We start from the raw sequence: 72,089 nt of genomic DNA, 5'->3' as shown, positions 1-72,089 counted from the left end.
GCGGGGCAGCATGCGGCGCGGCCGGCGGGGGTGGGCGGCGGCGGCGGCGGTGCGGGGCGGCGTGGCGGCGCAGGTGGCGGCGGCGGCGCAGGTGGGGGCGGCAGCTAGGGTTTGGGGTGTGGGGGCCGGCATATAAAGGCCTTTAGGGATAGAGTCCCGATCGGTTACGACCCGTTTAAAAAAATTCAGATTTTTTTAAATAATTCCGACGCGCAGAAGATAAATAACAAGAAATATCAAACGGACTCCAAAAATTCAGAAATAAATTTTCCCCATCCTCTAAAAATATGTCGGACAAAGTGTACATTTATTTGGGCCTCTAATGCAATTTTGAAAAACGCATTTTTTCTAAATTCAAATAAAATAGCAATAAAACTCTGAATAAATATCTTATTTGATTTTAATATTTTTCCTCCAGTATTTCTTCATTTTTGGGAAGTCGTTTTATCCCCTCTCTTTTATTTTTATAAATACAAATATTTGAAGAGAAAATAATTAAAACCAATGATCCTTCTGTTTTCAAATTTTGAGAAAAGTCAAATATGAAAATAACGAAATCCCCAACTCTCTCCGTGGATCCTTGAGTTGCATAGAATTTTTAGGATCAACCAAGAATGCAATAAAATATGATATGCAAGGATGATCTAATGCATAACATTCCAAATTGAAAATTTGGGATGTTACACTTTGACTCACACTTGAGTCACATTGCTTGCAAGGCTTGTATGTGATGTTGTATTACCGAGTGAGCCCCGAGATACCTCTCCGTCACACGGAGTGACAAATCCCAGTCTTGATCCATGCCAACTCAACGGACACCTTAGAAGATACCTGTAGAGCACATTTATAGTCACCCAGTAACGTTGTGACGTTTGATACACACAAGGTATTCCTCCGGTGTCAGTGAGTTACATGATCTCATGGTCATAGGAATGAATACTTGACACGCAGAAAACAATAGCAATAAAATGACATGATCACATGCTACGTTTATAATTTGTGTCTTGTTCATCACATGATTCTCCTAATGATGTGATCCCGTTATCAAGTGACAACACTTGTCTATGGCCAGGAAACCTTGACCATCTTTGATCAACGAGCTAGTAAACTAGAGGCTCACTAGGGACAGTGTGTTGTCTATGTATCCACACATGTATTTGAGTTTCCAATCAATAGAATTATAGGATGGATAACAAATGATTATCATGAACAAAGAAATATAACAATAACTAAATTATTATTGCCTCTAGGGCATATTTCCAACAATGCCCTATGTGTGGTGTCGCTCAGACGCCCAACGGTGGTCTATTTTTTCGTTACGGATATCTCGGGAGGACTACCGCCCGATTTATCCTATAACTTATCTACTTTATGCAATTATATTGTGGATATAACTTCACTCTAACCATGCATAAAAAGGTCAACTACATGCATCTCATCTTTTGTGCAAACTGTTTGCGAGTACTTCTCAGAGTACTCATTGGCTTGTTGTTGTGGCCAGATATGGATGTAGGAGACCTCATGGATGAAGAGTTCGATAGCGAGTCCGATGTCTAGAAGAGTCCCCACCAGTCTTGCGATCCTAGAGTCCGTCGCTGTTTTATTCCACCGCTTCCGCCACCTCGAATAAATTGTTGAGCTTCACTCTGAGGCTTAACGTGTAGTAGTACTCGTCATGTCACATTACTCTGATGTGACATGCCCCCTTTATTTTTGCGAGCAGTAGAGTCACCCTAAGACCACTGTAACATTTCCATCTATCCTAAGACTTGAATATGTTGTAATAATTTGTAGAGCGACCCTCGCTCTACTTGTATAATATTGAGTACTACTGGTTTTCTGCATCAAGTTGAGTCTGTCAGTGGGGAATATTTTCTTCACTATGGACATGAATGGATGATTTCCAATTAAATCATTTATTTGGAAACAGGTCGTGACAAATTTGGTAGCACAGCCAGGCTGACTGTAGGAAACCCTTAGGTACGATCGTTGACCGGATTAGTCGTTTTATTGCTTGCTTGTGTTAGCAATTTTCTATTAGTCAACATATATTTATGTTTTGACTATATGATTTTTTTTGTTTTGTAGATGGCTCGCAACGGTTGCCTGTCGCAGGTGTTCGCCAACGAGCCAACGGGATTTTCACGACTGCTTTCAGTCATCGTGAAGATCGTTTTTGGACAGACAGTCCGCATCGAGTACATGTTTTACCACCACAAGATTAGCGACTCCCTGACTATGCATCAGGCGTCGATGCATTTTATTGGTGGTCGACCAGAGTATCGGCGCCTTCGTTTCGTGGGGAGAGCCATGCCTACGTAGAGGCAGGCTATTCAGATGGCAGCCAGGGAGGCGATTTCTCGTCTCCGGGACACTCTTCCAGCAATGAAGACTCGTCCTTATTATTACCTGCCATACCACATGTCGTACACCACCACTATGCCTTTGCATGCCCCAGAGGAGAGGAAGATTATGCTCGTGGGATGCTCGTGCAGTATGTCCAAGCCCTGGAGTCAGCTTTTGATGGCTTAATGGATGACTTGGTGGCTGCTCGCATGGAGCACCTTACTCGTCCTCACCACAGGGCTGAGCTCCTTCGTCCAGCACCGCCTAGGTCATGCCCGTCTTCTTCTGCCTCATGCACTCCACCAGCACAGCTTCGCCACCAGCTGCCTAGCATTGAGGAGTTTAATCAAGTTATTGCTCCTGCCTTCATTAGAGACGCTTTGCCTGTCAGTCATGTGCACGCCTCGCCGTCTCGCGCAGTCCGCTTAGAGCCAATAGAGGAGGAAGTGAACTCCCCAGCTCCTCATCTGGGACTTTCTCTGGCTCAGCCGATCCAGGTTCCTTCCGACTCCGCCTAGAGATGGTGAAGCAGATCGCTAGTTCACCTGTATGATATGTATGATATGGATGATGTTGTACTCCTAGACCGAAGGGAAGTAGTGTGTTGCGTCATGTAGGACAGGAGAAGTGCACTAGCTTAAATAACAAGTCAGGCATACTAGAGTACGACCTGAGTGGTATGTATAATTATGATCGATGTAAGATGTACCATGGTCCTTCTCCTAACATGACGATTATGTTATGAAAAATCTTGCAGTGTTTCCTTGGAAAATGTTTCTGAATTCCTTTCGTTTGAGTTTCATTTTCTTACTGGTTTTTGCAACATTAATCCAGCTTTGAGAAAATGAGACGACCGTGGACAAGCTCCATGCCAAGGGACAATGGAGAAAATCAATCCACTGATACAAGGAACAACTTCACTCAAGGCCAGTCTAGCCAACATGAAAGCAGCCCAGCACTCTCAGGAGTCTGTCGTTTATATGAGCAGAGCCAACAGCAGCATCATGAAATGATGAATCAACTAATGAACATGGGAAATCAGTGTGGTCCGCATCCACAACACTCCCGACTGGCTGAGCTACAAAAGACACGTCCGCCAACATTTTCACATACAGACAAACCAATGGAAGCAGACGATTGGCTACGTGACATTGAGAGAAAGATGACAATTGCACAATGTTCAGATCATGAGAAAGTATTGTACGCTCCCCACTATTTAACTGGAGCCGCAGCCTCGTGGTGGGAAAACATCCTCCGCATGCATCCAAATGAGAACAGTATCACATGGGCTCAATTTAAAGAAAGTTCCCGTGGAGCGCACATGCCCAACAGTGTTATGAAAATAAAGAAGAAGGAATTCAAAAACCTGAAGCAACGGAGTTCCAGCGTGATGGAGTACCTGGATCAGTATAATTAACTGTCCCGATATGCAAATGAAGACTACAAGACTGAGGAAAGAAGTATGGAGAAGTTCCTGGATGGACTTGCTCTAGAATTAAAGTGCCAACTGGTCGTCCACACGTTTCCAGATTTTAAGACACTGGTAGACAAGGCCATTATGCTGGAAGCTGAATGTCGCAGCCTGAATGACATCCGCAAACGTCATCGTAATAACTCTACCCGAGTACGCAACACCAGGCACAAGACAGAGGACTCAAAGACTCGAGCTCCGCGTACCTCAGCACCAACCACTAGATTCAACAACAACTCTTACGTGAGGAACAAAGATTTTACTCCCAGTACCAGTATCACTTGTTTTGCATGTGGAGAAACAGGACACTACGCTCGGCAATGCCCAAAGGCCAGAAATGATGCAGCCAAGACCAACACTTCCAACTTTGACTCAGCACCAAAGCGCAACAATTTCAACCCCAATAACAATCACAGGAAGGGTCACGTGAATCTTGTCGCCAAGGAAGATTCCATGAACGCACCTGATATTGTACTCGATAAGTTTCCTGTCAACAAAATTCATGCCCTGGTTTTGTTTGATTCTCGAGCTTCCCACTCATTCATTTCGAAAAGATTTGTTTCGAAACACAACTTTTCAACCCTCCCCTTGGAAAACTCAATGACTATCAAGTCCCCGGGGGTACAACAGACTACTCAAGAATATTGCAAGAATGTTACAATTGAAGTCAAAGATTTGGTGTTTTGGGGAAATCTTATTATTATCGAAAGCAACACAGTGGATATTATCTTGGGAATGGACTGGTTAAACACCAACAAGGGATTCATTGACTGCTTTAATCGGACGGTCACCCTCACTCATCACCAAGGTAAAAAGGTAACTGTCGCAGCCATACGAAAAGAAAAATCAAGTAAAGCAAGGTTAAACCAAACAGAAGTCAATGAATTGAAAGATGTTCCAGTAGTATGTGAATTTCCAGATGTATTTCCTGATGAGCTACCTGGTATGCCGCCAGACCGAGAAATAGAATTTTTCATCGAGCTTGCACCCGGTACAACCCCAATATATAAGAAGCCGTACCGCATGGCACCAACTAAGTTAGTCGAACTTAAGAAACAGATAAAGGAACTTTTGGACAAAGGATACACCAGACCTAGATCTTCATCTTGGGGATCACCAATACTTTTTGCTAAGAAGAGGGATGGAACGCTAAGGCTATGCTTTGATTATCGAGCACTCAACATGGCCACTATCAAAAACAAGTACCCACTACCCAGAATAAATGATTTCGTCGATCAATTAGGTCATGCTAAGGTATTTTCAATAATCGACTTGAGGTCAGGATATCATCAGCTCAAGATCCTCCCAGAAGACATTCCAAAGACATCCTTTACCTCAAGATACGGACCGTACGAATTTACAGTAATGCCTTTCGGGCTAACCAACGCACCAGCTTACTTCGTGCATCTTATGAATAAAGTATTCATGAAATACATGGATAAGTTTGTCGTAGTCTTCATCGACGACATACTTGTCTACTCCAAAAATCCCGAAGAGCATGCGGAACACCTAAGGATTGTGTTGGCAGAACTCCGCAAGCATCATCTATACGCAAAATTCAGCAAGTGCGAATTTTGGCTTAAACAGGTCGGATTTTTGGGACACGTGATGACACAAGAAGGCATAGCCATGGATCCAGAAAGGGTCAAGGCCGTAAGCGAATGGCCGCAGCCATCTAATGTGACAGACATCCGGAGTTTCCTCGGATTAGCAGGATATTACCGGAGGTTCATTGAAAACTTTTCTACTATTGCGCGACCTATGACCCAGTTACTCAAGAAATAAAAGAAATTTGAATGGACTGAAGCTTGAGAGAAAAGTTTCCAGGAATTGAAGAAAAGGTTGACTACAGCCCAGTACTAATTGTGCCTGACTTAAACAAGGATTTTGAGATATACTGTGATGCATCCAGAAAAGGCCTCGGATGTGTACTCATGCAAGAAAGGAAGGTGGTAACTTATGCCTCACGACAACTCCGACGTCACGAAGAGAACTACCTTACTCACGATTGGGAGTTGGCTGCTGATACATCTACGTCGTATCTACTTTTCCAAACTCTTTTGCCCTTGTTTTGGACTCTAATTTGCATGATTTGAATGGAACTAACCCGGACTAACGCTGTTTTCAGCAGAATTGCCATGGTGTTGTTTTTGCGCAGAAATAAAAGTTCTCGGAATGACCTGAAAATTTACGAAGAATTTTTCTGGAATTTATGAAAAATACCGCCGCAAGAATCAGCGGAGGAAGTGGATCCGTGAGCCCACCTCCTGTTCTTCATCTGGAGGGCAGATCTGAAGTCCGTTTTGGGCTCCGGAGAGGGGAAATCGTCGCCATCGTCATCATCAACCTTCCTTCATCGCCAATTCCGTGATGCTCTTCACCGTTCGTGAGTAATCTCATCGTAGGCTTGTTGGACGGTGATGGGTTGGATGAGATCTATCATGTAATCAAGTTAGTTTTGACGGGGATTGATCCCTAGTATCCACTATGTTCTGAGATTGTTGTTGCTACTACTTTGCCATGCTTAATGCTTGTCACTAGGGCCCGAGTGCCATGATTTTAGATCTGAACCTATTATGTTGTCGCCAAGAAATGTGTGTTTTAGATCCTATCTTGCAAGTTGTAGTCACCTACTATGTGTTATGACCCGGCAACCCCGGAGTGACAATAGTCGGAACCACTCACGGAGATGACCACAGTATGAGGAGTTCATGTATTCACGAAGTGTTAATGCGTTGGTCCGGTTCTTTATTAAAAGGAGAACCTTAATATCTCGTAGTTTCCATTAGGACCCCGCTGCCACGGGAGGGATGGAGAATAGATGTCATGCAAGTTATTTTCCCTAAGCACGTATGACTACATACGGAATACATGCCTACATTAGATTGACGAATGGGAGCTAGTTACATATCTCTCCGTGTTATAACTGTTACGTGATGAATAGCATCCGGCATAATCATCCATCACCGATCCAATGCCTACGAGTCTTTTACTACTAGTCCTTGCCACGTTACTTTGCCGCTACTACTGTTGTTGCTGCTGTGATTCATGCTCTCAAGGAATGGAGACACTTTCTTCTTGGTAATCGTTGTGAAATATACACGGATCATAATAGCGTCAAGTATATTTTCACACAACCGGATCTCGACCTGCGACAACAACGATTGTTGGAATTAATTAAGGATTATGACGTGGGCATCCATTACCACCAGGGTAAGGCTAACGTAGTAGCAGATGCTCTCAGCCGGAACCCCGCCTCAAGCAAGAAACCTGTGCCAAAGATGAGACCTGAGCTTGCAAAAGAGCTTGCACTTCTAAACCTGCTCCTCGTTCCAGAAGGTACAGTGGCACAACTTGAACTACAACCCACCTTGGACGGGAATATCAAGGAAGCTCAGAAAGGTCACCCCAGCATTGAGGGCATAAAGAAATAGATGGACCTCGGGAAGGCCCCCGAGTTTATTATTGATGAGCAAGGAACTCTGTGGTACAAAGACCGACTATGCGTACCCAACCAGGAGAACCTAAAAACTGAAATCATGGAGGAAGCCCACAACGTGCCCTATTCTATTCACCCCGGAGGCACAAAGAAGACCTTGAGGCAAAATATTGGTGGCATGGAATGAAGAGAGATATTGCCTCCTTCGTCGCTCGTTGTGACTCATGTCAACGAATCAAGGCGGAACATCAGAAGCCAGCAGGGCTACTACAAGCTATGAAGGTACCCGAATGGAAAAGGGATGAGGTAGGAATGGATTTTATTGTCGGACTACCCCGGTCCCGACACGGACATGATGCTATATGGGTGATTACTGATAGACTCACAAAAGTGGCTCACTTCATACCAGTCAAGACCATATACTCCACGCAGAAGCTAGCAAGACTATACCTCGCCCGCATTGTGTGTCTACACAGAGTACCCAAGACTATCGTATCCGATAGAGGCACCCAGTTTACCTCAAGATTTGGGATTATCTGCAACAAGCCTTGGGAACACAGCTAGTATTCAGCACAGCCTATCACCCTCGGACGGGAGGACAAACCGAACGTATAAACCAGATCCTTGAAGACATGCTCAGAGCTTGTGTACTCACATATGGGAACAGTAGGGAAGACAGTTTGCCCTACGCCGAGTTTTCTTACAACAACAGTTATCAAGCAAGTTTGGAGATGTCGCCTTTCGAAGCTTTGTATGGGAGACAATGTCGTACCCCTCTAAATTGGTCAGAGACTGGAGATAGCCGCATCTTTGGACCACAGTTTCTCCAGGAGGCTGAGGACAAGGTGAAAGTCATAAGAGAGAAACTTAAGACAGCACAAAGCCGTCAGAAAAGCTACTACGATCAAAAACATCGGGATGTCGGTTTCGAACCCAATGATTATGTATATCTTAAGGTATCACCCATGAGAGGACTGCGGAGATTCAAAGTTAAAGGCAAACTTGCACCTCGCTTCATCGGACCATTCCACATTATTGCTCGTAAAGGACAAGTTGCCTATCAGCTGGACCTACCAGCAGAATTGTCAGACGTACATGATGTGTTCCACATCTCTCAGCTAAGGAAATGTGTGAGGAACCCCGAGAAACAAGTAGCTCATGGCGGCATAGAAGTGCAACCAGACCTATCCTATCAGGAACACCCCGTGAGGATATTAGAGGAATCAGAAAGAAGGACTTGATAGAAGGTCACCAAGCTATTCAGGGTACAGTGGAGCAACCACTCACAGGATGAGGCCACATCGAAAAGAGAGGATTACCTGTAGAAAGAACAACCACAGCTTCTTGAGGAATGGCTTAAATCTCGGGGACGAGATTTTTCTTAAGGGGGTAGGTGTTGTAACACCCAAGATTTTCCAACTTTTATTTTCTTGATTTCCTTGGAATTTTTAATTTTTGACTTGACAAGAACTTTGAAGTTTTCTTGCTAATCTCCATGAGAGAAAACTTTTGAGCTTCTTCTCCACCAAACAAATTCAGAAATATCCTCTTGGCCCTTTCTCATAAATGAAATGGTTAAAAGAATATTTCTTTTATTCTTAAATTGGATTCCTTTTATTCTTGATTTGGATTTTTCCATGAACCTATTTATTAATTCTTCAAAAAGAATTAATCACCATTCTATTTTTAAACATTTTTACCCCTCTCCTAGCCCTAAGCTTGTTTTTGAATGTTTTTCCAAAGATTTAGAAGGGATGGATCACCCCAATTATTTTTATTATTAAAATGGGAATTTCTATAATCAGTTTGTGCTCCAAGAATTTTTCAAAGGAACCTCCTTTTTCCTTTGGAATCTTGACCCCAAACCTTGGCAGTTTGTAGTCCTTAGTATCCTTAATCTATTCCAGCAAAAACTTTGGGTCCACAAGTTTGAAAAATTCAAATTTTGTTTGACTGAAGTTTGACCCCAAAAACTGATTTTTGATTCAAACCTGCCTTAAGCTCCACCAAAAAATTTGAAAATTTTTGCAACATCTTTTCTTCCAATGAGAGTGCTCCCCTCAAAAATTCAGCATCAAATTCTTTTTCAAGCTATGGCTTTCTTTCTGTCGAGCACCTCATCTGCACGTAACTGAAGTTGTCTGAATTTAATTCAGACCAAACTTCAGACAGAGCGCAACCTCCCCCCCTTCGTCAATCTCGCCAGTAGCAGCGATTTAGCCATTGCTCGTGTGCCTCGATCCTATCCGCAGTGTTGCCGGAGGCTTGGACTCTTCCCCTCGTCGGTAGCTCACCGACAGAGCAGGCCAAAGCCCTGGCAGCAACCGCAGCAGCTCCCCGCTTTGACTCCGCGCCGCCCAGCACCGCCCCTTGCTCCTGTTGCTGCCGCGTGCCCCCCCCCCCCCCTCGACCATGTGCTCCGCGAAGACTGTCGACACGCACCGTGCACCTCAGAGCACGGGTTTTGCATCCACAATGTACAGCAATGGTCGCGTCGTCGCCGTGTTGCCACGGTCGATGACCAACCGCTCTCTGGTCAAAAATGGAACCCAAGTGGTGATTAGGTTCGATCCTGGCCACCTAACCTCCTGCCCAAGCTCCTGCAGCACCAGAACCGCTCGCCGGAGTTAATGACGTAGCTTGTCTCGGGGCGCCTTTAAATAGAGCTCTCCTCGAGTGCTTCTGACCTCGCCCAGCTCTTCGCCATTCTCCATCTCCACCTCTAGGAACCAGCCGCTCCAGGAAGGGGTCCTCGAGGGGCCTTCTTCCCCAGCAACGGTCGCCCCAATCCGCTTCGGGATCCGGCCACTCCCGTGCAGTGTAGGTATAGGTAGGACCCCCTGAGGCTTTCGTTTGCATCCAGGAGCTCCTCCCCTTCTTACCCCATGCTCAATTTCATCGCAGCTGCTCTTTGTCATCGATCTCCTCGCGTCACCGGAGTTGCTGCCGCCGGAGATCTGATGCCATCGACGTGAGGCTTTCCCCGCAGTCCAGTCCCCCTCCATCAGTCAGGCGAGTCAATGGTGAGTGCACGTGCACCCCCAGCTGGCTCTCCTGTCCCTCCTAGCGTCGTCGGTGATCGCTGGAAGCTTCTCGCGTCGGTGGAGCATTCGAACCTGACAGGGGGACCCCCTCTACGAGTGTCTCTCTCTTCGACCGAAGCGTTTCGATGGAAACGTATTCGGCCAGTAGTTGTGTTCCTTTCAAGAAAATGTCTTTCCCTTCACGTGTTTTGACTAAATCTCAGTCTAGCCCCTGGTTCTATTAAAGCTAATTGCAGAATAGTCCCAGATAATATTTTGGCTATAACTTTTGATCCATAACTTATTTTTCAGTGATTCTTTTTTGCAAATTGTTCCTGGTAATGCCTAGTTTATTTTAAGATTTTTCTAAAAATATTTTAAGACCATTAGCTTGGCAGTACCACTTATACCCTTGTTTGATCTATACCGTAGATTCCTACACGGAAATTCCCAACGTCAAGTGCACCGAGCTTGATCCCGACTACGTGGAACCGGGCAAGCATGTTTGTTAGTTTGGTGTGCTGTTTGCTAACGTGACTCATATTTACTACTCATCACCTTGCATATTTCATACCTGCTTTACATATTCAACCATAATAAAAATATGATAATGGGAAGTGATAGCTATGAAAGGTTGTGGAATAACCTAGTCACGCGGGACGTGATAGGTTATGGCCTTGTCATGGCTTGAGCACAGTGGTGCTGGTATAAATTTGGTAAACTCCACTATCGACATAGATCGAGTCTTGTCTGTGTCATACTTCTTATCGTGCTACGACAGTTCCCTGGATAATGGGTTTGGCATAGTCAGTTGTAGACCTATTATCAGTCAGACACCAAGTAGAGGGGCCGGTATGAAGGTATCCATGGCCCTGGAATAAATCCAGTCATCCAGTCAGGGGGCATGGGTGTTTCCGGTCTGGGACTGGAAGGGAGGGCACTCCCCGTGAGCGCGCGATATAAATATTGTTGATCCCATGCTAGTCGAGGTCGGAGCCTCCCCGTCTTATGGTTTTACCTTGGCAGCATAGTTCGGGTGAATCCGGGCTTCGTGGAGGTAAAGTGGGTGTGTGCTGATTCTGAGTGTCCACTTCTAAAATAACGTACGCGGAATTAGTCATATTGACTATTGAAAATCGTGGGCTATGGGTAAAGAGTACACCCTCTGCAGAGTCAAAACTATTTGAGTAGCCGTGTCCCCGGTCAAGGACGTGGTTTGACGAGTCAAGTGTCGGTCCTAGAGTCGGTCTTTGGTGTATAAGGGATATTAACAATAATGGATGTCGTGAACCATATGATGATGTGGGACATTATCATATCATGTATTATTACTCTGGACTAACCCTTATAAATTTATCTGTTGGATGTCCTTGGGACGGTTCTACCTCCTTGATATTCAATATATCATTCTTATAAGCCCTTTATGTGGTGTCGCTGAGACGCCCGAATGTGGCATTGTCTTTATTGTTCTTATAAGCCCTTTATGTGGTGTCGCTGAGACGCCCGACTGTGGCATTGTTTTTATTATTCTTATAAGCCCTTTATGTGGTGTCGTTGAGAGGCCCGACTGCGGCACGTTATTTTATTTTATCCATGCCCTTAATGTGGTGTCACAGAGATGCCCGTTCGAGGCTTATTATTTATTTCATTTATGTTATGCCCTGTGTGTGGTGTCGCTTAGACGCCCGACGGTGGTCTATTTTTTTTTGTTACGGATATATCGGGAGGACTACAGCCCGATTTATCCTCTAACTTATTTACTTTCTGCACTTATATTGTGGATATAACTTGACTCTAACCATGCATAAAAAAATCAACTCCATGCATCTCATCTTTTGTGCAAACTATTTGCAAGTACTTCTCGGAGTACTCACTGGCTTGTTGTTGTGGCCAGATATGGATGAAGGAGACCTCATGGATGAAGAGTTCGATAGAGAGTACGATGTCTAGAGGATTCCCAGTCAGTCTTGCGATCCTGGAGTCCGTCGCTGTTTTATTCCACCGCTTCTGCCACCTCAAATAAATTGTTGAGCTTCACTCTGAGGCTTAACGCGTAGTAGAACTCGTCATGTCACATTATTTTGATGTGACGTGCCCCCTTTATTTTCGCTAGCAGTAGAGTCACCCTAAGACCAGTGTAACATTTCCATCTATCCTAAGACTTGAATATGTTGTAATAATTTGTAGAGCGACCCTCGCTCTACTTGTATAATATTGAATACTACTGGTTTTCTGCATCAAGTTGAGTCTGTCGGTGGGGAATATTTCCTTCACTATGGACGCGAATGGTTGATTTCCAATTAAATCATTTATTTGGAAACCGGTCGTGACAAAAATTTGCCATAAACCTTCTATTCTTTCTTTCAAAAAGATTTACTCATCACCATTTTGTTTTAAATCTTTTTACACCTTCCCTAGCCCTAAAGATTTATTTTGAATGTTTTCCAAAACTTTAGAAGGGATGGATCACCCTTGATATTTTATTTTAATAAAAAGGGATTTTATGTAATCAGTTTGAACCCCCGCCATTTTACAAAGGAACTCCTCTATTCCTTTGGAGTCTTGACCCCAAACTCTTGAAGTTTATAGCCCTTGGTATCTCCACTCATTTCCATCAAAAACTTTGAGTTCCCAAGTTTCAAAACTTCAAATTCTGCTTGACTGAAGTTTGACCACAGAATCTTATTTTTATTTCAAACCTATCTTAAACTTCTCCATAAATTCTGAAAATTTCTGCAATGCTTCTGCACTAATGAGAGTGCTTCCCAAAAAAATTCAGCTCGAAATTCATTCAGCAGCTACCTCTTTCAATTCAACAAACACCTCACCTACACTGTGAAACTGCACATGTTTGACTTTATTCTCCAGCCAAGCTTCAGTCAGAGCAGCAGCTCCCTCCCCTCGTCGATCTCACCAGTTTCATCGCGTGTGTCGTCGATCGTGTGCTCGAGCCTATCCAAAGTGCCGCCTGCAGTTTGGACTCTTCCCCACGTTGTGGCGAGCTAGCAGAGCTGGCCAAGCTTCGGTAGCGGTCCTGCAACAGCCGCAGCACTCCTCTGCTGCAACCCCGTGCTGCCCGGCACCGCCCTTTGTTCCTGCAGCCTCCGCGTGTCCTCCTGCACCTATGCATGCGGCAAGAACCGTCGCCATGCTCCGGCCTGCTCAGAGCGTGTTTTCTGCCGCCTCAGCGCACAGCAAGACCCTCGCCATCGCCGCGCATTCTCCGTCGATGACCGACCAGCCACTGGTCAAAAATGTGTCCCCCATGGTGGTTAGGTTCTACCCGCACCACCTAATTGCATGCCCGAGCCCCTGCTTCACCGGAATCGCTCGCCGAAGTAAATGCCGAAGCTCCTCCCGGGGCGCCTATATATAGAGCCTCACTCCCGAGCTTCGGAGTTCATCCCCCACCTTTCCACACTCCTCTCCTTCCCCCACTGCACTGCTAGAACCAGAGAGGGTCCTCGAAGGGGCCTTCTTCCCCAACTACGGCCGCCCCGATCCGCTTCAGGATCCGACCCTTCCTAAGTTGTGTAAGCTACGGTAGGACCTCCAAAGACCTTTGTTTGCATCCAGGGTCTCCTCCCCTTCTTACCCATCGTCCAATTTGGTCACAGGAGCTCTCTGTCGTCAATCTCCGCATCTCACCGGAGCTGTCGTCCGCCGGAGTCCTGCTATCGTCGACGTGGAGCTTCCCCCTTGGCCAAATCCTCCACCATCAGACTGGCAGGTCGAAGGTGAGTGCAGCCGCACACTCAGCCAGCCCTCTCCTCCCTCCTATCATCGTCGGCGACAATCGTGTGCTTCTGGCACCGGTGAAGCCTTCGAACCTGACAGGGGGACCCCCTTGTCAGTGTCTCCCCCTCCTTTGAAGTGTTTTCGAGGAAAGTGTATTCTGTCTGAAGTTGTTTTCCTTGCGGGGAAACGCCTTTCCTGTCGGGCTCTTTGACTTATCTCAAGCTAGCCCCTATTTATATTTATGCTTATTGCTGATTAGTCCCTGAAACTATTTTAGTATAACTTTTGATCCACAACTCCTTTTTCAGTGAATCTTTTTGCAAAATGATCCTTATAATGCCTAGTTTGTTTTAAGATTTTTCTAAAAATATTTTGGAACCAGTAGCTAGGCAATACCACTTACCTCATTGTTTGCTTTATACCGTAGATTCCGACACAGAGAACACCGACTTTAACTGCATCGAGCTTGATCCCGACTACATGGAACCAAGCAAGCATGTTTGAACTCTTGATGTGTTGTTTGCTAACCTAACTCATATCTTATATTCATCACCTTGCATATTTCTTACATGCTACTTATATTTTAACAATGATAAAACATAGTGATGGCATGTGATAGTTATGAGAGGTCCTGGAATAACCTAGTCACGCGGAATGTGATAGGTTATGGCCTGGTCATGACATGTGCACGATGGTGCCGGTAAAACTTGGTTAAACTCGAGTATCGACCTAGATCGAGTCTTGTCTATGTCATACTTCTATATCGTGCTACCACAGTTTCCTAGATAATGGATTCGGTATAGTCAGTTGTAGACCTATTACCAGTCACACACCAAGTAGAGGGGTCGGTATGAAGGTATCCATGGACCTGGACTAAATCGAGTCATCCGGTCAGGGGGCATGGGTGTTTCCGGTCTGGGACCGAAGGGAGGGCACTCCCCGTGAGCGTGCGCTATAAATTTTTGATCCCATGCTAGTCGAGGTCGGAGCCTCCCCGTCTTATGGTTTTGCCTTGGCAGCGTAGTGCGGGTGAAGACGGGCTTCGAGGAGGTAAAATGGGTGTGTGCTGGTTCTGAGTGTCCGCTTCTAAAATGTCGTACGCGGGATTAGTCATTATGACTATCGAAACTCGTGAGCTATGGGTAAAGAGTACACCCTGTGCAGAGTCTAAACTATTTGAGTAGCCGTGTCCCCGGTCAAGGACGCTATTTGACGAGTCAAGTGTCGGTCCTAGAGTTGGTCTTTGGAGTATAAGTGATGGTAATAATAATGGTTGTGGAAAATTGTATTATACTATGGAACATTATCAACTATTTTTATTGGTTCAAGAATTATCCTGAGGGTTAGTTGTGCCACCCGGATACTTCTTGTTATTTACTTATTATGTCCTTTATGTGGTGTCGCTGAGACGCCCGACTGTGGCTTGTTATTTATTTAGTATGCCCTTTCTATGCTGTCGCTGAGACGCCCGACTGCGGCTTGTTATTTATATATTATGCCCTTTCTGCGGTGTCGCCAAGAGCCTGACTGTGGCCTGTTATTTATATTTCGCCCTTATTGTTGTGTCGCAAATACGCCCGTTTGTGGCTTGTTATTTATTTCATTTTATTCTATGCCCTGTATGTGGTGTCGCTCAGACGCCCGGCGGTGGTTTTACTAACTCTTGTTAACCTTTCAAGGCGTCGCTCCAGACACCCGATCGATGCATTTTTTTCCTTTTTGGTACGGATATCTCGGGAGGACTACCACCTGATTTATCCACTAACATAATTTACTTTCAACACTTATATTTTTAATATAACCTGATTCTAACCATGCATATTAAAATCAACTGCATGCATCTCATCATTTGTGCAAACTGTTTGCGAGTAATTTTCGAAGTACTCACTGGCTTGTTGATCTGGCCAGATATGGATGAAGGAGACCTCATGGATGAAGAGTTCGATAGCGAGTCCGATGTCTAGAGGAGTCCAAGTCAGTCTTGCGATCCTAGAGTCGGTCACTGTTTTATTTCTCCGCTTCCCCCACCTCGAATAAATCATCGAGCTTCACTCTGACGCTTGACGCGTAGTAGTACTTGTCATGTCACATCACTCTGATGTGAGTACCCCTTTTATTTTACGAGCAGTAGAGTCACCCTAAGACCACTGTAACATTCATTTTCTTGAGAATTCGATATGTTGTAATAATTCAAGAGCAACCCTTGCTCTACTTGTATAATATTAAGTACTACTGGTTTTCTATATCAAAATGAGTCTGTCAGTGAGAAATATTTTTCTTCACTGGTGACGTACATGGCTGATTTCCATTTAATTCTTTTATTTGGGAACTGGTCGTGACAGGTGTCGAATCCAAAATTACAACCAAAAGGAGGATATTGCTCTTTGTGATGTTTGGTGTGCAATCTCCATTGCTCCAACGGTCGGAATGGATCAAACCAAAACCATGTCTTGGGAAAGAATTATCGAGAACTACAACAACTCTATCGATGTGCGATCAAGCCGTGTGCAAGGCTCTCTTGGGCATCGTTGAAGCACAATTCATGACCAATGCAACCGATAGTCCGGTTGCATCAACCAAGTGAGTAATGCACCAACGAGTAGTGTACAAGTGAGAGAGTATGGCCCCGACATCTAAGAAAAATTCAAGCATAGGAACACCAGGTTTGACCACAAGCCCTTCATGTTGCATCATTGCTACAAAGAGCTATGCGGGAATGAGAAGTGGATCCAAAGAATCACGGAGACCACTCCAAAGAAATCAAGGTTGAGCATATCCGTTGAGGAGGATGACGAGGTTGATGAAGATGCAAACGATAGACCGAAAGGAAACAATATTGCAAAATAAAGAAAGAAAAGAAATGCATTTGGTGGCACTTACATATGGTGGTGACGGTGGTGGTCGAGAGGATGGCCACTAGTTCACAAATGGCTAGCCACAACTCTTGTTCGTGGTGCGCCATTTCTCACCAACGCTAGCACTACCTTTTTCAAATAGCAATGGCATTGGAAAATTTTGAACGCCATAGCTATTTGCTTAGTGCTAGCGTTGCACATTTGGCCCGGCGTTACACATTAGGCCTAAGTGAGCATTAGTCAGTTTTATCAACCCAACACAAAAAAAACTTATCCTTTTGTCACTCTCGATCCCCAACTCCACTGGCCCGTCCTCCTCTTCATCCCCGCCGCCACCCCGCCCGATGCTTCCATCGCGTGATGCGTCCCGCCTCCGCCCGATGCCGCCATGCCCGATGTTGCCCCGCCAACGCCGCCCATCTACGCCTGATGCCAGAGTGTCTTCAATCTATCATTTCATATGCAAAGAGGTATGGAAAGAAGTATTGTACCACCATTCAACTACTAGTTAGGAATTCCACTTCTTGGGTTGTTGGAAATCCATGCATCTCAAATAAGATTCCAAACATTGTTAGACCATAAGATTGAGGTGATATGATGTGCTCATGTGTAATTTGATCCAAGGTTCTTGGACAAGGATTGCCATAGATGCCTAGTAAAAATTATGTCTCTGTTAGTTACTATCACAACATGTAGTCCATGCGGTTCCAAAATATTTCGAGAGAAAGCCCTGGCTATAGTGTGTTCCATTCATATGAAGTGGGCATACTTAGTACCCCAATAGTTATGTCTTTATTTCATTGATATGTTCTTAAGAAAATAAACTGATTGTAGCTGCCAAATTGGGGTTGGTACACTGCTATTCCAACTTCCAAGTTCCTAGAGAATAGCACAACTAGAAAGTAATAGATATACCCACACTTGATGCAACAATGTGCAACGGTCTAGTTTGGCAACTAAGAGATTTTGATAGTCATGCTGAAATACCTATTCTTGAATGACTGATTTTGGATTCTTTTTCAGGAAAATAATTTGGTACTATCTTATTTGGCAATTGTGTCTTTGTAAGAAGTTTCCAACTATAGTTGTAGTTAAGAATGGCTTTTCTTTTTGTGAACAAGAACGGATCTTCTTGAAGGGAGATCATTTCACTTCACGGTACAGAATATTGTTACCCTTTTTTATTTAATTGTTTGTATGCAACTGTATGTTGGTGGCGCTGCCCATTCTTTTACTAGCAAGGTGGGGCAGCCGACATTCACTGGGACAATGATATTTTTTCTTTATAACTCAAAACCAAGTAATAGTTGGGTGGCTATAGTTTACGATGGTAAACTTGCCCACCAGCGTTCGAATCCGTAAGGTGCCAATGTGTGCAATCTGTAGGGTGCCAATGTGTGTAATCCCCAATTGGGCCCCAATTTGGCAGTCCCAATCCATACAAGAAGAACAGAAAGAGCACAAGCACCTCTATTTTATCTACCCCTATTGTATTCCACAATGTAATTGTACCCCCAATAGTTTGACAGGTAATATGTAATTGTACCCCAATAGGTTGACAAGTAATAGCTTGATAACCTTCACAAACTAAGTTCTTTTTTGTAGAAACTTAGTTCTTTTTTAGCATGCAGTTGATAGGTTTCAATAGATATTGTTAATTAAACCAAAGTACGTGAAACATTCAAGTAAATAATTGATGATACACTCTAGCTAAAACATTACATAGTTGATGATATAGCTTGCAAGTGTTTCTATTTAATTTGTCTACAAATTTTTTGATAATACACTCTAAAACATTACATCACAAGGTTTTCTATTTGATGCTACGACATGGCCGACTCAATCTGAATAGGCTCCTCTGATCACGGGTCGGGGTATGCCGAAGATAGAGGCGACGTGAGCACCAACCAGGTAATTAAGGTTACAAAAAACATGCATGAGCATTGCAAACATTCATATATCTAACCATCAATTAATTGTTGATGATTTGAAACCCTTGTGAGGCATACGTACGAGGTCCGCCTTCTCCAGCACCCATTGTGCAAGAGACATGTGACATGGACGTGCTCAATCACGAGTTGATCACGTCACGTAAGAGTACCATCAAGGCCCTGGAGGAGTTAAATGACTCCCTGAAGAAGGAGAGGGATAAGATTATCGATGACAATGCTGTTGTCTACCATAAGATTTTCAGCTTCGAAGGTCGGATCACGTCGCTGAACCTCAAGATAAGTGAGATCGAGAAGGAAATACAAGTCCTGAAGAAGGAGAGGACTCATCTGAAGACAGAGAAAGCCCATTACGTCATGGAGGGGCAGATGAATAGAAATAAGCTTCTTGAGCTTAAGTTTGTCCTTAGACGAAACTAGATAGTGTCGAGAGGGGCAAATAGATACATTTTGAAGCTGGTACTTTTCTTTTGTGAATTTGGTGAAACGTTTAGTTTGTGAAGCTGACACTATCTTTTGTGAATTGCTGAAACGTTTAGTTTGTGAAGCTGGTAGGGTCTTTTGTGAATTGCTGACATGTTTAGTTTCCACTAAATTCCGTCATATTTTTCTAGTAGCTAAATATGACACTGCCGGTGTGCAGCTCTGTCCAACGTCATAGGTATTCAAAAATACTGTTAGCGTCGTCTCCAACGTCGCCACTAAATTCTAACAGTGGCACCATATCGGTGGCATCGGGTGTCCACGCCAGCAGGTCCCTTTTTGCCATGCCATAGCTAGGCTTTTCTTCACTAGTTGGCGGTGTTGATTTATTCACCGATAACATCGTTTGAGTGGAGGTGGCCATGGGGGTGTGGTGCATACCAAATGTTGGCTCGGTCAACAACATATACATGATATGTTTGTGGTGATTTTGGATCAAATATAGTGTTTGAAGTGATGTCTTTTGGGTGAACTTTGCATTTTTTTTTATTTGAAAAACGCGATGATATAACTTTATGTTATGACGGTTATGCTATGCATGTTTTAATTTGAATGTCTTCAATATATGTGGCATGTAGTGTTCAAAGATCGTGACACAAAATCTACAAAAATTCATTTTCCCTCCAGTAACTATAGGGGATCGGCTAGGTGCGGCCACCGTTAGTGGAGTAAAAATTTACTCCCCTAACTTTACTTCATCGTTTACTCCCTTAACTTTTAGGAGATCGGTTAGAAATGCCCTTATATGAATGAAATACAACACCGATTGCTTAAAAGGAAAATACTTGGTACAAGAATATCCTAATTACAAGCACATCCTTGGCAGAGAGACAAGCTTGCAAAGCACATATGGGTGAACCATGGAGCTATTTAGATTGTTTTTTTTCATATGGGTTTGATGAACTTCGTGTTAGCATTGTAATGTCTTGTGAGGATCATTTTGGTATTATGCTTGCTTTCATGATTTTGAAAATGAATTTGAAATATTGTGTTTATTTGAAATGTTGTTGAATTCTAAGTGAGCACATCCTTGGCTGAGAGACGAGCAGATATACGTGCACCATGGACCTATTTAGTTTGTTTTTCTTCATGCATGCTATGTTTGTGGACCTATTTAGTTTGTTTTTCTTCATACATGCTATGTTTGTGGTAATTTTGGCAGCACGTTGCTTTCAGGATTGGATAATTTTGGCAGTATGTTCTATGCTGCTTTCAGGATTTTAATAATGAATTTGAAATATGGTATTTATTTGAAATGTTCTTAAATTTTAAGTGATAGAATAAATAGGTAATCGTGATAGCAATTCTTACAAAATATGATTAATGGTTTAGAAATAGAATCAAGCAAGAAGAGCAAAAGATTTGATGGATAAAAATAAGGGATCCGCTAGAACACCACATCAGAAAGCCTCCCTCAAAAAGTAACAAATCCCCATGAAAAAAGGCTCCACTTAGCCTTTTGAGAGATGGAAAGTAGAGTTTTTAACTACAACTGTTTTTTTTCTTCTAATTTCCTACGCGATAGTGATGCTATGTTGCATCGTCTAGGAGGTAGACATACATAACTTACATAACATTTACCCAAGCTTAACACCTCTAGTCCATGCATGTTGTAATGAAATCTGAGTCGAGAAGGACATGCATGTTCAGGAGAAGAGAGAAAAGGCAAGAGGATTTTTTTAACATCACTCTTAACTCCCTTTTTCACATGACAGGTAAGAATATAAAATAGATTTTAGCCATTGATTGCATTAAATAGTGGATCAGATTAACTTACCTTCTTACCTCCAATGTGAAATGAGGAGGTAAGAGGGACCGTGTTAAAAATTGCTCAAAAAACAAACAGTAAGAATGTTACTCATCTGTAGAACAAGATCAGTTTAAAACAGCGCAAGTCAGACCCTACACTTGAAAATACTCCAAATTGCTTCTAGGGTTCAATAATTAAGACCGGGGAAAATAAACATCAGCCACTACTGAAAACAATAGCCAATTTCTATAGCTTTTACCACGAAGGATGAAACTACTCATTTGTGAGAATTCCTGCAGATGCAATGCAGAACCAACAAAATTAACTTCTCAAAAAGATGAAACAGGAGACACCTTGCAGTAACAGGGAGCAAAAAGAGATATAATAGACCACGTGCGGTGAGTATATTCATTTGTACAGCATTCAAAAATGTCTTTGTTTTAAGGGGTCAACACCATTAATTCATTTCAGCAAGCCTTCTAGTCTGACATTCTTTGAGTCAGAGCAGACACATCATCTCAGAGTCAACGTAGTTCAGCTCCAGCTGCCCTGCACGTGCCACCACAATTCGACCAGGAATTAGTTCTCACTATATTAAAAAGGGCAACCAAACTGAAGTGGCGGATCGTCCATATTCAGCACAGAAGAGGCAAGCAAGATTCTGATTATTTTTAGAATAAAAGAATTGCATCTCTCTGAAATTGATTGATTACTTCCTAACCTCTCTCGGTATAACATGTAGACGAATGCTGCTATCTCCATAATCTTGTAGAGCAGAGTTCCAAGAAAAGCCCAGCCATACCAAGATTGTAGATGATGATGCTCACAGCGCAAACAACCAAACAAAGTGGGAATATTCAATAAGATGGTAATATACTTCACTTCCTATAGACAAAAATAGATTAGACAAATTGAAAAGTTAATATAAAATCAGACTTGCAATATTTGAACTCATCAAAATAGGAGGGGGGGGGGGGCGTTTTGGCTCCCGGGAGCATTTGCTCCCGCATGAACAATAAGTTAAAAAAACAAATAGTACAAGGATTTTAAAAATCTGATTTATTTTTTGTAGATGTTCGTGTTAGTGTCGCAAACATGCTTGACAATATTCATGCGAAACGGAGCAGCAACGTTTCGTCGGTGAAAAAAACAAATTTGGGTGTGACATTTGGGGGTAACATTTGTTGTTGAATTTGTTTTTTGTTTTTTGCACAGGCCAAAATGCTTAACCTTTTTGCCTGAATATTTGCAGGTAGCATTTGGATGTGACTATGAACACATAAAGATTCTATTGGGATATTTTGACATTTCAAGAATTATTTCCGTGTGCAGGAGAATTTTTGTCAAAATAGCCCTTGTCATGTCCTATTTTAAGTCAACTTCATCTTTACAAGTATAATTGTTTGCCCTGGTCTGTGGGCAGGAGTAGACATGAAGGATGTGTCCCATGCAGCTGGTGGCAGCCTGTTGGCTACAAGAAAACGAGGCAATGGAGGCATTGGCAAAAGTGCGTAATGTGCTGGCCCACCAGTGGGGATGCAGATGTGGCCACAAGCATGTGTATGTGCACGGATGTGCATGAGGTCCATGACCACGTGCAGCGCTCTGTGTCTGCTTGCGCACTGCTGTTGACCTATACGGAAGTGATCTAGTGTTTGGTTGACGAAGAATGAGAAGGAAGATGGACATGGTCTGCTACCTTAGGCTTCGGTGTCCTGCGTGTGGGGAGTGAGAAGTGGCGTTGACCTCTGAGAGGGGCAAGATCATAGAGGAGAATGAGAAGGCACCTTCACTGTTGGCAGCGACTATCATCCTTGCCGTTAGGATCCTTTCAGCGACTATCACCAATGTAAGGCCGGATGGAAGCAAAGCAGCTGTGAACACTATTTGGAAGACTCGTGTACCCCGGGAAATTAAATTTTCACTTGAAGTGCGGCATTGAATGCTTTGGCTACCATGGAGAGTAAAAGACACTGTAATCTGGAACAGCACAGGAATAATGCAGTGCTTGTGGCACTGAAGTTGGATCTGACAGCCAATTGGATTCTGAGTCTCTGACACTCCTTGACGGCAGTGTAGAGATAGTCATGCAGCTGATGATGCTTCTATAGATGTGTTTGCACATCCATAATAAAATCATTAGACATCATGCTCTTGTTAGACATGTCGTCGCTTTCTTCCAAGACATAAATGACATGAGGAAGGAGGGGTACGGGGTCAGAAATGGCACAAGGGAAGCGACATTATCGAAGTGCTTGTCAAGGCCCTTGACGATGTTGGGGCCGAGACCCGCATTTGTGATCGCAGCACCGACATCAGTGGTCTTTGTCAAACATGTGATTGTGCCGGTTCAGGAGATCACGCCCTGCAGGTTCAGGAGACCATTTTTTTTTTCGAGAAAACGCAGAGATGTGCGTTTCTTTGTATTGAAAAGAGGGAAAGTCAGTCTCAGAGGAGACGGTTACAACAGATTACAAGTAACTCAATGTACATCCCAGGATGGGGGCAAGACTACCCTAAGCCCCTTGTCCCCAGCTCTAGCCCAACATCTCATCTCATCTTTGATCCCATCCGCGAGCTCGGAGAGCGACGGAGTGGCATGATCAAATACACACGCATTCCTATGTTTCCAGATCATCCATGGAACTAGCAGTGTGGTGGACCTCAGCGCCTTGCGGAGTGATGGTGGTGTTGCATCTCTCGCCCTAATCCACCAGTCATGAATGGAGATATCCTGCTCCGGCGCGGGGGCTGGTAAGCGCAGCCAGGAAAGAGCCTCGTGCCAGGCTTGCCGCGCGAAGGGACATGCCACTAGCAGGTGGTGAATGGTCTCTGGCTCTTGGTCGCAAAGCAGGCATCGGGCGTGATGAGGGAGGCCGCGACGGGCAAGTCTGTCCGCGGTCCAGCATCGGTCTAGGTTCACAAGCCAGTGGAAGAACTTGACCTTCGGCGGAGCCCATCCCTTCCAGATTAACTTCCAGGAATGGCAAGCGAAGGATCCGTGGAAGGTGGCCTGATAGCATGATCGCGCCGAGTATTCTCCATTAGCAGTCCATTTCCAGACAAGCCTGTCTGGCTCGGCGGACAAGGTGGTGCGTGACGCGCTGCCATGTCGTCAGGTATTGGTCAATCTCTTGCAGCCCCACGACGCCGCGGATGTCTCGGGCCCACGTGTTGGCGGCAAGGCCATCCGCCACCGTCCGCACCCTTCTCCTGTTCTTGGGAATGCAATGGTACAGCAGGGGTGCTAGCTCGCGAATCGACTGCCCATGCAGCCATGGGTCTTCCCAGAACAGCGCCGTGCGGCCATCACCTAGCACCATGGAGGTGGAGGCATAGAAGAGGCCGAGCTCCTCACTGGAGAACTGCAGGTCCAGGCCTTTCCAGGCTCTGTCGGCGTCCGTCCTAGATAGCCAGAGCCACCGCAGCCGAAGCGCAAGCCCAGTGCACTCCAAATCTCGGATGCCCAGCCCTCCCAGTGCGAGAGGCCAACTGACCGCGCGCCAGTTAACGTGACAGTGTCCTCCCTGAGCAGCCGGGCCAGCCCAGAGGAAGTCGCGCTGGATCTTCTCTAATTGCTTCAGGGTCTTCTTCGGGGGCGCCAGGGCGAGCATCTAGTGGATTGGGATCACGCTGAGGACCGATTTGACCAATGCCAACCTCCCAGCTTTGTTCATGAGCCATGCTTTCCATGTCGGGAGGCGGCCAGCCACAGCATCGACTAGCGGCTGCATCTGAGCTGTTGTGGGTCGTCTGGTGGTGAGCGGTATGCCCAGGTAGGTGATGGGCAAGTTCGCCGCCTGGCAGCCCAACGCCTCCAGCAAGGCAGCACTCTCCTCGTCGCCGTGTAGGGTCGTGGCCGAGCTCTTGCCATAGTTGACCTGCAAGCCCGACGCGGCCTCGAAAATACCTAGGATGCCCTTCACCGCGAGCACCTCATCCATCTCAGCATGGCAAAACAGCATCACGTCATCGGCGTATAGTGAGACGGCCGGAACAGTACGTCGGGGGTGCAGCCGCCGAAGTATGCCGGCCTGGAGCCCCGATGCATGAGGCGGCCCAGCGCGTCGACAGCGAGAACGAATAGTTGCGGTGATGTGGAGTCCCCTTGACGCAGCCCGCGACGGTGCCAAATCGGGGGGCCAGGCACGCCATTGAGCATGACCCGCGTGCTGGCCGAGGAAAGGAGGATGGCTATCCACTCCCTGAACCTGTCCCCAAACCCATATTGGCACAACATCTCGAAGAGGAACGGCCAAGATATGGAGTCGAAAGCCCGCGTGAGATCGAGCTTAAGCATGATGCACGGGGCGCCCAAGTGGTGAAGCATCCGGAGAGACTGCCGGACGAGCATGAAGTTGTCGTGGAGGGAGCGTCCGGCAATGAATGCGTTCTGGTTGCGGCTGACTAGGCTTTCCAGTTTGGGGGCGATGCGCAACGACAGAACCTTCGCGAATAGCTTGGTCATGATGTGGATCAGGCAGATAGGCCGGTAGTCGCCCAGCTTTTGTGCATCCGCGCGCTTTGGCAGCAGGGTCAAGAGGGCTTGGTTGAGCTTACCAAACCCTCTCCCACGAAGCAGGAATAATTGCTCGAAGACATCCAGGATATCCTGCCTGATAACGCCCCAACAGGCCCGCAAGAACTCTGCAGAGAACCCGTCTGGCCCTGGTGCCTTGTGCGCCGGCATGTGCTGCACCGCAGCCCAAATCTCCTCAGGGGTGAAGGGCACATCCAAGCTGCCAAGGTCATCGGCCGTGACGAGCTGCTCGAGATCCAGTGTGTGCTCTCGGTCCACGGCAGTGCCCAGCAGCCCGTCGAAGTGCGCGAATGCCGCTTGGGCCATCTCCTCATGATCGCATAGCACATGTCCGTCAACTAGGAGGCTGTGCACGCGGTTTTTCTGACGCCTGAACGTACACTGTTTGTGGAAGAAGCTCGTGTTGGTGTCACCCTCGGCCAGGAAGGAGATGCGGGCGCGCTGCCGCGCGATGGTGCGCTCCAGAGAAGCTAGCCCAAGGTACGCCACCTTGAGCTGCTTGCGCAACCAATCCTCTGCCGGAGAGAGTAGGCGACTCTCCATCGCGTGGTCGAAGCGGGCGATCAGCTCTCGGCATATGGCCAGTTTGTCCCGGACACTGCCCGTGGACCTAGCACTTCAACTCATAAGGGCGCGGGCGGTGGCCTGCAGACGCCGAACCAGCCGCTGGAAGGGGTCGGGGTCATGCACGGAGCTCCAGGCTGTGGCGACCGTGTCATGAAATCCATCACGGCTGGGCCAGAAAGACTCGAAGCGGAAGCGTCTGTGGGCCGTGGGCATGGGGGAGCAGTCCAACAGCAGGGGCAATGATCAGACACAACAGATGCAAGGCATCTGAGGTGGCACTCTCCGTGCTAATCCTCCCAGTCCATGGTGCAGAGTACACGATCGAGGTGCACAAGCGTCGGCGGGGTCTGCTCATTAGACCATGTGAAGCGGCGCACATTCAGGTATACCTCCTTCAAGGCAAGATCGTTGATGGCGCGGCGGAACCTTCCCATCATGCGGCGATTCAGGGTACCGGAGCTCTTGTCCGCGTCACGGTAGATGAGGTTGAAATCGCCGCATAGCATCCAAGGGCCCGGGCAAGCAGCCCGGATGTCCCGCAGCTCTTGCAGGAACAGTATCTTGTCGGGGTCGCTTTGGGGGCCATACACCGTGGTAAGCCACCACGGTGCACCACTGGGCGCGCACACTTTAACCGTGATCGCATTTTGGGTGAATAGGGGGTCGGAGATGGTGACAGCCCTACTCTTCCAAGCGATGAGAATACCGCCGCGGGTGCCGTCGGCAGGGAGATAAGTAGAGCCATCAAACTCGGACCCAAGAGTGTCTAGCACAATCGACGAGCAGACCAACGTCATTTTAGTTTCCTGGAGGCATACAATGGATGCACTGGTGGTACATATCAGTGAGCGGATAGCACAGCGCCTAGCGCGCGAGTTCAAGCCCCTGACATTCCAAACCACTATCTGGGGTCCTGGATACATAAGCACGAAGTCGACTACAGGCACCACCAGCCTAGCGCGCGCATACCATGGCATCACCAGCCGGCAGTGACAGGCCTGCAGGGATCGCACGGTCTACGAGAGCGGCTATGGCATGCAGCGCTGGAAGCTTGATCGGCGCGGCGAACATGTCGTCATATGCTTTCATCTCGACGGGGGTGATCTGCTGGTTCGCGCCGACGATCCCGAGGGTGCGGAGAGACCATGCCGAAGGGATTCTGGTAGTTAGTTTAAGTTGGTAGATAGAGGATATCTTATTTCATGTAAACTTATCTTTATCTCTACCTAAACTTTCTCTCCAAGTTGTAATCTCTTGTAACTATCCAGCCTGTATGCGCTATCAGGGAGGGGCGTCCCTGTTATATAAACACGCACGGCGTCGCCTCAAGGAGGTACGACGCTTTCCGCCAATCGCACAGTCTTCTGCTGATGGAAATACTTGGCGATGGGCAGATCGCCTTGCTGGATGTTCCAAAACTCCTGGTCGAGGTAGAATAATAGATAGCCCTTGTTTCTGGTTGCTTGAAAGAGGGCGACGACATCTCTAACAATTATGTTTAATTGATGGATAATTATAAAGCTGTAATCTCAGTATGATTGGATAGGATATTGTATGTAATTGGCTACAAACATACATGCGATTTAAAAAAACAATGTGGTCTATTCCTTCCAAACATTAAAAAAACACTCACAATTGTTACAGTATATGTGGATTGCATTAGCCCTTTCCATCAATTCGGACTTTTGGTTGCGTTGGCTAGTGCATGAAGCTTAACATGGTATCAGAGTTAAGGTCTTGAGTTCAAGTCCTGCCTTTCGCAATTTATTAAAAATTGCTGGTATCCTCCCTTTGTGTCCACGTAGAGGCCTCTTGAGTCATACGTGAGTTTCTCGGGCCGTCACACGTGAGAGGGGGTGTTACAGTATATGTGGATTGCATTAGCCTTTTTCATCAGTTCGGACTTTTGGTTGCGTTGGCTAGGATCTCTCTGTAAAACAATATGCAGGATCTCTCTGAAGAGAAGCAAGCGGTGTCTTATGGTATGAGTAGGAAAAGTCACAGAATTCAGAAACATATATGTGGATTGCACTAGCCCTTTCCATCAGTTCGGACTTTTGGTTGCATTGGCTAGTGCATGAAGCTTAACATGGTATCAAAGCTAAGGTCTTGAGTTCAAGTCCTGGCTTTCGCAATTTATTAAAAATTGTTGGTAGCCCCCTTTGTGTCCACGTAGAGGAGTCATACGTGAGTTTCGCGCGCCGTCGCTCTCTTTCGGTTGCACGTGTTGACTTATCTTCCCCGTCACACGTGAGAGGGGGTGTTGCAGTATATCTGGATTGCACTAGCTCTTTCCATCGGTTCGGATTTTTGGTTGCGTTGGCTATTGCATGAAGCTTAACAATTCTCAATCTGTTACGTTCTCTGCTTGTCTTTCTGCTGGATCAGGATTAAGCAAAATGAACTATGGAGCTCCTATCCGTTGGAGAATAGAAGAACTGCCGATCTGCTTGGAGAAAAAAAGAACTACTGATCTTCCACAAACAAGCTCTACCAATTACTCCCTCCGTCCTAAATTACTTGTCTTAGATTTTTCTAGATATGTATGTATCTAGACACGTAAGTAATTTGGGATGGAGGTTGTAGCAACCAGTGGAGATGTACAGAAGCGCCTGATGACTGATTAGGTTGTTGCAACTTTGTCCATGCTATGAGAAGAGGAGAAGGCCCATTGGCTCTAGGCTTTGCTTCAGGGGTATATAGGCGTGCTACTGATTGGCTTAATTATGCCTATTTGGTCTGAAGTAGAGTTATGGTGTCATATAAGAGTACATAGCATTAGTATCCTAATAGGGTTGAAATAGTAGCCTTCTGGAGGCCCGTGTGTATGTTAAGTTGTAATCCTAGTTGTAGATGTGTATTTGTAAATTCTCAAAAACAAACGGGGATATGTAAGGGTGTGGATGTCCCAAAGGGGCCATTAAACCGTAACTTCCCCAGTTCTACACTTTTAAACTTTGTAAATCCAAGAATACTCCCTCCGTCCCAAAATAACTGTCCCAAGCTTAATACAATTTTGTACTAGAGCTAGTACAAAGTTGAGACACTTATTTTGGGACGGAGGGAGTATTTATTAATTGTACTCACCACAACGGTAAACGATTTAATGATATACATTAATATCATTGCTCCAAAACCAATCGCGCCAACTGTAGAAATATTATCTTCTTCTGACTGTACACCCCTCGAACAGTAGAAGAGCAACCCAAGAGATGATAAGCCCAGTAATCGGATACATAAGTATCTAGCTGCCTGAAAGTCAATGAAAGTAACATGCTCAATACTTCATTTATTTGAGCGCGAGATAATCCAATATTGAAATTGTGTAGCAAACAGATCTTTTGTGTTTTACCTGAGCAGTTCTATGTCGACGAAGAAGCAGTATCAGCATGGGCAGGAAAAGTATGCAGCAGATTACGTTGTTATGATAAATATGCTTGCCATGTTTCTCGTCTCCAGACTTAGACTTGGATAACAGATGACCATATAGAATCCAGCAAATGTGATAAAACATGCTGAGTATCAACGTGTCTATCCATACAAGGATCAGACTTCTATCACCTAACAAGAATTTCACACGTTGGTTTTGTCGCAGTTTCCAGACAACTAGCCTGTATAGCAATGAAAAATAGATATATCTTATTAGATCATGTAGACTTGCATGACATGTAGAAGAAACTCGAATAGAAAAATGGGAATTACTTTTTTTTTCGAGAAAACGCAAAAGACTTGCGTTTCATTGCATTAAAAAGGTGGAGTTTTGTTACAAACCTCCTAGGAGGTCAAGTACAAGTGGAAATTACTTTCCATATTATTCAAAATAGAAAGAAAAAAGAATCACTCTTCGTGGAGTGCATGCATCTCCAAACTGGAGGAGACTACCTTTTAAAACAAATACTTCCTCCGTCCCAAAGTAAATGTCGCTGCTTTAGTACAAAATTTATACTAACTTAGTACTAAATCTGCATTACTTATTTTGGGACAGAGAGTATAGGGGGGCTAGTAGAATTTTTCTTTTAGATAGCGGAAGAGAAACTCTCAGATCGTCTGAACCGACTAGGGGAGCACGCAGCCATATTTATTACAATCTTACCATGGCAAGATAAAAGACCAAAAATGGTGAACCGGAGACTGTAGGGGGGTCATCCCTACAAGCGGTGGCGATTCTAGTAGGGAGGCTTCAATGGGCTGAAGGCTACCCTCCAAAATCGTATTTCAGTTAAATATAGCATATGACAATTACATTAAGGTGCTTTGCATGCAATAATTTCAGTGTATTTGCTAATTAGGCTTAGTAAATTGATGATTTGAGCCTGCCCTATACTATCACGCTAGATTAGCCACTGCCTATAAGAACAAAGAACTACACAACAATAAACTATGGTCATATTCTTCATATCATGAAGTAGTCGTTGATCCTCCTCAACAAGGCCTTCAAGAAGGGCCAATATCAACACTTCCAGACTAATCCAGTGAAGGACAGATCTAAGGTTTCACCTCAGAGAGTAGGTATCAATGCTGGGTGAGACAGTCATGATTTTGGACCACTCTGCTGGCGGGCTAAACTTTGCCTTATCAAGCTTTATGGAGGTATTGGAATTCTAACAGATCCAGTTGACGCACCTTATGCGCACGGCCCACCTCCATTACTCTTCTTGCTGGCTTTGCACACCTGTGTGAGGCCTTTCTTTTGGGCGGCGGCTGGCGCTGAGCGTTTTTTCCTTTCCAGGGCAGAGGGGAGTGTGTACAAGATCTGCAGTTGCTCCTTCTTTCCCCTCCCTATGTTTGCAGGCATTCTTCCTGACTTCCCCGTTATCCAGACCTGGGACGACCGGGAAGTAGTGGGAGATATCAGCGGGACAAAGTAGTCCCGTTGTTCTGCAATGCCATTGCCGTTCCAGCCAACCTACAGGGCCACAGGCGTGACCACTGATCACACCACCCCTCACCTCCACGAACCTATCTCCGACGGCTAAACCACCACCAACATGCTGTAGATGCATGTGTCAACACCTAGAATGCACGGATACTTCACCCATCCAGCGACTCCGAATCCGATACCGTATCCAATACCGATACGCCTCCGATACTCCTCTGATACGTATCAGTGGAGTGTCCGAGAATAAAAGATTTAAAACAATTGCGATACTTTGAAGGATACTTTGTTAATACTTTTTTTATACAGCACGGCCTAGTTAAGAGCCCACTCAGCCCAGTTAAGAGGCAGCCTAGTACCCCCAATGCCCCCCCATCCTTTCCCTCTCAGCTTATTTCCTCCCTCCCGAGCTCACACCACACCAGGCGGCAGCTGTGCACCCAGCACCAGCGCCAGCAGTGGCTAGCCGGGGACGATCTGCTCCTCCTTCCTCAATAACGTCCCCTCTCACGTAGCAGCCAGGTATGTACACTTCTCTTCTCCTCTTCTCCTGCCCAGCCAAGCAAAAATAAGCCAAATACTGTGTCTTTGCCTAGTGGTTCAGCAAGTTTTGCTTCATCGAGTGCGAGCACTAAAAAGAGGAGAGACGGACCAAGTACTGCATTGGAGAAAGCTTAGCTAAATGATTTACGCAAGCAATTGGATGAAAAAATTGCAAGAGCTTTTTATTCTGGAGGTATGCAAGTATGCAACAAATGTACAACCAACTATTCTGGAGAGATGAAAAAATAGTAAAACATATCCCCGTATGTGTACAACCAACTATTCTGGAGAGATAAAAAAAATAGTAAAACGTATCCCCGTATTGGCATTTTTTCAAAATGGCGAATTTATGTATCCCCTGATACTGATACTCGTATCTGTATCGGTGCTTCGTTGGTCAACACTTTAACAACCGAAGTGTTCGGAATGCATCATATGTTCAAAGGTGTTGATTTAATCTCATATCTGGTAAGTGCGTTAATAGCAATTTAATGAATCCTAATATTGATTTCGCACCTGAATCTATCTCTTTCCTATCAAATAATTTATTTGTGCTAGTCTTATTGGTTTCCTAACTATTGTACACCTGCGCTGTAGTTTGGCACTATTGGCCATCACAGCCATATGGAAAACATTGTGAACCTCATTTATTTTGCGGATCAATGGCAACATAGAAAAATATCAACAAAATGAAAGTACGTACCAAAGTGGCATAATGCTCAACCTGAAGAACCAATCGCACAATGTGGATTCTTTTAGAAAGATATAGCCAAGAGAATCAAATTCTTGGCGGGAATCATCAACTTCATAATGTTCTGGTACCTGCTCATGTTCCTCGTGGTCACCACCAACCAAAAATCTAAAAGATAGTTAGGTTACTCCACTCTGATATTTTTCAAAATATTTCTAAAATGCTAATGAAAGGGCTCAGTAACTACTTGGATTCCCGCTTTGAGTGCAACCAGTGATCACTTGTCAATTGGATCACAGGACATGTGTATCTTGGGAGAATACCATTGATGGTAGGTGCCGGACACTTAGGAGTTGCTACTTCAGCACTCACACTTGATATAAATGAGCTAAAGATAATCAACATGAGTACCTATAATAATAGATGTAAAAGGTTAAAAGAATGCTCTTATAATGACTTTTGCAATTTGTCGTCATTTTATGAGAACAAAACACAGCAATAATATATGACTTACCACGTAGGTAAATATTGAAGCATTTTTTATCGCACTTCTTGTTTTGGGAGATGGGCATTTACTAAATGCCTGTAAAAGGGGCAAAGGCATATCAAATATGCATCTGTGAGCAAATGCTAATTTTGGATCGAAGGCTGAGAGAAGTATTTCACAAACCCAATTTCAATAGATACCATTTTTTTCCTGTTTGTAAAAAGAACGGGCTAATCAACCCCTTGAATTGGTCCAGTTTTCCAGAGTTCAGAGGGTAGAGTAGTAGCTTATAAGTCTCAGGGGCATACAAAGTCATTTCGTAAAGCCTAAGCGGGTATGTACACTTCTTTCATTTCCTAAGGTGGTATGGTATCAATAAGACCATAACTATGAGCCATATTTTAAGCATTCCATATCAAAGAGCATATAACTGCTCTCTACACAACATGAGCTTGTGAAAGTTAATACAATTGAGACTGGAGTAAAATCACATGCAAATATCATTGTGCAAAGAAAGTTCTCATTTACATCACCACCACGATTAATAAAATAAGCTCATGTGCAAAGAGTACTTCACAAATCTACATACCTTTGTTGGCTGGTCTAACAGAATCTTCAGTGTCTTATCCTGCTCATTTACAACAGCCACATAAGCTGGTGTTCCATGGGCATCAAGTTTGTGTCGACCAGCACTCCATTTGAAAGGAGGAACTCTGTTACCTTGCAACATCCTAGCAAGATGATTCAGTAAGTCATGTATTACCACATTTGAACAAACCGAGTGTAGTACTAGAGTATATAACTACTAGTAAAATGACCAGCTTGAAGAAATCATGTGTGCATGTGAGTCAGGGGGGAGAACCTGCAGCCACGGCATGGTGGAGATCTGTGCGTCCTTTATCATCACCAGCATGATCATGAAAATACTTGACGGTAGCACCGACACCAGATTGAGCAGACACCATAAATGGAGTCGAACCTGTAATAAAAAGGAGATCCTCAATACAATTGTAGAACTCACCCTTGCAAACATTGAACATAGCATCCACCAATTCTAATAGATGGAGAAAGGGATAGAGAAAGACCTAGAGCTACAGCTCCATATCCAGGAGCATTTATAACTTCCTTGATCTGCTCCACCAAATACTTGCATTTACATTTCCTTACCAGCTCTTTCAGAACATAATGCACCTAAGGTGATGGTAAAAAGGGACTTAGTGCGAGAAACATAGCAAAGCAAGCAACCACAGGAAGAAAAAATCTTACAACATCAAGCTTCAGCATTATGTCAAATGCACGACGCAGCTCCAAGACTAGATATAACTGAGCCCGCACAAGTACATGAATGATGCTACATATGTCTTTTTGACTCCAATGCAATTTAACTCAAAAGTTCTGTTGGGTGTTGATTATCCCAACGTCTGATCCAATAGGTCTACCAACGTGATCCATCACAGATTCAAGCTCATAAATAGTTTTCTTTATTAAAGATGTGATGATCGGAATGTGTGCCCTAATAACTGCCTCGACTTTCTGAGAGATAGTAATGGATTGCATGACAAAACCATTGCTACCTTATAAGGAACACGAATTTGTGAGCATTAAACCCTGTCGAGAGAAACATGAGGTGCATGTCGGTCAGAAGAGCAGCAGCGGCTGCATGCCTTAGGCCTATGCCAATGTGAGTCTCTTAGCGCGGTTTCATTGGCATTTTGCTTATGTGGCACTGTATTTAATGAAGAGAGATAGTGAGGTTGTATCTTAGCTAACATACAACCTTGGCACGTGGTCATAGGCAAAAAAGAGGTGCTAACCCAATCACATGCATGCATGAGCCACAAATCATTAAATTTAGATACAATGCATTGTACTACTCCCTTCATTTCAGTTTATAAGTCCGGCACGTGTATCTAGATCGTCAATTTGACCAACTTAATGATAATCATACATTACAAAAAATATATCAGTAAAAACTTTAGATATTTTATTTTTTAATGATATAATTTTTATATTAAATAATAGATTTTATATAAGTTAAATTGACGACCTAGGTACACGTGTGTACCTTATAAACTGTGACGGAGGTAGTAGTTGTTTCTTATGTTTTTATTACGCATATGATTACGTGCTAAGAGACGATGCATTGACACAGGCCTTGGTAGCTAAAGAAACTAGTAGCCAGTTTGGTTTTGATTGCTTCAAACGTAAGAAAAAATGTGAAGTAAGCAGTGACGTATTAGCTAGTCTAAATATCTGCTCTATAGTCGGTTGATGGCCACTATAAAAGGAGCTGCACTCCCACCGGTGTAGTCAGGCCATTTTCATTCCAATGAATACAAGGCAAAAGCTGGACCTATTGTGTTTGGGGCAGCTAGCAAAGAAAGCAGCAGGAGAGGAAGAGAGTAGTACTCTGTAGTTTGGGCTAACAATTGACATCAGAGCCTCAGGTTATTCCGAAGCATATGCCCAAGGACGACGTCGTTGGCGACCCCTCCAAGACCGCTGAGCAGATCTCGGCTGAGGAGGCGCGTGCGGCGGATGCGCTCGCGCTGCAAGGCAGGCCGGGAGACGAGCTGGGTGCGCCACTCTCCGTGCGTGACATGGGCATGTCCAGTACCTTCTTCCCTCTCCTCACGCACTCCTGATGAAAGTCATCATGGAGGTGCGGATATGTGGAAAGTCGTGGAAACCGGCAGGGACGATTCTAGGGGGGGACGAGGGGGGGCTAGACCCCCCCCTAACAAATTGATTTTTCTACTATAATAGTAATTGTTGTAGCCAAAAAAAATCATTTCATATAAACTTTGCCCCCCTATGCTTCCATGCTGGCTCCGTCCCTGGAAACCGGTGATGTCGAGTACAAGGAGGACCGGCTGACGATGGAGGCGATCCTGCGCTCCATCCCACCGGAGATGGTGCTCACCCTTGGCGCCAAGAAGACGACCAAGGAAGCATGAGACACCATCAAGACTCTGCGTATCGGTGTAGAGCGTGTACGGGAGTCGAAGGCTCAGACCTTGCGCCTCCAGTACGAGGAGATCCGGTTCAAGGCCGGTGAACAAGTCGATGATTTTGCCTTACGGCTGCAAGGTCTCGTCACCGAGCTCGCAACTCTCGGGGATCACATCGACAACAAGATGGTGATTCACAAGTTTCTCCGCGTCGTCCCCAAGCAGTACAAGCAACTGGACTGGTCCATTGAGAGCTTGGTGGATCTCTCCATCATGACGATCGAAGAGCTGGTAGGGCGGCTCAAGGTCGTCGAGCGCGGCAACGAAGCCAACAACCGCGTTGGCGGTGAACTACTGCTCACCAGGGAGCAGTGGGACGCGCGCCTTCAGCAACGCGGCCGCAATCACTCTTTCGGAAAGCAGAGCTCGCGGCAGAGGCGGAGGCCGCACCTAGAGAGGCAGCGGCAACCGCAGTCGCAAGCCTGCCAGGGTGGAGCTGGGCGAGGCTCTGGTAGCGGTGGCAAGTGCCAACACTGCAACAGACCGGGTCATTGGGTCCGGGAATGTCGCATGAGGATAACCGAAGAGGAAGGTGCGGCAAAGGTAAATCTCATGCAAGCAGACGTGGACGGCGGGCCGGCAATGATGCTGGCAAGGGCCGAGCCCGTGCGGGAGAGCACCGCATCTCCCATGACCACGGCCCCGACAACCACCCATTCCATGCAAGAGGCACGAACCCCGTCCACGGGAACCATCCCTTTAGTGACAGGTCACACCTCGACAACGACGTTTCGGGGCCTATCGACTGGGAGGCGATGAAGGCTTGGCGTCCTCAACTACATCGGGCCCGACAAGCCCGCGCAAGATGGCATGGCAACAACGCATCTGGCAGACCGAGCTCCGGCCATGATGATGGCGACCATCGAGTCCGTGCAGGAGCGCACGACGACTCAGGTAACCCACACCCCAACGACGAGTTGTTCGGGGTCTACTGCGTTGGCAGGAGATGGCTCCTCGGCAACGACATGTGCGTGCGGCTTCATCTTCCTCAACGAGGAGAGAGCCGTGACCACACCCACGCTTGCAGGCGGCAAGCAGAGTGAGGGTTGGTTCCTCAACACCGGCGCCACGAACCACATGACTGGCTCGGTCGACACGTTCATGGACCTGGACCCCTCAATCACCGGGAAGGTGTGATTCGTGGATGGATCCTTGGTGGACATCCACGGGCACGGGACCGTCGTCTTCGCCGACAGAGGGGGTGATCATAGGGCGTTCACGGAAGTCTACTTCAACCTGGCGCTCAAGAGCAGCGTCGTGAGTGTCGGTCAGCTCGACGAGGGCTGGTTCGACATCGGCATCCGGCGCGGTGTGCTCACCGTGCGCGACCAGTAGAAGAGGTTGCTCACTAAGGTAACCCGATCTCCAAACCGCCTCTACAAATTCTTCTTTCAACTCGTGCATCCTGTGTGCCTTGCCATGGGTCGTGTCTCCGACGCGTGGCGTTGGCATGCCCGGCTAGGACACCAGCACTTCGACGGGTTACGGAAGATGGCGCGGAGGCAACCTCATTCGCGGGCTACCTCACATCGAGCATGCCAACGAGTTGGGCGATGCGTGTCTTGCCGGGAAGCAGCAACGCCTGCCATTTTCTAAGAAGGCACGCTATCGGCACAGAAACCCCTGGAGCTGGTTCACGGGCACCTCTGCGTCCTAATCACCCCGACAACGCCAGGAGGGCGTCGCTACATCCTGCTGCTTGTTGATGACTACAGCAGATGCAGGTGAGTGATGCTCCTCGCCTCCAAGGACGAGGTGGAAAGAGCCATCGTCAAGCAGCAAGGGGCAGCAGAGGTCGAGTGTGGCCACAAGTTGTGTTGTTGCGCAGGGACCATGGCGACGAGTTCACATTGGCCACGTTCTACAAGCACTGCGATGACAAGGGGGTGCAACGCCATCTCACGGCCCCCTACTCGTCGCAGTAGAACGGCGTCGTCGAGCCCTGGAACCAGACGATGCTCGGGATGGCATGCCGCATGCTCAACACAAAGCAGGTGCCGAGCACGTATTGGGGGAGGCCGTGCTCACGGTCGTCTTCATCCTCAACCGCTCCTTCACAAGGAGCGTTGACGGCAATACGCCTTACGAGGCGTGGCATGGGAGGAAGCCCGACGTTCGGTTCCTCTGCACCTTTGGCTGCATCGGGAACGTCAAGACGACGTGCCCACACCTAAAGAAGCTCGACAATCGGAGCACCCCAATGGTGTTCATGGGCTATGAGACGGGCTCCAAGGCATACAAGATGTACGACCCCATCTCGAAGCGTGTGCATGTCTCGCGCAACGTCATCTTCGACGAGGATGCGCTATGGACTTGGGAGGCGTCGGGGAGGCTCCGGCAAGCAGGGCCTTCACCGTGGAGTACCCGATGTACTCTACAACCCAAGGAAGACCAGGAGGCGTGGATCCAGGAACCACAATCCCGAGAACACCGTCCCCGGGTACAGCATCCCCGGACACCACGCCGTCAAGCAAGGTGGTTCCTGGGAGGCAGTTCGCAACCCAACCAATAGCGAGGTCGGAGCTGTTCGACGCCGACGACAGCGTTGGCGCCCCACACAGGTTCCGGCGCATGTCGGATCTTCTCGGCGAGCCTGTGGCAATGTCGCGGCATCCCGAGAATGAGGACGATGATGACGATGACGTCCTGCATCTGATGGCCGGTGAGGAGCCGACCACGTTCGTGGAGGCCGAGCAAGAGGATTGCTGGCATCGCGCGATGCTGGATGAGCTAGCGTCGATCAACGACAACGCCACTTGGACACTCACCACACTACCTGCAGGGCATCGAGCCATCGGACTCAAGTGGGTGTTCAGGCTGAAGAAGGATGAGCACGACGCTATTGTCAAGCACAAGGCACGCCTCGTCTCGAAGGGCTACGTGCAGCGCGAGGGGGTGGACTTTGAGGAAGTCTTCACGCCGATGGCAAGGATAAGGTCTGTACGGCTCATCCTTGTCGTGGCTGCTCACCGTGGGTGGGAGGTACACCACATGGACGTCAAGTCGGTGTTCCTAAATAGCAACCTTAACGAGGAGGTGTACATCTCCCAGCCACCAGGGTTCATTGCCAAAAACCATGAGGAGGGCGTGTATCGGCTAGAAAAGGCCCTGTACAGTCTCCGACAAGCCCCGAGGGCGTGGAACAGCAAGTCTCGCATCCCTTGGGTTCTCACGCAGCGCTTCTGAGTACGTCGTGTACTCGCGTTGCCACGCAAACACGCTGCTCATCGTCGGCATCTACGTCGATGACTTGGTCATTGCCGGGGCAAAGCCCAAAGGGGTTCAACGTTTCAAGGAGGAAATGAAGTGGCTCTTCAACATGAGCGACCTCGGGCTGCTTCGGTACTACCTCGGGCTGGAGGTGAACCAGGAGCGTGGTCGCACACCGATCACTCAGTCGGCCTATGCCACCAAGATGCTCAAGCAAGCAGGCATGGCGGACTGCCACCCCGTGCAGTACCCGATGGAGGCATGGTGCAAGCTGAGCAAGGAGAGCAATAAGAAGCCAGTGGACTCTACTTTCTATCAAAGCATCATTTGCAGCCTGAGGTATCTCGTGCACACCCGGCCGAACATCTCGTTCGCCGTCTGATTCCTGATAAGGTTCATGGAGGCTCCCGTCAGCGATCATCTCGTAACGGTCAAACACCTGCTCTGGTACATCGCGGGCACATTCCCGTACGGATGCGTGTATCGCCATAGTGACGGCGAGAAGCTCGTCGACTACAGTGATTCCGACCATGTTGGTGACGTGGACTCCACGAAGAGCACCTCTGGCATATTATTCTTCCTCGGGAATAGTCCCATCAGCTGGCAGTCCGTGAGGCAAAAGGTTGTCGCGACTTCTTCGTGCGAGGAGGAGTACATCACGGCACCTACAACAGCATGTCAGGGGATTTGGTTGGCTCGCCTCCTTGGCTTGATGCTAAACCAAGACACCGCCCCTGCACTCATCTTCGTCGACAACAAGTCGGTGAGTTCCCTTTGCAAGAACCCAGTGCTTCACGACTGCAGCAAGCACATCGATCTCCGCTATCACTTCATACATGACTGCGTCGAGAAAGGCACGGTGATCGTCGAGTTCATCCGGACTGGCGAGCAGAAGGCGGACATCCTGACTAAGTCACTTGGTCGTGTCCGATTTCAGGAGCTGCGCGACAAGGTCGGCATCATCAACATCAAACTTCTTTGACAGGGTTGAGGGGGAGATTGTGAGCATTAAACCCTGTCTAGATAAACATGCAGGTGCATGTCGGTTAGAAGAGCAGCAGCGGCTGCATGTCTTAGTAGCTAAGGAAACTAGTAGCCAGTTTGGTTTTGATTGCTTCACACGTAAGAAAAAAAATGTGAAGTAAGCAGTGACGTACTCCCTCCGTCCTAAAATAAGTGTCTTAAGCTTAGTACAATTTTGTACTAGAGCTAGCACAAAGTTAAGACAGTTATTTTGGGACGGAGGGAGTATTAGCTAGTCTAAATATCTGCTCTATAGTCGGTTGATGGCCACTATAAAAGGAGCTGCACTCCCACCGGTGTAGTCAGACCATTTTCATTCCAATCAATACAAGGCAAAAGCCATCCAGCTCTAAGCTAGTACGAGCAGCCCCATCTCAGTGTGTGTGTGCTTCGCTATTGTGTTTGGGGCAGCTAGCAAAGAGAGCAGGAGAGGAAGAGAGTAGTACTCTGTAGTTTGGGCTAACAGAATTAAATCACTAGAAGGAAGTTTAAACCTGTGAAAAAAGCTTAGCAAGATATTCTAAACCCATGTTGCTGGCTAAATGAGCACATTCAGGACTAGAATCAAAGAAGCCTTGTCCTTTTTTCCTAGCAATAATCATGTTAACATTCCTGTTGATATCTGCTTGTGAGCGGTTAACAATTCCAGCCCATGGGTGTTGTAGCTTGTAAGCTCTTCCTTCAAGAACCTTAGCGAGAAGACGAATATTGGCAATCTAAAGGTCCTTAATAAGCCCAAAATGCACAGGAAAAGAGTAGAGTAAATAGAAACATACATCAAGTGCATTTGTTCCCTTGTCCATGAAATCAAGCTTAGTCAACATGCCAAAGCTCCTTTCACCTGAGAAAAATAAAAATGATCCCTCAGGCTACAAGTATGGTAGATGCATCCAACGGTTATAATGTTGTCACTGTCGGGAGCACATCATAATCAAATATGAACAAACCATAATATGTGAGAAATGAGAACTAGTAGTCTAAGTCATTGGAGTGAATGTACATTGTACATGGCTCAGTAATTATTATCAAGCATGATACTCTAGAGTTAGAACCAAACACTTGCTGAATTGTGCATGGGTTTCTCCTAAAAGATACTCCCTCCGTCCCAAAATAACTGTCTTAAGCTTAGTACAACTTTATACTAGAGCTAGTATAAAGTTGAGACAGTTATTTTGGGACGGAGGGAGTATTATTTTGTTATTTTTCATGTTGAACATCCATCGTGCTAACATCTTTGAAGCAAATGGCATCAGGAAAGATTATGACAATTGATAGGAATATAAAAGAAAAGTACATACATAATTATTCAACATCATACTGAAAGATGGTATAGGCAGATAAAAGAATTATTAGATCGCGGCAAAATAAGTGCAGAATTTTGGTTCATACCAGTGGAATCAGCATCCCGAGCAAGCTTAATGGCATCCGATGTTGCTATATCTTGATTAGCAGGAGATGTAGCAAGTATAATGCAGTTTGTCTACAAAGAAGATAGGAATGCATCACTCCATAGGTAAATATCAAGATGCTCATCATATCCCACTGAGGCAATGGTAGTACCTTCTCGACATACAAGCGCACCACATTTTCCTTATCCTGGGCAATGTTTTCAAGCTGCCACTCTGAAAAAGATGGCAACATAGTGAATGAAAATTCCTGTAAACGTTGCCTAAATAAGAAAATGTGAAAAAATAGACACTCAAATACCTATAGCAACCTTAGTTCGACCCGGCAGACCAATCAATGTTAAGTTGACAGCTGCAACAGCCAATTGAATACAATAAATGACTTATCAAGAAGATTCAGAAGTAAGGCCCCTCCAGAAAAAAAATAAGACACAAGAAGATGGAGGAGCTGCATTAATGCAATTGTCTACTCCATCCGTTCCTAAATAGAAGTCTTTTTAGATATTTCACTAAGGGACTACATACGGAGCAAAATGAATGAATCTACACTCTAAAGCATGTCTATATACATCCGTATGTAGTCCTCTAGTGGAACCTCTAGAAAGACTTGTATTTAGGAACGGAGGGAGTATAAATTAAGATCTCTATATAAACACCATCAAAAAGGAATGAAATCAGAGATACATGGCTACTGTTGTTAAACAGAGAAGTTATAGTTCTATTTATAAAAAATGGATCTGGAAACTTATATTTAGTTAAAACTAGCACTAATATTCTCCTTCAGTGTACCACTAAGTTATGTAGATATGCCCAGGGTATAAATACCTTGTGGTGAGTATATACTGAGATGAGTAGGGGCTGGAGATATTTGTTTTGACCTCCTCATCAATCTATCAGTTCCATCTTCAATTTCCTTACACGCAAGAGCTGCAGAAAACAAAAGTCAACAGCAGGTACACAATAGGTATCTGATGAGCTTAAGCCACTTCCCAGTAATGAAAATATTGAGGCTATTCCAAATTCACTTCAGGCGATCGTATTTTCTAAAGAATAAGGTGCATGATGTTTTTGGATACATGTGCTCATATGCAAATCAGCCTGAACAAAAACATATTCATTTAAATTTGCCAATCTCAGCATCAACATCTACTCATGGAATCGTTAATGGAAAAGCACTGAACATTAAGTAAAACAATCACGTGCAAAAGCACAATGTAGTCGAGCTATCCTCTTAGGCAGTGGCGGAGCTTCGGCAATGCCGAGTGGGCCGTGGCCCGCCCAAGTCTGGAACAAAAATATTTTTTATATGAAGCACAACTCATCACGGTGGACAGCGATACAGAAATACATCAAGTATCACGGAATCAGCCTCCCACAGTCGCAGGCATAGCACTTGTTCCTCAAAGAAAAAACATGCATCGGAGCGGAGGTGCTCAGGAGCAGCCGCTGGTACTGGACACACACATATACGGTACCCTCCAGCCCACCCAACAATTCTTTTGTAGCACCGCCACTGCTCATAGGGTGGAGATCGGAGAGTCGACATAAACTTTATCTAACACCACCAATTGCAACTACTTCATCCTTGTGGAGTAGAACATCACAATCCCATCGATAAGAAACAGTAAAATCACACCCTTCTTCTTTTAATCCCAGCCTCTGCGTCACCAAGTGCACACAGCCTGAATCCAAAGCTTCTGTTGCTGGTGCAAATACGAATATCATTTCACGGCACTTACTAATAGCATGGCAAACCAAAATAGACACTGAAAAATTAGGCATCGATTTACTACTGCTACTCACTGGAAGCACAACCTGAGAATAACCCCTAACTGCATATGACTGACACTGCATCTCGAAACACGCTTTTCGCCCCCGCTTTGACTGAAACTGCATGCGCGTGGGCAGAGAGAAACCTCATCGAAATCAGCGAACCGATGCTTTGGCGTATGCTGTTCGGCGTACCCCAGACGGCCAAAGTTTACCCCGATATGCAGCAGAGTAACTACACCCATGTTCGATGAAAGCATCACCAACAGGTCACATTCGAGGCGACAGAGGTCGCCGTCGGAGGCCGCCTTCGTGAGAGCCTTCTCACCTGAACACACGCACGCACAGATCGCAATTAGAAACGCGGGCAGAGGTAGGGAGAGGGGAAATAACCGATGCGAGAGAGAGCAATCGCGGGAAAAGGGGGAGGTTCGACGCACAGGCGCCGTCGTTGTCGCCGGAGGAGGGGGCCATGGCGGGCTGGAGATGTCGCCCGCGGAGTCGCGGGTCCGAAGCTTCCCGGCGGCGACGACGTAGAAAGGGAGGAGAAACCCGGCGCTGCGCTGCGCAGCGGAGTTTGGGGGTTTTGTCAGCCTCCTGGTAGCTCTGTGCTGGAGGTGGCGACGAAGGCGAGGGCGCAGCACAGTGGATGGATGGACTCGGTGTTGCAGCACAAGAATCGCTGCTCTTGTGGCTTGTGTGCCCGCTATCGGTGTACCTACACCAGGCGCATCGAGGACACGGTGAATGTAAAGCGCCAGTTGGCGGCCAGCACGTGTACGCCAGGCACGAGCAAAAAGCTGCCGCGCGAACCGTAGCCTCTGTCCGCTCGGCTTCCTGAGTAAATCGCAGCCCTTAGATTTTGAATGAGGGGGCCAGATCCATTGCTATGGAAATTGCTTTAAAACGTCACTGTTGCTTTTCCTTCGCCGCAGTCTGTTCTCCTGTGCCTACTCCTTCTAGGTCTTTGACTACACGTGAGACTTAACTAGTGTCCCGTTTGTATCATTTCTCTTTAGAGCATCTAAAGTGAGAATGGACAATTAGAGGCCGAGCTCCATGGTGATTGAAATTTTTGAAAAAAAATCAAAAGTTAAACTTTTTGGTTTTAAAAATATCTGAAAAAAATATGTAAGTAAGGAAGAATGTTATGTCTATGTGTGTAAATTTTTAGGATGAAATACCTTAAAATATGATTTGCACACAAAAAACAAATTAATAACGTGCAACGATGAATAGTATCATGTGTTAAAAAGTCTCAGATTTGTCTTTTTTATACATCCCTCATTGCAGCCTATTTTTTATGAAATTTTACACACATATGTGTTACGCCTTCGCTTATCTCTGTATTCTGTCAGAGTTTTTTAAAATGTACAAATATGAATTTTTATGAAATTTGAATTTCAAATTTAAAGATCTCCATGGAGGCCGAGCTCCAAAAGCAATTTCCGATCTAAAGTGTGCCTTAAACTCCTCTTGTTTGCACGGACCACCCAATCATTGATCGGTCAAAAAAAAACGATTCACACGGGTGTTTTGAACCGGCCTTACATGCCCCGACAACCCCATATGGTAGGGTGTGTCTATCAAGTTAGATCCGATTCATACTCACACACCCAATTTCACATATATTAATCTTTGTGTGCTTTCTTCACCAAACCTAGCCACTCCCTCCACTCCATTCCATCACCCAAACTCCCTCCGATGATATCACACCGTGTGTTTATACCACTTTATCACATTATGTTTTTTATAAATTTTGGAATCATTTAATTTTTTGTGTGCATGTGATGATTGAATTGGTTGCTATATGTTTCCTTGTCTATTTGGGTTTTTATTCACAAAAATTCTCCCATATCTCAATACTCATCTTCTTGCTCCAAATCCTTGCCCAATTACCCTACCATGTGAATATGACCTAAAACATTTTCTATTAAATAATATTTTTGACCAAAAGGCATTTATTTATTTTAAGCCTTCAAAAAAACCGAGTTGAGATTTGTATTACAAGTCCTCAATTTAGGAGAAATGTTTTGCCCCATGGTTTAATTTGGATCCTATTATCAAAAAGGACTTTCCAAAACCATAAAGTTATTATTTTAAAAGTTATTTTTCTATTATAATTAAAAAAACTCTTTCTAAGGCCAGAAATGGTCTTTTGTGAAGGGAAATTATTTTCTTGCTTCAAAAATATTTGTGAAAATTTAGAAAATTCACTGGATATATATTTTTCATATATAATAATTTCAACACGTGGTCATGTTGAAAATATTGGACAAAACCCCTTCTGCCTATTTCAAGTTTTTGAAATATTTCCATATGAAATATTGCCAATAAACTCCAGGAAAATTCTAGCAAGTCATACATGATATATGTGATGATCTTGCCAAGTTTCATCTCCATCTAGATTGATTTGGTTCACCTAAATATTCCAAAACCCTCTTTGTCTAGAACCAAATTTGAGCAACTCTACATTTCCAAGTTTCTCCGATTGCTCTCAAACTTTGGAGGAATGATCTAGACCCGAAATAAGGATGTTACACCAATTTGTGCATTTGTGGGAGTTGATTTGCCTAGCTAGATCTGTAGAAATATGTTTCTGTTGATTTCTAGGGTTTTGTGTGTTTGCATTGCCAACTTTCTCCAAATAAGCCCGAACTTGGTGATCAAGCTCAATTATTCCCACCATTTGATCCTGTTGAATATCACAATAAGTGGGCAAGGTGATCTTTCCCAAAACTCCATCTAACACCTTCACATAGAATCCTAAAACTGTTGTTTTGACCTCCAAAGTTATTCCCCTTGCCACCAAATTTTAACCACAGCCTCACAAAGGCCCAAAGCACCTCCAATATCAACCCCAACGGTTAGATCCATGATTGAGGGGGTGAAACCCCACTTGCAAACCCCTGGACGACACCTTTTCTCCTCCCTCTATCTCTTATCTCTCCCTCCCAACAACTCCCAAAGCCCTCCTTGACTTTTTGAACCTTTTTGCACTTCCAAACCCCTCTAACAAAAGTGGTCATGCTCACCCTTGCCTGGCAATGCCAGGGGAGAAATATATGGGCGCTCTAGAGCGTGCTACAGTGCGCTCCTACACTGTAGCCGGCCCCATCCCAAGGCCCTCAACCACCTCGGATTGCCCCCGCACGCCTGTCGGTGCGCCTCGACGTATGCGGCACGACACCAGGTCAACCCCCTCCTCTCTCCTCTTCCTTCTCTCCCCTCCCGCGCGTGCCAAGCGTCTCCGGTTTAGCCAATCAAAAGCTTCACACGTGCGAGCTCCCTGCTCTCTCTCTCTCTTCTCCCCCTAGTCGTAGACCACACCCAGGAGAGCCTCACACACGCTGTGTACTCCTCCCATGGCCTTCCTTACCTCTACGACAAACTCCAACGCCCACGTCCACGGTGGACCACGGGTTGGCTATATAAGACAACCTCGAGACCTCTCCTCCGCTATGCTGGCCTTCTCCACCTCCCAATCGACCATCCCAAACCCCCATTCGACCTCTCCTACTCTCTGATCTCGGGGTCGAGCGCAGCGCCGCCGCCTCGGGCCACCGACATTCATGCGGTAAGAGACCCCCTCCGGCCCTGTTTAATGTTTGATCTGGGACCACATCACGTTCCTGAGTCTTTTCGCCTCTTCTTCGCATTGATTGCAGCAAGAAACCAGCCCCTATGGCCATTGCCCGAGGCCCCTCCGCCGCGGGACCTCGTCGTCGGCAAGCCAGGCCCCCTCTCCGACCAACTCGACCTCTCCCCGAACGGCGACTCGCCCCAAGTCCATTCCTGCCCCCTGCTGCCCTCGTCGTGGCTGGTAACATCGCTGATGAGCCTCGCCACCCTCTTTTTGTTAGGTAACGTAGCAAAAATTCAAAAATTTCCTACGCCATTCATAGATCTTCCTATGAAGAAACCAGCAACGAGAGAGGAGTGGGAGCATCTTCATACCTTTGAAGATCGCTAAGCGGAAGCATTGCTAGAACGCGGTTGATGGAGTCGTACTCGTTGCGATTCAGATCGCGGTGTGATTCTGATTTAGTGTCGAACCATGACACCTCCGCGTTCAACACACATGCAGCCCGGTGACGTCTCCCACACCTCGATCCAGCAAGGAGGAGGGAGAGGTTGGGGAAGAGCTCCGGCCGGACGACGGTGTGGTAGCGATGGAGCTACGAGGTCTCCCGGCAAGGCTTCGCCAAGCACCGGGGGAGAGGAGGGAGAGGAGAAGCAGGGCTGCGCCGGGAGAGAGAGAATTGCGTGTTTCCAATGGCCAAAACCTCCACTATATATAGGGGGAAGGGGAGGGGCGCACACTTTAGGTTTCCCACCCCCAAAGGATGCGGCAGCCCTAGATGGGAGGGGCTGGCCTGCAGCTAGGGGAGGAGAGGGGGTGGCGCACCCCTAGGCGGGCCTTAGGCCCACCAGCGCTAGGGTTCCCCCCCCCCCTTCCCTCTCTGGTGCGCCTTGGGATATGTGTGGGGGGAACACCACCCCACCTAGGGGATGGTTCCCTCTCACACTTGGCCCATGTAGCCTCCCAGGGCTGGTGGCCCCTCCCGATGGTCCCGACACATTGCCGGTGGTGCCCGAAACATTTCCGGCGTCCAAACCCATCCATCCTATATATCAATCTTTACCTCCGGACCATTCCGGAGCTCCTCGTGACGTCCGGGATCTCATCAGGGACTCCTAACAACCTTCAGTAACCTCGTACAACAATTCCCTATAACCCTAGGGTCATCGAACCTTAAGTGTGTAGACCCTACGGGTTTGGGAGGCATGCAAACATGACCGAGACACCTCTCCGGCCAATAACCATCAGTGGGGTCTGGATACCCATGGTGGCTCCCACATGTTCCACGATGATCTCATCGGATGAACCACGATGTCAAGGATTCAATCAATCCCGTATACAATTCCCTTTGTCTATCGGTATAGAACTTGCCCGAGATCCGATCGTCGGTATCCCTGTACCTTGTTCAATCTCGTTGCCGGCAAGTCTCTTTACTCGTTCCGTAGCACATCATCCCGTGACTAACTCCTTAGTCACATTGAGCTCATTATGATGATGTTCTACCGAGTGGGCCCGGAGATACCTCTCTGTCACACGGAGTGACAAATCCCGATCTCGATTCGTACCAACCCAACAGATACTTTCGAAGATACCCGTAGTGCACCTTTATAGTCACCTAGTTACGTTGTGACGTTTGATACACCCACAGTGTTGGGGAACGTCGCATGGGAAACAAAAAATTTCCTACGCGCACGCAAACCTATCATGGTGATGTTCATCTACGAGGGGGATTTCAGATCTACGTACCCTTGTAGATCGCACAGCAGAAGCGTTATAAACGCGGTTGATGTAGTGGAACGTCCTCACGTCCCTCGATCCGCCCCGCGAACCGTCCCGCGATCCATCCCATGATCCGCTCCGATCTAGTGCCGAACGAACGGCACCTCCGCGTTCAGCACACGTACAGCTCGACGATGATCTCGGCCTTCTTGATCCACCAAGAGAGACGGAGAGGTAGATGAGTTCTCCGGCAGTGTGACAGCGCTTCGGAGGTTGGTGGTGATCTAATCTCAGCAGGGCTCCGCCCGAGCTCCGCAGAAACGCGATCTAGAGGAAAAACCGTGGAGGTATGTGGTCGGGCTGCCGTGGAAAAGTTTTCTCAAATCAGCCCTAAAACCTCCGTATATATAGGTGGGAGGGGAGGGGCCTTGCCTTGGGGCACAAGAGGCCCCAAGGGGTTCGGCCGAATGGGGGGAGGAGGATTCCTCCTCGAATCCTAGTCCAACTAGGATTGGAAGGTGCAGTCCTTCCCTTCCTTCCCACTTCCCCTTTCTTTCTCTTTGATTTTCTTATCTCCTGCGCAGGGGCCTCTCTGGGCTTGCCCACCAGCCCACTAAGGGCTGGTGCGGCACCCCTAAGGCCTATGGGCTTCCCCGGGATGAGCTGCACCACCCGGTGAACATCCGGAACCCATTCGCCATTCCTGGTACATTCCCGGTAATTCCGAAAACCTTCCGGTAATCAAACGAGGTCATCCTATATATCAATCTTCGTCTCCGGACCATTCCGGAAACCCTCGTGACGTCCGTGATCTCATCCGGGACTCCGAACAACATTCGGTAACCAACCATATAACTGAAATACGCATAAAACAACGTCGAACCTTAAGTGTGCAGACCCTGCGGGTTCGAGAATATGTAGACATGACCCGAGGGACTCCTCGGTCAATATCCAATAGCGGGACCTGGATGCCCATATTGGATCCTACATATTCTACGAAGATCTTATCGTTTGAACCTAAGTGCCAAGGATTCATATAATCCCGTTTGTCATTCCCTTTGTCCTTCGGTATGTTACTTGCCCGAGATTCGATCGTCAGTATCCGCATACCTATTTCAATCTCGTTTACCGGCAAGTCTCTTTACTCGTTCCGTAATACAAGATCCCGCAACTTACACTAAGTTACATTTCTTGCAAGGCTTGTGTGTGATGTTGTATTACCGAGTGGGCCCCGAGATACCTCTCCGTCACACGGAGTGACAAATCCCAGTCTTGATCCATACTAACTCAACGGACACCTTTGGAGATACCTGTAGAGCATCTTTATAGCCACCCAATTACGTTGTGATGTTTGATACACACAAAGCATTCCTCCGGTGTCAGTGAGTTATATGATCTCATGGCCATAGGAATAAATACTTGACACGCAGAAAACAGTAGCAACAAAATGACACGATCAACAGGCTATGTCTATTAGTTTGGGTCTGGTCCATCACATGATTCTCCCAATGATGTGATCCAGTTATCAAGCAACAACACCTTGTACATAGTCAGAAGACCCTGATTATCCTTGGTCAACTGGCTAGCCAACTAGAGGCTTGCTAGGGACAGTGTTTTGTCTTTGTATCCACACATGTATTTAAGTCTTCATTCAATACAATTATAGCATGGATAATAAACGATTATCTTGATACAGGAATTATAATAATAACTTATTTATCATTGCCTCTAGGGCATAATTCCAACAGTCTCCCACTTGCACTAGAGTCAATAATCTAGCCCTCACATCACCATGCGAATTACATTGTAATAAATCTAACACCCATACAGTTCTGGTGTTGATCATGCTTTGCCCGTGGAAGAGGTTTAGTCAGCGGGTCTGCTACATTCATATCCTTGTGCACTTTGCATATATTTACGTCATCCCCTTCGATGTAGTCGCGGATGAGGTTGAAGCGTCGTTTGATGTGTCTGGTCTTCTTGTGAAACTGTGGTTCCTTTGCTAAGGCAATGGCACCCGCGTTGTCATAGAACAAGGTTATTGGATTCAGTGCGCTTGGCACCACTCCAAGATCCGTCATGAACTGCTTCATCCAGACACCCTCCTTAGCCGCCTCCGAGGCAGCCATGTACTCCGCTTCACATGTAGAATCATCTACGACGCTTTGCTTGGAACTGCACCAGCTTACCGCACCCCCATTAAGAATAAATACGTATCCGATCTGCGGCTTAGAGTCGTCCGGATCTGTGTCAAAGCTTGCATCGACGTAACCTTTTACGGCGAGCTCTTCGTCACCGCCATACACGAGAAACATCTCCTTAGTCCTTTTCAGGTACTTCAGGATATTCTTGACCGCCGTCCAGTGATCCACTCCTGGATTACTCTAGAACCTGCCTGCCATACTTATGGCCAGGCTAACGTCTGATCTAGTGCACAACATTGCATACATGATAGAACCTATGGCTGAAGCATAGGGGACGGTGCTCATATGCTCTCTATCTTTATCAGTTGCTGGGCACTGAGTCTTACTCAATCTCGTACCTTGTAAAACTGGCAAGAACTCCTTCTTGGACTGTTCCATTTTGAACCTCTTCCAAACTTTATCAAGGTATGTGCTTTGTGAAAGTCCTACCAGGTGTTTTGATCTATCCCTATAGATCTTAATGCCTAGAATGTAAGCAGCTTCTCCTAGGTCCTTCATAGAGAAACTTTTATTCAAGTAATCCTTTATGCTCTCCAAAAACTCCACGTTGTTTCCAATCAGCAATATGTCATCCACATATAATATTAGAAACGCCACAGAGCTCCCACTCACTTTCTTGTAAATACAAGATTCTCCAACCACTTGTATAAACCCAAATGCTTTGATCACCTCATCAAAGCGTTTATTCCAACTTCGAGATACTTGCACCAGTCCATAAATGGATCGCTGGAGCTTGCATACTTTGTTAGCATTTTTAGGATCGACAAAACCTTCGGGTTGCATCATATACAACTCTTCCTTAAGAAAACCGTTAAGGAACGCCATTTTGACATCCATCTGCCAGATTTCATAATCGAAAAATGCAGCTATTGCTAACATGATTCTGACTGACTTAAGCATCGATGTGGGTGAGAACGTCTCATCGTAGTCAACTCCTTGAACTTGTGAAAAACCCTTTGCCACAAGTCGAGCTTTATAAATGGTCACATTACCGTTAGCGTCAGTCTTCTTCTTAAAGATCCATTTGTTCTGAACAGCCTTGCGGCCCTCAGGTAGTACTTCCAAAGTCCACACTTTGTTTTCATACATGGATCCTATCTCGGACTTCATGGCCTCCAGCCATTTGTTGGAATCCGGGCCCACCATTGCTTCTTCATAATTCGAGGCTCATTGTTGTCTAACAACATAATTGATAAGACGGGATTACTGTACCACTCTGGAGTAGTACGTGGTCTCGTCGACCTGCGAGGTTCGATAGGAACTTGATCTGGAGTTTCATGATCATCATCATTAACTTCCTCCTCAATCGGCATCACAACGACAGGGGTTTCCCCTTGCCCTGCGCCACCATCCAGAGGGATGAGAGGTTCGATAACCTCATCAAGTTCTATCTTCCTCCCACTCAATTCTCTCGAGAGAATCTCCTTCTCAAGAAAATCTCCTTTCTTAGCAACAAACACTTTGCCCTCGGATTTGAGATAGAAGGTGTACCGAACTGTCTCTTTCGGGTAACCTATGAAGATGCACTTTTCCGCTTTGGGTTCCAGCTTTTCAGGCTGAAGCTTTTTGACATAAGCATCACATCCCCAAACTGTAAGAAATGACAACTTTGGTATTTTGCCATACCACAGTTTGTATGGTGTCATCTCAACGGATTTCGATGGTCCCCTATTTAAAGTGAATGTTGTTGTTTCTAATGCATAACCCCAAAACGATAACGGGAGATCGGTAAGATACATCATAGATCACACCATCTCTAATAAAGTACGATTACGACGTTCGGACACACCATTACGCTGTGGTGTTCCAGGCGGTGTCAAGTGTGAAACAATTCCACATTGTCTTAAGTGAGCACCAAACTCGAAACTCAGATATTCACCCCCACGATCAGACCGTAGGAATTTGATCTTCTTGTTACAATGATTTTCAACCAACTCTGAAATTGCTTGAACTTTTCAAATGTTTCAGACGTGTGCTTCATTAAGTAGACATAACCATATCTACTCAAATCGTCAGTGAAGGTGAGAAAATAACGATATCCGCCGCATGCCTCCACGCTCATCGGACCACACACATTGGTATGTATGATTTCCAACAAGTCACTTGCACGCTCCATTGTTCCGGAGAACGGAGTTTTAGTCATCTTGCCCATGAGGCATGGTTCGCACGTGTCAAGTAAATCAAAGTCAAGTGACTCCAAAAGTCCATCGGTATGGAGTTTCTTCATGCGCTTTACACCAATATGACCTAAGCGGCAGTGCCACAAAAACATGGCGCTATCATTGTTAACTCTAACTCTTTTGGTCTCAGTGTTATGTATATGTGTATTATCACTATCAAGATTCAATATGAACAATCCTCTCACATTGGGTGCATGATCATAAAAGATATTACTCATAGAAATAGAACAACCATTATTCTCTGACTTAAACGAGTAATCGTATCGCAATAAACAAGATCCAGATATAATGTTCATGCTCAACGCAGGCACTAAATAACAATTATTCAAGTTCATAACTAATCCTGATGGTAACTGAAGTGAAACTGTGCCGACGGCGATTGCATCAACCTTGGAACCATTTCCCACGCGCATCGTCACTTCATCTTTCGCTAGCCTTCGCCTATTCCGCAGTTCCTGTTTCGAGTTGCAAATATGAGCAACAGAACCGATATCGAATACCCACGCACTACTACGAGAGATGGTTAAGTACACATCAATAACATGTATACCAAATATACCTGATTTTTCTTTGGCCGCCTTCTTATCAGCCAGATACTTGGGGCAGTTGCGGTTCGAGTGACCCATACCCTTGAAATAATAGCACTCCGTTTCAGGCTTAGGTCCAGCTTTGGGTTTCTTCGTCAGATTGGCAACAGGTTTGCCGCTCTTCTTTGAATTACCCTTCTTGCCTTTGTCGTTTCTCTTGAAAGTAGTGGTATTATTCACCATCAACACTTGATGTTCTTTACGGAGTTCTGACTCTGTGACTTTCAGCATCGCGAACAACTCGCCGGGTGACTTGTTCATCCCTTGCATGTTGTAGTTCAACACAAAGCCCTTATAGCTTGGCGGAAGTGATTGAAGAATTCTGTGAGTGATTGCCTCTTGCGGGAGTTCAATCCCCAGCTCAGCTAGACGGTTTGAGTACCCAGACATTTTGAGCACGTGTTCACTGACAGACGAATTCTCCTCCATCTTGCAAGCATAGAATTTATCGGAGGTCTCATACCTCTCGATCCGGGCGTTCTTCTAAAAGATAAACTTCAACTCCTGGAACATCTCATATGCTCCATGACGCTCAAAGCGGCGTTGAAGTCCCGGTTCTAAGCCATACAAGACTGCACATTGAACTACTGAGTAGTCCTCCTTACGTGATAACCAAGTCTTCTTAACATCTTGGTCAGCCGTAGCGGGTGGTTCATCTCCTAACGCAGCATCAAGGACATAATCCTTCTTCCCAGCTTGTAGGATCAACTTAAGATTACGAGCCCAGTCTACAAAGTTGCTTCCATCATCTTTCAACTTAGCTTTCTCTAGGAACGTATTAAAATTCAGGGTCACTGTCGCGTGAGCCATGATCTACAACACAAATATATTCAAAGTGGACTTAGACTATGTTCAAGATAATTAGAGTTTAACTTAATAAAATTACTTGCTAAACTCCCACTCAAAAAGTACATCTCTCTAGTCATTTGAGTGGTTCATGATCCAATTCCACTAGCTCAAGTCCGATCATCACGTGAGTTGAGGATAGTTTCAGTGGTAAGCATCCCTATGCTAATCATATCAACTATATGATTCATGATCGACCTTTCGGTCTCATGTGTTCTGAGGCCATGTCTGCACATGCTAGGCTCGTCAAGCTTAACCCGAGTGTTCCGCGTGTGCAACTGTTTTGCACCCGTTGTATGTGAACATTGAGTCTATCACACCCGATCATCACGTGGTGTCTCGAAACGACGAACTGTAGCAACGGTGCACAGTCGGGGAGAACACAATTTCGTCTTGAACTTTTAGTGAGAGATCACCTCATAATGCTACCGTCGTTCTAAGCGAAATAAGGTGTATAAAAGGATTAACATCACATGCAATTCATAAGTGACATGATATGGCCATCATCACGCGCTTCTTGATCTCCATCACCAAAGCACCGGCACGATCTTCTTTGTCACCGGCGCCACACCATGATCTCCATCAACGTGTCGCCATCGGGGTTGTCGTGCTACTCATGCTATTACTACTAAAGCTACATCCTAGCAATATAGTAAATGCATCTGCAAGCACAAACGTTAGTTTAAAGACAACCCTATGGCTCCTGTCGGTTGCCGTACCATCGACGTGCAAGTCGATATTAACTATTACAACATGATCATCTCATACATCCAATATATCACATCACATCGTTGGCCATATCACATCACAAGCATACCCTGCAAAAACAAGTTAGACGTCCTCTAATTGTTGTTGCATGTTTTACGTGGTGACCATGGGTATCGAGTAGGATCGCATCTTACTTACGCAAACACCACAACGGAGATATATGAATTGCTATTTAACCTCATCCAAGGACCTCCTCGGTCAAATCCGATTCAACTAAAGTTGGAGAAACCGACACTCGCGAGTCATCTTTGAGCAACGGAGCTACTCGTAGCGATGAAACCAGTCTCTCGTAAGCGTACGAGTAATGTCGGTTCGAGCCGCTTCGATCCAACAATACCGCGGAATCAAGAAAAGACTAAGGAGGGCAGCAAATCGCACATCACCGCCCACAAAAACTTTTGTGTTCTACTCGAGAAGACATCTACGCATGAACCTAGCTCATGATGCCACTGTTGGGGAACGTCGCATGGGAAACAAAAATTATCCTACGCGCACGCAAACCTATCATGGTGATGTTCATGTACGAGGGGGATTTCAGATCTACGTACCCTTGTAGATCACACAGCAGAAGCGTTAATAAACACGGTTGATGTAGTGGAACGTCCTCATGTCCCTCGATCCACCCCGCGAACTGTCTCGCGATCCGTCCCACGATCCGCTCCGATCTAGTGCCGAACGGACGACACCTACGCGTTCAGCACACGTACATCTCGACGATGATCTCGGCCTTCTTGATCCAGCAAGAGAGACTGAGAGGTAGATGAGTTCTCCGGCAGCGTGACGGTGCTCCGGAGGTTGGTGGTGATCTAATCTCAGCAGGGTTCCGCCCGAGCTCCGCAGAAACGCGATCTAGAGGAAAAACCGTGGAGGTATGTGGTCGGGCTGCCGTGGAAAAGTTTTCTCAAATCAGCCCTAAAACCTCCGTATATATAGGTGGGAGGGGAGGGGCCTTGCCTTGGGGCAAAAGAGGCCCCAAGGGGTTCGGCCGAAGGGGGAGGAGGATTCCTCCTCCAATCCTAGTCCAACTAGGATTGGAAGGTGGAGTCCTTCCCTTCCTTCCCACTTCCCCTTTTTTCTCTTTGATTTTCTTATCTCCTGCGTAGGGGCCTCTCTGGGCTTGCCCACCAGCCCACTAAGGGCTGGTTCGGCACCCGTAAGGCCTATGGGCTTCCCCGGGGTGGGCTGCACCCCCCGGTGAACATCCGGAACCCATTCGTCATTCCCGGTACATTCCCGGTAATTCCGAAAACCTTCCGGTAATCAAACGAGGTCATCCTATATATCAATCTTCGTCTCCGGACCATTTCGGAAACCCTCGTGACGTCCGTGATGTCATCCGGGACTCCGAACAACATTCGGTAACCAACCATATAACTCAAATACGCATAAAACAACGTTGAACCTTAAGTGTGCAGACCCTGCTGGTTCAAGAACTATGTAGACATGACCCGAGGAACTCCTTGGTAAATATCCAATAGCGGGACCTGGATGCCCATATTAGATCCTACATATTCTACGAAGATCTTATCATTTGAACCTCAGTGCTAAGGATTCATATAATCCCGTATGTCATTCCCTTTGTCCTTCGGTATGTTACTTGCCCGAGATTCGATCGTCAGTATCCACATACCTATTTCAATCTCGTTTACCTGCAAGTCTCTTTACTCGTTCCGTAATACAAGATCCCGCAACTTACACTAAGTTACATTGCTTGCAAGGCTTGTGTGTGATGTTGTATTACCGAGTGGGCCCCGAGATACCTCTCCGTCACACGGAGTGACAAATCCCAGTCTTGATCCATACTAACTCAACAGACACCTTCGGAGATACCTGTAGAGCATCTTTGTAGCCACCCAATTACGTTGTGACGTTTGATACACACAAAGCATTCCTCCGGTGTCAGTGAGTTATATGATCTCATGGTCATAGGAATAAATACTTGGCACGCAGAAAATAGTAGCAACAAAATGACACGATCAACATGCTACGTCTATTAGTTTGGGTCTGGTCCATCACATGATTCTCCCAATGATGTGATCCAGTTATCAAGCAACAACACCTTGTACATAGCGAGAAGACCCTGACTATCCTTGATCAACTGGCTAGCCAACTAGAAGTTTGCTAGGGACAGTGTTTTGTCTATGTATCCACACATGTATCTAAGTCTTCATTCAATACAATTATAGCATGGATAATAAACGATTATCTTGATACAGGAATTATAATAATAACTTATTTATCATTGCCTCTAGGGCATAATTCCAACACAAAGCACTCCTACGGTATCCGGGAGTTGCACAATCTCACGGTCGAAGGAAAAGATACTTGACATTAGAAAATTTTAGCATACGAACAATACGATCTAGTGCTAAGATTAGGATTGGGTCTTGTCCATCACATCAATCTCCCAATGATGTGATCCCGTTATCAATGCATTCAATGTCCATGATCAGGAAACCATGATCATGTATTGATCAACGAGCTAGCCAAGTAGAGGCTTGCTAGGGACACATTGTGATCTATTTATTCACCATGTATTACTGTTTCCTGTTAATACAATTATAGCATGAACAATAGACGATTATCATGAACAAGGAAATATGATAATAACCATTTTATTATTGCCTCTAGGGCATATTTCCAACAGTCTCCCACTTGCACTAGAGTCAATAATCTAGTTACATTGTGATGAATCAAACACCCATAGCATTGTGGTGTTGATCATGTTTTGCTCGTGGAAGAGGTTTAGTCAACGGGTCTGCAATATTCAGATCCGTATGTACTTTGCAAATATCTATGACTCCTCTCTGGACCTGGTCCTGGATGGAGTTGTAGCGGCATTGGATGTGCTTGGTCTTCCTGTGAAATCTGGCTCGTTGGCTATGGTAATGGCTCCAGTGTTATCACAGAAGTGTGTCATCGGACCTGACGCGCTTGGAACCACTCCAAGGTCGGTGATGAACTCCTTCATCCAGATCCCTTCATGAGCTGCTTCCGAAGCAGCTATGTACTCCGCTTCACATGTAGATACTGCCATGACGTCTTGCTTGCTGTTGCACCAGCTCACTGCCCCACCATTCAGAACATACACGTATCCGGTTTGTGACTTAGAGTCATCTGGATCTGTGTCGAAGCTAGCATCAGCGTAACCCTTTACGATGAGCTCTTCGTCACCTCCATAAACGAGAAACATCTCCTTAGTCCTTTTCAGGTACTTAAGGATATTCTTGACCGCTGTCCAGTGTTCCATACCGGGATCACTTTGGTACCTCCCTGCAAAACTTACGGCAAGGTTTATATCAGGTCTGGTACACAACATGGCATACATTAGAGAGCCCACGACTGAAGCGTAGGGGACAGTACTCATCTTCTCTCTATCTGCTGTCGTGGTCGGTGACTGAGTCTTACTCAATCTCATACCTTGCAAAACTGGCAAGAACCCCTTCTTCGAGTTTTCCATATTGAACTTCTTCAATATCTTGTCAAGGTATGTACTTTGTGAAAGACCTATGAGGTGTCGCGATCTATCTCTATAGATCTTGATGCCTAATATCTATGCAACTTCTCCAAGGTCCTTCATTGAAAAACTTGTATTCAAGTAGGCATTTATGCTCTCCAATAACTCTATATCATTCCCCATCAATAATATGTCATCCACATATAGTATGAGAAAAGCTACAGAGCTCCCACTCACTTTCTTGTACACACAGGCTTCTCCATAAACCTATATGAACCCAAACGCTTTAATCACTTTATTAAAGCGAATGTTCCAACTCCGAGATGCTTGCACCAGCCCATAGATGGAGCGCTGGAGCTTGCATACCTTGTTAACACTCTTAGGATCCACAAAACCTTCTGGTAGCATCATATACAATTCTTCCTTAAGATACCCGTTAAGGAACGCTGTTTTGACGTCAATTTGCCAAATTTCATAATCATGAAAAGCGGCAATTGCTAACATGATTCAGACTGACTTCAGCTTCGCTACGGGAGAGAAAGTCTTATCGTAGTCAACTCCTTGAATTTGTCGAAAACCCTTTGCGACAAGTCGACCTTTATAAACGGTCACATCACCGTTTGCGTCAGTCTTCTTCTTGAAGATCCATTTATTTTCTATGGCTCGCCGATCATCGGGCAAGTCCACCAAAGTCCATACTTTGTTCTCATACATGGATCCTATCTCGGATTTCATGGCCTCAAGCCATTTGTTGGAATCCGGGCCCACCATCGCTTCTTCATAGTTCGAAGGTTCATCGTTGTCTAACGACATGATTTCCATCACAGGGTTGCCGTACCACTCTGGTGCGGAACGTACCCTTGTGGACCTTCGTGGTTCAGTAGCAACTTGATCTGAAGCTTCATGATCATCAACATTAACTTCCTCTTCAGTTGGCGTAGGCGCCACATGAACATTTTCCCGCGTTGCGCTACTCTCCGGTTCGAGAGGAGGTACAATTACCTCATCAAGTTCTACTTTCCTCCCACTTACTTCTTTCAAGAGAAACTCTTTCTCTAGAAAGGATCCGTTCTTGGCAACAAAGATTTTACCTTCGGATCTAAGATAGAAGGTGTACCCAATAGTTTCCTTAAGGTATCCTATGAATACGCATTTCTCCGCTTTGGGTTCGAGCTTTTCTTGTTGAAGTTTCTTCACATAAGCATTGCAGCCCCAAACTTTTAGAAACAACAACTTAGGTTTCTTGCCAAACCATAATTCATACAGTGTCGTCTCAACGGATTTAGACGGTGCCCTATTTAAAGTGAATGTTGCAGTTTCCAATGCGTATCCCCAAAATGATAGCGGTAAGTCGGTAAGAGACATCATAGATTGCACCATATCTAATAAAGTGCGATTACGACATTCAGACACTCCGTTACGTTGCGTTGTGCTAGGCGACGTCAGTTGTGAAACAATTCCACATTTCCTTATGTGTGTGCCAAACTCGTGACTCAAATATTCTCGTCCACGATCAGATCGTAGACACTTTATTTTCTTGTCACGTTGACTCTCAACCTCACTCTGAAATTCCTTGAACTTTTCAAATGTTTCAGACTTGTGCTTCATCAAGTAGATATATCCATACCTACTCAAATCATCGGTGAGAGTGAGAACATAATGATAGCCACCGCGAGCTTCAACGTTCATTGGACCACATACATCAGTATGTATTATTTCCAATAAGTCGGTTGCTCTCTCCATTACTCCTGAGAATGGAGTCTTAGTCATCTTGCCCATGAGGCACGGTTCGCATGTGTCAAATGATTCAAAGTCAAGAGACTCTAACAGTCCATCAGTATGGAGTTTCTTCATGCGCTTGACATCGATATGACCAAGGCGGGAGTGCCACAAGTATGTGGGACTATCATTATCAACCTTACATCTTTTGGTATTCACACTATGAATATGTGTAACATCACGATCGAGATTCATCAAGAATAAACCATTCACCAGCGGAGCATGACCATAGAACATATCACTCATATAAATAGAACAACCATTATTCCCCGACTTAAATGAGTAGCCGTCTCACATTAAGCAAGACCCTGATACAATGTTCATGCTTAAAGCTGGTACTAAATAACAGTTATCAAGGTTTAAAACTAATCCCAAAGGTAGATGTAGAGGCAGCGTGTCGACGTCGATCACGTCGACCTTGGAACCATTCCCGACGCGCATCGTCACCTCGTCCTTAGCCAGCCTCCGTTTATTCCGCAGTTCCTGCTTTGAGTTGCAAATGTGAGCGACAACACTGGTATAAAATACCCAAGAGCTACTACGAGCGCTGGTAAGGTACACATCAATAACATGTATATCATATATACATTTGACGTAGCCGGCCTTCTTGAACGCTAAGTACTTGGGGCAGTTCCGCTTCCAGTGACCCTTTCCCTTGCAATAGAAGCACTCAGTCTCAGGCTTGGGTCCATTCTTTTTCTTCTTCCCGGCAACTAGCTTACCGGGCGTGGCAACAACTTTGCCTCCTTTCTTGAAGTTCTTCTTACCCTTGCCCTTTTTGAAACTGGTGGCCTTACTGACCATCAACACTTGATGCTCTTTCTTGATTTCTACTTCTGCAGATTTCAGCATCAAGTACAACTCGGGAATGGTCTTCTCCATCCCTTGCATGTTGTAGTTCAGCACAAAACCCTTGTAGCTTGGTGGGAGAGACTCGAGGATTCTGTCTATTATAGCGTCATCCGGAAGTTCGACTCCAAGCTGAGTCAGACGACCGTGCAACCCAGACATTCTGAGTATATGCTCACTAACAGAACTGTTCTCCTCCATCTTGCAGCTAAAGAACTTATCGAAGACTTCTTATCTCTCGACCCGGGCATGATCTTGAAAAAACTAGTTTCAGCTCCTGGAACATCTCATATGCTCCGTGTTGCTCAAAACACCTTTGGAGCCCCGGTTCTAAACTGTATAGCATGCCACACCTAACCACAGAGTAGTCATCACTCCGCGTTTGCCAGACGTTCTGAACATCTTGGGCTGCCGTGGGAACAGGAGGGTCACCTAGCGGCGCATCAAGGACATAAGCCTTCTTGGATGCAATGAGGATTAACTTCAAGTTGCGGACCCAGTCCGCATAGTTGCTACCATCATCTTTCAGCTTGTTTTTCTCTAGGAATGCGTTGAAATTGAGGTTGACAGGTGTGTTGGCCATTGGATCTACAATATTTGTAAAGACAACTTTTAGACTAAGTTCATGATAATTAAGTTCATCTAATAAAATTATGTATGAACTCACACTTTAATCGACATCCCTCTAGTCATCTAAGTGTTACATGATCCATGTCGACTAACACGTGTCCGATCATCACGTGAGACGGACTAGTCGTCGATGGTGAGCATCTCCATGCTGATTACATTCAACCATACAACTCATGTTCGACCTTTCGGTGTCTCGTATTCGAGGCCATGTCTGTACATGCTAGGCTCATCGAGTCCACCTAAGTGTTTCACGTGTGTAAATCTGGCTTACACCCGTTGTATGCGAACGTTAGAATCTATCACACCCGATCATCACGTGGTGCTTCGAGACAACGATCCTACGCAACGGTGCACACTTAGGGGAATACATTCTCGAAATTTTATGAGGGATCATCTTATTATGCTACCGTCGTTCTAAGCAATAAGATGAAAAACATGATAAACATCACATGCAATCATATAGTGACATGATATGGCCATTATCATCTTTGCTCCTTCGATCTCCATCTTCGGGCATCACATGATCATCATCGTCACCGGCGTGACACCATGATCTCCATCATTGTGTCTCCGTGAAGTTGTCACGCCAACTACTACTACTACTACTACTACTACTACTACTACTACTACTACTACTACTACTACTACTACTACTACAGCTAACCATTAGCAATGAAGTAAAAGTAGTAAACACATGGCGTTGCATCTCATACAATAAATTGAGACAACTCCTATGGCTCCTGCCGGTTGTCATACTCATCGACATGCAAGTCATGAATCCTATTACAAGAACATTATCATCTCATATATCACACATGTAACATCACATCCTTTGTCCATATCACATCACATGTCAAACCCTGCAAAAACAAGTTAGACGTCCTCTAATTGTTGTTGCAAGTTTTACGTGGCTGATTTGGGTTTCTAGCAAGAACACCTTCTTACCTACGTGACAGCCACAACGTTGATATGCCAAAGCTATTTACCCTTCATAAGGACCCTTTTTATCAAATCCAATCCGACTAGAGTAGGAGAGACAGACACCCGCTACCCACCTTATGCACCGTGTGCATGTCAGCCGGTGGAACCTGTCTCACGTAAGCGTACGTATAAGGTCGGTCCGGGCCGCTTCATCCCACAATACCGCTAGAAAAGAATAAGACTAGTAGTGGCAAGAAATTGACAAAATCAGGGCCCACAACCTTTGTGTTCTACTCGTGTAAAGAATCTACACATAGAAAACCTCGTTCTGATACCACTGTTAGGTAACATAGCAAAAATTCAAAATTTTCCTACGCCATACATAGATCTTCCTATGGAGAAACATACAACGAGAGAGGGGTGAGAGAATCTTCATACCTTTGAAGATCGCTAAGCGGAAGCGTTGCTAGAATGCGGTTGATGGAGTTGTACTCGTTGCGATTCAGATCGCGGTGTGATTTTGATCTAGTGTCGAACCACGACACCTCCGCGTTCAACACACATGCAGCTCGATGACGTCTCCCGCACCTTGATCCAGCAAGGAGGAGGGAGAGGTTGGGGAAGAGCTCTGGCAGCACAACGGCGTGGTGGCGATGGAGCTACGAGGTCTCCCGGCAGGGCTTCGCCAAGCACCGTGGGAGAGGAGGGAGAGGAGAAGCAGGGCTGTGCCGAGAGAGAGTGAATTGCGTGTTTCTAATGGCCAAAACCTCCACTATATATAGGGGGAAGGGGAGGGGGCACACCCTTTAGGGTTCCCACCCCCAAAGGATGCGGCAACCCTAGATGGGAGGGGCTGGCCGGCGGCCAGGGGAGGAGAGGGGGTGGCGCACCCCTAGGTGGGCCTTAGGCCCACTAGCGCTAGGGTTTCCCCCCTTCCTCTCTCGTGCGCCTTGGGCTGGGTGTGGGGGGCGCACTAGCCCACCTAGGGTTTGGTTCCCTCTCACACTTGGCCCATGTAGCCTCCCGGGGCTGGTGGCCCCTCCCGGTGGGCCCCCGGAACCCTTCCGGTGGTCCCGACACATTGTTGGTGGTGCCCGAAACATTTCCGGCGTCCAGACCCATCCATCCTATATATCAATCTTTACCTCCGGACCATTCCGAAGCTCCTTGTGATGTCCGGGATCTCATCCGGGACTCCGAACAACCTTCGGTAACCTCGTACAACAATTCCCTATAACCCTAGCGTCATCGAACCTTAAGTGTGTAGACCCTACGGGTTCGGGAGGCATGCACACATGACCGAGACATCTCTCCGGCTAATAACCATCAGCGGGGTCTGGATACCCATGGTGGCTCCCACATGTTCCATGATGATCTCATCGGATGAACCACGATGTCAAGGATTCAATCAATCCCGTATACAATTCCCTTTGTCCATCGGTATAGAAATTGCCTAAGATTCGATCGTCGGTATCCCTATACCTTGTTCAATCTCGTTGCCGGCAAGTCTCTTTACTCGTTCTGTAGTACATCATCCCGTGACTAACTCCTTAGTCACATTGATCTCATTATGATGATGTTCTACCAAGTGGGCCCAAAGATACCTCTCCGTCACACGGAGTGACAAATCCCGATCTCGATTCGTACCAACCCAACAAATACTTTCGGAGATACCCGTAGTGCACCTTTATAGTCACCCAGTTACGTTGTGACGTTTGATACACCCCAAAGCACTCCTACGGTATCCGGGAGTTGCACAATCTCATGGTCGAAGGAAAAGATACTTGACTTTAGAAAAACTTTAGCATACGAACAATATGATCTAGTGCTAAGCTTAGGATTGGGTCTTGTCCATCACATCAGTCTCCCAATGATGTGATCCTGTTATCAATGACATCCAATGTCCATGATCAGGAAACCATGATCATCTATTGACCAACGAGCTAGCCAACTAGAGGCTTGCTAGGGACACATTGTGATCTATTTATTCACACATGTATTACTGTTTCTTGTTAATACAATTATAGCATGAACAATAGACGATTATCATGAACAAGGAAATATGATAATAACCATTTTATTATTGCATCTAGGGCATATTTCCAGCACTTTTTTCCTGGGGTTGAAGATGATAGGTGCGGGCCACGTGTCATCCTCCCCTCTCTCTCTCGCTTCCCCTCTTTGTCACTAACGGTTGGGCCGAGCCTATGAGGTTTAAAACCCCGGCTCTACTGTGCCAGATCTGGCCCATGTGGCATAATGCCCTTTTTCCTTTTAGGTTTTCTGACATTTTTCCAAAAGTCCCACACCAATTAATATATGTCCAAATCCAATAATTTCAATTTGTAAAATCTTGTAAAGATACCACCTATTTGATTATGCCCCTTCTGCAATTGTTGGAAAAGGTTTTCTATATTGTATTATTAAAAAAACTTGTTTAAAGTATTTTAACTCTCTATTAAATTGCTTTTCACCACTTTTTACACTTCAAAACTAAAACATACTAATTTTCATACTACAAATATTCACTCTAGTATTTTACAAAAATGGGTTAACATTTGCTGAGTGGTATATTTTCCCTGTTTTGTTGTGGCCTTATTTTCCCTCGTTATATTTGCGACGATAGATTGTGTGATACGTCTCCAACGTATCTATAATTTTTTATTATTTCATGCTGACATATTGGCATTCTAATATGCTTTTGGGGTATTTATTTACTATTTTATATTATTGTTTAGCACTAACCTATTGACCCAGTACGTAGGGCGAGTTGTTGTTTTCTGCGTATTTTCACTTTGTAGGTTTTCCATACCGAACGAAGTCCAATTGCCCCAAAACTTTTTGATGATTTTTCTGGACAAAAAAGACCAATGAGCATCGGAAGGAGGTTGGAGGCCTCATGAGGGGCCCACAAGCTAACAGGGCAGGTGTGCCCTGATAGCTCTTGCCTCCCTCGTTGCCCTCCCGACTCTATTCTTTGGCTTATAAATTCTCATCTACCCTAAAAACACCAAAGGGAGTCTCGAAACACTTTTTACGCCGCCACAAGTCTGTGTTCCGACGGGAGGCCATATGGAGCTCCGTTCTGGCACCCTACCGGAGGGGGGGGTCAATCGCGGAGGGCCTCTTCATCAACCTTGTTACCCTCACGATGATGTGTGAGTAGTTCACCACAGACCTACAGGCACATAGTCAGTACCTAGATGGCAATCTCTCTCTTTGGTCTTCAATATAATGATCATCACATCTCCGCTTTGATTCGTATAATGTAATTCTTTTTGTGTGGTGCATTTGTTGGGATCCGGTGAATTGTGGGTTTATGTTCAGATTATTCATGATAAATATTTGAGTCACCTCTGAATACTTATATGATTCTTATGTGCATGATTATGATAGCTTAGTAATTCTCTTTGATCTATGTAAATAGTTTGGCCAAATAGATCGGTATTTCTTCGGTGAGAGAGGTGCATTGTGGTAGGTTCAACCTGGCGAATTTATATATCCTAGTGAGAGAAGGGGACAAGATGTGTCTTTGTGTTGCTGCCTGCTACTAAGGATAAAATGATGGGGTTTATTCGTATTGCTTGAGTTTATTTGTCTACATCATGTCATCTTACTCCATGCTTTACTTTGTTCGTCGTGAACTTAATATGTAGAGAGGCAAGCATAGAAGCGCTCTTGACGTGAAGTAATAGTAATAGGTGTAGGCAGGAGTCGACCTATTTTTTTATGGACGTGATGCCTATATAAACACGATCATTATCGTGAATATTGCATAACTATCCGCTTTTCTGTGAATTTCCCAATAGTAGTTTGTGTACCCACCGTATGCTATTTTTCCATGAGAGATGCCATTAGGGAAAGCTATGGCCCCCAGGTCTATTCACAACATATTGATAAAACCTTCATTGCCTTGCTGCCATTTACTTGTTTTTATTTTATCTTGTTATCTACAATTATCTACACACCTCACTTGCTTGCAAATAACAAGACAAGAGGATTGACAACCCTCTTGCCCGTGTTGGGTGCAAATTGTTTGTTCTTTTGTGTGCAGCCACTGAAGACGGTTGTGGTTGATCTTCTTATTGGTTCGGTAAACCTTGGTTTCATAACCGAGGGAAATACTTACCCACTTTGTTCTTCGATAACCTGTTCTTCTTTACGGAAAACCCAACGTAGATCACGAGTATCAGGAGGGATTTCTGGCGCCGTTGCCGGGGAATATCATCACGAACTACCAAGTAACTCCACACAAAATTTCATTCACTTGTTCATATTTTTATTTGCTGGTATATTTAGTTTGTCTCGTAAAAAATAAAAATACAAAAATATTTATCTTTGCTTATTTTGCTTGTCACTAGATTGCATTTTCTGTTTCTAGTTTAATTAATTGACGTCATGGCTACTTCCACTACGGATATGCCTCTCCGTCCTTACTTGGAGAGGGTTCCCCAATTTTGGATTTTAAGGAAGTAGGTGATGAGTCGCTCAAGGAAGCTTGGGATAGACTACTAACAATACAAGTTAGAGCTAATGCTAAGAGTCATGTTAATTTGCTTCTGAGAAGTTTTTATGTTGGTTTATCATTTTCCCATAAACGTGTCTTGGACTCTATGTTTGAAAAGGATTTCCTTGGAAATAGTGCTTTTGACACCTACGATAAGCCGGAGAGTGTATTTGGTCGACCTAAAATGGAACCGGCTATACTAGTATGCCACCGCCAAACTGAGTTAATCAAAGAGGCTAGAACTAGTATGGAGTCTAATTTTAGGGGGGGTGTTCAACTCTACCTATAAGATCCACTGGAATGTCTTGCTATGTAATAGAAGGCTTGATACCATAGAACAAAAGCTTGACGTTTTCTATGCTAGGGGAAACAGGGCTACGAATGATATTACACACCTCTTATGAACAAAGATGACAACACTTGAAACTATGCACTATGCCTAGCTAGGGGCATAAAACAATAGCGCTTGTTGGGAGGCAACCCAATAGTTACATTTGATTTTTGCTTTTATTTATGTTACTGTGTGATAAACATGATTATTGCCTCTCTAATGATTGCGTTTTTATGTTTAAATTAGTGTTTGTGCCAAGTAAATCCTTTGGGATGATTTGCATGATGAGTAGAAGTGATACAGTGCAAAAATAGAAACTTTGACGCCCAGTATAGAATTTCTTTGATTTTACTAGAAAGTATTTTTATGATGATTTCTTACACAATATTTATGTACAAATTTATCAGGTCATACTAAGTTTGCAGAATTTTTGGAGTTACAGAAGTATAGTTTCATTATAGATTATTACAGACTGTTCTGTTTTAGTTAAATTCTGTTTTTGCATGTGTAGTTTGCTTGTTTTGATGATATTATGGATTATATCGGGGGGGGGGTATAATCCATGGAGGAGTTAAGATACAGTACCCTATGCTAAAATAAAATAATAATAAATATGTAACATCACCTGGAAGTATTTGATATGTTGCTTATACTAATGGATCTCATGAAGTTTTGTTGAGTTTTATGTGATTGAAGTTTTCAAGTTCTGGGTATTGTCTCGATGGACAATGGATTTAGGAGAAGCAAAAGCCTAAGATTTGGGATGCCCAAGGCACCACAAGGTAATATTCTAGGAAGACTCAAGCGTCTAAGCTTGGGGATGCCCCGGAAGGCATCCCTCTTTTCGTCTCAATCCATTGGTATGTTACTTGGAGCTATATTTTTATTCGTCACATGATATGAGTTTTGCATGGAGCGTCGTTTTCTTTTGTTTGCTTTTACTTTCAGTTTACCACAATCATTGTTTGCTGTACACACCTATTTGAGAGAAAGATCACATCATCATAATTTGTTAGAATACTCTATGTGCTTCACTTATACCTTTTGAGCTTAGCAGTTGCTCTAGTACTTCACTTATATCTTCTTGAGCACCGTGGCACGTAGATTTTATAGAAATATTATGCTCTCGATCTTCACTTATAGTTGTTTGAGAGCTAGTAGACATTATATGTCCAAAGCGATGATGATGACGATGACCAAGATGACATCGTCAGCCAAGATGACCAAGATGACATCCACAACAAAGATGAAGATGAGGACATCCAAGATGAATATGAGGACAACCAAGATGAAGACGAGGGCGTCGAAGATGAAGATGATGGTCCTACCCTTTCTACATTTTTTTTCTCAAAGGATGAAGAAGCTTACTCGGGATGATAAAGCTAGTGTGAAAGAAATGTTACCATCCTCTTCGGCGTTCTTGGGGAAGCCCTTTGTGCACCGTCTAACAAAAACAAACATGGTCAAAAAAGTTATGGTGAGATGTTTTATATTCTTTCATCTCTTTTTGTTCATAACCAAGTATGGTGAGATGTATAACATTCTGTGCTCTCTATTTTCTCTTAATGATGGGGTCTTCAGAAGTTACCTTTGAAGATGTTTTTTGGAGTGGTCATCCACGCCGTCGGCACTGCTAGAGTAATCCATGGACCAAGAGGGCATGTCACGAACGTCCAATACAAGACAGAAGATGACGGGCGCATATCATTCCACAAGGACGGCTGGCAGGAGTTCATCAAGGGAAGGAGAGAAATAAGGGTGGACAACCTTGTGGTAATCACTATAAGGAAATCCAACCGCAAGGACTATCAGATGATGGTTGTTGTTGACCATGTTTACAACTAAGTCATGAACATATCAGCTGGAGAACTATTAGTTAATTAATTAGTATGTTAAGATGAATGTGATACATTGATGTTTGTTTCTTAAGTTGAACAACTTTCAAGTGATATTGATGGTTCTTTCTATATATTGATCATGACGTTATTGTGTAATGGTTCTTTCACTGCTATATGTAGTAGCTAGCGTCGAGTTGAATGAAAGTCATAAAATAAAAATGGTAAACACAAAAATAAAAGGGGGAACACAATATGAAAACCCCTAAACCCTTCCTTTAAAAAAACCAAAGCCTGGCAGATGTTGTCACGTGGGTGCCTTTTAGTCCTGGTCGGTCTTACCAACCTGGACTAAAGGTCCTCCTACCAGGCATCCCACGGCGGCCAGGTGGAGCTCCTTTAATCCCGCGTCATAAGCCAACCGGGACTAAAAGTGAACGACATTAGTCCCGATCGTTTTGTCCCGGTTGGAGAACCGGGACTAAAGGCCCTTTAGAACTGGGACTGGTGCCCTGTTTTCTACTAGTGACGTTGTGTCTAATGAATATCTATCAAATAGCCTAGTCTCGGCTTATATAACACACCAGAGGCCTAGGATAACAAGATTCCTAGTCGGCTACGTCGGTGGAGAGGAGTCCTCGTCTTGATCACCAAGTATTGTGGAATCTTCCTCGTATATGTCATCGGCCGCCCGAAGTAGCCCAAGAGTCCGGCCCATAGAGATAGGTCGGCGACCCGAGGACCTCTTAGTCCCAGACTTCCTCACCACGAAAGAACGACCATGGCTATTTTTACAGACATCGGGCATACCGTTGGTCCCTTCATAGATGGTACGATCTGCACTGAGGCTCGTATGGTGTGCATCATGAAGGCTGGGTACCAATCGAGTGGACACTTTGTTAGTATCGTCAGGGGAAAGGTATTGTTCGGGTACTTACCTCGGGTATGAACAATACCACGAGTCGTGTCTTGACATGGAAATTACCTGAGTCTTTTGGGTAAAGTGTGCAAACTCTGTAAAGTGTAAAACTATTAAAATAGTCGTGTCCAAGGTCAAGGACAGTTGGGTGGTGCTGCTTAAACTACATTCGATGTTTTCACAAACTTGGTGTGTGTGGGTGTGTGAGAAGGATGATAATGTGAGCAAGGTGATACTGTTGGAAATATGCCCTAGAGGCAATAATAAATTAGTTATTATTATATTTCTTAGTTCATGATAATCGTTTATTATCCATGCTATAATTGTATTGATTGGAAACACAATACTTGTGTGGATACATAGACAAAACACTGTCCCTAGTAAGCCTCTAGTTGACTAGCTCGTTGATCAAAGATGGTCAAGGTTTCCTGGCCATAGGCAAGTGTTGTCACTTGATAACGGGATCACATCATTAGGAGAATCATGTGATGGACTAGACCCAAACTAATAGACGTAGCATGTTGATCGTGTCATTTTGTTGCTACTGTTTTCTGCGTGTCAAATATTTGTTCCTATGACCATGAGATCATATAACTCACGAACACCGGAGGAATGCTCTGTGTGTATCAAACGTCGCAACGTAACTGGGTGACTATAAAGATGCTCTACAGGTATCTCCGAAGGTGTTCGTTGAGTTAGTATAGATCGAGACTGGGATTTGTCACTCCGTGTGACGGAGAGGTATCTCGGGGCCCACTCGGTAATACAACATCACACACAAGCCTTGCAAGCAATGTAACTTAATGTAAGTTGCGGGATCTTGTATTACGGAACGAGTAAAGAGACTTGCCGGTAAACGAGATTGAAATAGGTATGCGGATACTAACGATCGAATCTCGGGCAAGTAACATACCGAAGGACAAAGGGAATGACATACAGGATTATATGAATCCTTGGCACTGAGGTTCAAACGATAAGATCTTCGTAGAATATGTAGGATCCAATATGGGCATCCAGGTCCCGCTATTGGATATTGACCGAGGAGTCTCTCGGGTCATGTCTACATAGTTCTCGAACCCGCAGGGTCTGCACACTTAAGGTTCGACGTTGTTTTATGCGTATTTGAGTTATATGGTTGGTTACCGAATGTTGTTCGGAGTCCCGGATGAGATCACGGACGTCACGAGGGTTTCCGGAATGGTCCGGAAACGAAGATTGATATATAGGATGACCTCATTTGGTTACCGGAAGGTTTTCGTGCATTACCGGAAAAGTTTCGGGCTCATCGGTAGTGTACCGGGAGTGCCGGGAGGGGTGCCGGGGACCATCGGGAGGGGTGTCACGCCCCAAGGGGTCTCATGGGCTATGGGAATAGATAAACCAGCCCCTAGTGGGCTGGAATAAGTTCCCACTAAGGCCCATAAGGTTTGAGAAGGAAAAAACACAAGGTGGAAAGAGCTTCCAAGTGGGAAGGTGGAATCCTACTCCAAGTAGGATTGGAGTAGGACTCCTCCACCTCCAATTTTGGCCAAACCTTTAGGTTTTGAGGCTGCCTCCTCCCCTCCCTCCCACCTATATATACGGAGGTTTTAGGGCTGATTTGAGACGACTTTTCCACGGCAGCCCGACCACATACCTCCACGGTTTTTCCTCTAGATCGCGTTTCTGCGGAGCTCGGGCGGAGCCCTGCTGAGACAAGGTCATCACCAACCTCCGGAGCGCCGTCACGCTGCCGGAGAACTCTTCTACCTCTCCGTCTCTCTTGCTGGATCAAGAAGGCCGAGATCATCGTCGAG

The 72,089-nt window shown here is 45.5% G+C and overlaps 1 protein-coding gene across 4 annotated transcripts; it reads right to left on the bottom strand.

Moving 5' to 3' along the window:
• Positions 1 to 21,414: 21,414 nt before the first annotated feature.
• LOC123443066 lies at positions 21,415 to 43,831 on the bottom strand. 4 transcript variants are annotated; one of them, XM_045119310.1, is made up of 17 exons: positions 43,619 to 43,831; positions 43,224 to 43,506; positions 42,234 to 42,335; positions 41,710 to 41,760; positions 41,563 to 41,624; positions 41,392 to 41,482; positions 40,779 to 40,843; positions 33,844 to 33,949; positions 33,621 to 33,737; positions 33,348 to 33,478; positions 32,786 to 32,854; positions 32,519 to 32,682; positions 32,305 to 32,439; positions 29,514 to 29,772; positions 29,249 to 29,413; positions 21,776 to 21,939; positions 21,415 to 21,603 (listed from the first exon to the last, which is right to left on the bottom strand). In XM_045119310.1, the coding sequence occupies exons 3-17, from the start codon at positions 42,292 to 42,294 to the stop codon at positions 21,579 to 21,581; spliced, it is 1,665 nt and encodes a 554-aa protein (XP_044975245.1). In that variant the 5' UTR covers positions 42,295 to 42,335; positions 43,224 to 43,506; positions 43,619 to 43,831; the 3' UTR covers positions 21,415 to 21,578. The 4 variants fall into 4 exon arrangements, with proteins under 4 accessions (XP_044975245.1, XP_044975243.1, XP_044975244.1 ...); XM_045119308.1 differs by having other exon boundaries at positions 32,284 to 32,439; positions 43,619 to 43,830; XM_045119309.1 differs by having other exon boundaries at positions 32,284 to 32,439; positions 43,325 to 43,506; positions 43,619 to 43,830.
• Between the last annotated feature and the right edge of the window lie 28,258 nt (positions 43,832 to 72,089).

Source organism: Hordeum vulgare, chromosome 3H (assembly GCF_904849725.1).
Source record: "Hordeum vulgare subsp. vulgare chromosome 3H, MorexV3_pseudomolecules_assembly, whole genome shotgun sequence".
NCBI lineage: Eukaryota > Viridiplantae > Streptophyta > Magnoliopsida > Poales > Poaceae > Hordeum > Hordeum vulgare.
Note: the sequence above shows the minus strand (reverse complement) of the source record. Positions and strands in the feature narration are given on the sequence as shown.

What these genes read in the sequence shown, in the direction of transcription:
- LOC123443066 (XM_045119308.1), bottom strand. Translation starts at nt 42,294, where the DNA reads ATGAGGAGGTCAAAACAAATATCTCCAGCCCCTACTCATCTCAGTATA. An exon ending in CCACCATGCCGTGGCTGCAG is followed by an intron (nt 33,479 to 33,620) that starts GTTCTCCCCCCT and finishes GGATGTTGCAAG; the next exon opens with GTAACAGAGTTCCTCCTTTC. An exon ending in CTTCAATATTTACCTACGTG is followed by an intron (nt 32,683 to 32,785) that starts GTAAGTCATATA and finishes CTATTATTATAG; the next exon opens with GTACTCATGTTGATTATCTT.